Source organism: Gorilla gorilla, chromosome 10 (genome assembly GCF_029281585.2).
Source record: "Gorilla gorilla gorilla isolate KB3781 chromosome 10, NHGRI_mGorGor1-v2.1_pri, whole genome shotgun sequence".
Lineage (NCBI taxonomy): Eukaryota > Metazoa > Chordata > Mammalia > Primates > Hominidae > Gorilla > Gorilla gorilla.
In genome coordinates this window covers 63,252,624-63,324,712 of record NC_073234.2, presented here as the reverse complement: position 1 = coordinate 63,324,712, position 72,089 = coordinate 63,252,624, and positions in this window count along the sequence as shown.

Sequence of the window (72,089 nt, the reverse complement as noted above, 5' to 3'; positions counted from 1 at the left end):
CTACTTTGTGATGTGTGCATCCAGGTCAGAGAGTTAAACATTTCTTTTGATTGAGCAGTTTGGAAACGCTGTTTTTTTGGAATCTGCAAAGGGATATTTGTGAGCATATTGAGGCCTATGGTGAAAAACGAAATATCTTTAGCAAAAAATAGAAAGAAACTTTCTGAGAAACCTGTTTGTGATGTGTGCATTCATCTCACAGAGGTAAAACTTTCGTTTTTTGGAACTGTTTTAAAATACTGTTTTAGTTGAATGTGTGAAGGGCTATTTGGGAGCACATTGAGGCTTATGATATGAATGGAAATATCTTTGGAGAAAAACAAGAAGGGAACTTTCTGAGAAACAGATTTTTGATGTGTGCATTCATCTCACAGATTTAAAGGTTTCTTTTGATGGAGCTGGTTGGCAACTCTGTTTTTGTAGAATCCACTAAAGGATACTTGGGAGCGTATTGAAGTCTATAGCGAAAAAGGAAATATCATTAGAGAAAATTTATACAAGCTTTCTGAGAAACTGATTTACGATGTGTCCATTTATCTCACAGAGTTAAAGCTTTCTTTTGATGGAGCTGGTTGGAAACACTGTATTTCTAGAATCTGCAAAGGGATATTTTGGAGCGTATTGAGGCCTACAGTGAAACAGATATGTTTTCAGATAAATATTAGAAAGAAGATTTCTGAGAACTTGTTTTGTGAGCTGTCCAGTCATCTTACAGAGTTAAACATTTCTTTGATTGAGCAGTTTTGAAACACTGTGTTTTAGAATCTGTGAAGGGATATTTGGGAGTGCCTTGAGCACTATGGTGAAAAAGGATATATCTTAAGAGAACCTAGAAAGAAGTTTTCTGACAAACGAATTTGTGAGGTGTGCATTCATCTCACAGAGTTAAATCTTTCTTTTGATGAAGTAGTTTGGAACCACTGCTTTTTTAGAGTCTGTGAAGGGATATTTGGGAGTGCATGAGGCCTGTGGTGAAAAATGAAATATCTTCACATAAATATTATAAAGAAGTTTTCTGAGAAACTGCTTTGTGATGTGTGCATTCAACTCACAGAGATAACACTTACTTTTGATGGAGTAGTTTGGAAACACTGTTTTTGTAGACTCTGAGAAGGCATATTTGGGAATGCATCAAGGTCTATGGTGAAAAACTAAATATCTTTGGAGAAAAACTAGAAAGAAGCTTTCTGAGTAACTGCTTTGTGATGTTTGCATTCAGCTCACAGGGTTAAACATTTCGTTTGATTGAGCAGTTTGGAAATACTGTTTTTGTAGAATCTGTGAAGGGATATTTGGGAACATATTGAGGCCTATTGTGAAAAAGTAAATATCTTCAGAGAAAAACTAGAATGAAGCTTTCTAATAAACTGTTTTGAGTAGTTTGCAATCAACTCTCACAGTTAAAAATGTCTTTTGATTGAGCAGTTTGGAAACACTGTTCCGCTTAGACATTTTTAGGAGTGCTTTGATGCCTATGGTGAAAAAGGAAACAGCTTCAGATAAAAACTAGATGGAAGCTTTCTGAGAAACTGCTTTGTATGAGTGCATTCATATCATAGAGTTTACCCTTTCTTTTATGGAGCAGTTTGGAAAACTGTTTTTGTAGAATCTGCGAAGATATATTTGGGAGTGCATTGAGGCCTATGTGGAAAAATGAATTATGCTCAGAGAAGAACTAGAAAGAAGCTTTCTGAGAAACTGATTTGTGATGTGTGCATTCATCTCACAGAGTTAATCTTTTCTTTTGATGGAGCAGTTTGGAAGCCCTGTTTTTGTATAATCTGTGAAGGGATATTTGTGAGCACATTGAAGCCTATGGTGAAAAAGGAAATATCTTCAGAGAAACACTAGAAAGACGCTTTTTAGGAAACTGATTTGTGATGTGTGCATTCGTCTCACAGAGTTAATCTATTCTTTTGATTGTGTAGTTTGGAAACGCTGTTTTTGTAGAATCTGTGAAGCGATACTAGGGAGCGCCTTGAGGCCTATGGTGCAAAAGGAAATATCTTCAGAGAAAACCTACAGAGTAGCTGTCTGAGAAATTGCTTTGTGTTTTGTGCATTCATCTCACAGAGTTAAACATTCCTATGGATGGAGCAGTTTGGAAACACTCTTTTTATAGAATCTGTGAAGAGATATTCGGGAGCACATTCACACTTACAGTGAAAAATGACTTATCTTAGGAGAAAAAGCAGAAAGAAATTTTATGAGAAATTGATTTGCGATGTGTGCATTCTTCTAGCAGAGTTAAACCTATCTTTTGATGGAGCAGTTTGGAAACACTGTTTCTGTAGAATCTGTGAAGGGATATTTGGGAGCACATTGAGGACTACGGTAAAAAATTTAATATCTTTAGCCATAATATAGAAAGAAGCTATCTTAGAAACTGCCTTTTACGTGTGCATTCAGCTCACAGAGTTAAACATTTCTTTTGATGGAGCAGTTTCTAAACACTGTTTTTGTAGAATCTTCGAAGGGATATTTGAAAGCACATTGAGGTCTATGGTGAAAAAGAAAATATCTTCAGAGAAAAACTAGAAGGAAAGTTTCTGATAAGCTGCTTGTGTTGTGATCATTCATGTCACGGAGTTAAAACTTTGTTTTGATGGAGCTGTTTGGAAACACTGTTTTTGTGGAATCTGCTAAGAGATATTTGGGAGCTCATTGAGGCCTACGGTGAAAAAGGAAACATCTTCAGAGAAAAACTAGAAAGAAACTTTCTGATAAGCTGCTTCGTGTTGTGTTCATTCATCTCACAGAGTTGTACCTTTTTTTTTGATTGAGCAGTTTAGAAACACTGTTTTTGTGGAATCGGTGAAGGGATATTTGGGAACACATTGAGACCTATGGTAAAAAAGGAAATAACTTTAGAGAAAAACAAGAAAGAAGCTTTCTGAGAAACTGCTTTGTGATGTGTGCATTCAAACCCCTGAGTAAAAGCTTTGTTTTGATTGAGCAGCTTGGTAACACTGTTTTAATAGAATCTGTGAAGGGATATTTGGGGGCACATTGAGGTCTATGGGAAAAATGTAATATCTTTAGGTAAAAAATAGAAAGAAGCTTTCTAAGAAACTGCTTTGTGATGTGTGCATTCATCTCACAGAGTTAAATCTTTCTTTTGATGGAGCAATTTGGAAACACTGTTTTTGTAGATTATGCAAAGTGAAATTTGGGAGTGCATTCAGGCATATGGTGAAAAAGCAATATCTCTGATAAAAATTACAAAGAATCTTTCTAAAGATTCTTTAGAAAGAGAAACTGCTTTGTGATATCAGTGTTCATCTCACAGAGTTAAACTTATATTTTGATGGAGCATTTTGGAAAGACTGTTTTTGTAGAAGCTCTGAAGTTATATTTGGGAGTGTTTTGAGGCCTATGGTGAAAAATGAAATATCCGAAGAGAAAAAATTGAAAGAAGATTTTGAGAAACTTCTTTGTGATGTTCGCATTTATCTCACAGATACACACCTTCTTTTTTTGAGCAGTTTGGAAACGTTGTGTTTGTAGAACCCATGAAGTGTTATTTTGGAGTGCATTGAGTCCTATGGTGAAAAAAGAAAATGTTTAGGCAAAAGATAGAAAGAGGTTTTCTGAGAAACTGCTTTGTGATGTCTGCATTCAGCTTACAGAGTTAAATATTTCTTTTGATGGAGCAGTTTGGAAACACTGTTTTTGTCAAATCTGCAAAGGAATATTTCAGAGTGCATTGAGGCCTATGGTAAAAAGGAAATATCTTTACAAGAAAACGAGAAAGAAGCTTTCTGAGAAACTTCTTTGTGATGCATACATTCACCTCACAGAGTTAAACCTTTCTTTTGATGCAGCAGTTTGGAAACACGGTTTTTGTATAATCTGCGAAGGGATATTTTTTAGTGCATTGAGCCCTAAGATGAAAAAGGAAACACTTTCAGAGAAAAACTGGAAAGAAGCTTTCTGAGAAACTGCTTTGTTATTTGTGCATTCACCTCACATAGGTAAACCTTTCTTTTGATGGATCAGTTTGCAAACTCTGTTTCTGTAGAATCTGCAAATGGATATTTGGGAGAACCTTGCAGCCTATGATGAAAAAGAAAATATTTTAAGAGAAAAACTAGAAAGAATCATTTTCAGAAACCTATTTGTGATGTGTGCATTAATCTCACAGACTTAAACTTTTCTTTTAATGAAGCAGTTTTGAAACACTGCTTTTGTAGAAGTTGCAATGGGATATTTGGGAGGGTGTGGAGGCAAATGGTGAAAAAAGAAATATCTTCAGAGAAAAACTAGAAAGAAGCTTTCTGAGAAGCTGATTTGTGATGTGTGCATTCATCTCACAGACTTTTACCTTTCTATTGATGGAACAGTAGGAAAGACTGTTTCTTTAGAATCTGCAAAGGGATATTTGGGAGCACATTCATCTCTATGGTGAAAAAGGAAATATCTCAAGAGAAAAACTAGAAAGAAGCTTTCTGAGAATCTGACGTATGATGTGTGCATTCATCCCACAGAGTTCAACTTATCTTTTGATGAGCATTTTGGAAACACTGTTTTTGTAGAATCTGCAAATGGATTTTTGGGAGCACCTTAAGGCCAGTGGTGAAAAAGGAAATATCTTAAGAGAAAAATTAAAAAGAAGCTTTCTGAGAAACTATTTTTTGCCAACTGCATTCATCTCACAGAGTTAAAGCTTTCCTTTGATGGAGCACTCTGGAAACACTGGTTTAGAAGAATCTGTGCAAGGATATTTGGGAGCACATTGGGGCCTACTGTCAAAAAGTATATGTCTTCAGATAAAAACTAGAAAGAAGCTTTCTGAGAAACTGCTTTGTGAAGTGTTCATTCATCTCACAGAGTTAAACCTTTCCTTTGATAAAGTAGTTTGGAAACACTGTGTTAGTAGAATCTGCGAAGGGATATTTTGGAGAGTATTGAGGCCTACTTTGAAAAAGTAAACCTTTCTTTGAATGAATCAGTTTGGAAACATTGTTTTTGTAGAATCTGGAAAGGGATATTTGGGAGCACATTGAAGCCTATGGTGAAAAAAGAAACATCTTTATACAAAAACTAGAAAGAAGCTTTCTGAGAAACTGCATTGTGATGCGTGCATTAATCTGACAGAGTTAAACCTTTTTTTGATGGAGCTGTTTGGAACCACTGTTATTGTAGATTCTGTGAAGGGATATTTTGGAGAGCATTAAGGCCTAAGGTGAAGAAGGAATCATCTGCACATAAGAAAAAGAAAGAAGATGTTTGAGAAAGTACTTTGTGATGTGTGCATTCATGTTATAGATGTAAACCTTTCTTTGGATTTAGCAGTTTGGAAACATTGTTTTTGTAGAATCTGAGAAGGGATATTTTGGAGTGCATTGAGGCCTATGATGGAAAAGGAAATATCTTCAGAGGAAAACTAGAAAGAAGGTTTCTAAGAAACTGCTTCATGTTATGATCATTCATCTCACAGACTTAAACCTTTCTTTTGATTGATCAGTTTGGAAACACTGTTTTTGGGGGATCAGCAAAGAGATGTTTGGGAGCACATTCAGGCCTATGGTGAAAATGGAAATATCTTTAGATAAAAATTAGAAAGAATCTTTCTGAGAAATTGCTTTTTATTGACATCATTCATCTCACAGAGTTAAACCTTTCTTTTGATTGACCAGTTTGGAAACACTGTTTTTTGGAAACTGTGAACGGATAATTTGGAGCACATTGAGGCCTATGGTGAAAAGGGGAATATCTTCAGATAGCTCCTTTCTAGTTTTCTTTTGAAGATATTTCCTTTTAGAACATAGGCCTACATGTGCTGCCAAATATCCTTTCACAAGTTATACAAAAACAGTCTTTCCCAAATGCTCCATCAAAAGAAAGGTTTAACACTGTGAGATGAATGCACACATCACAAATCAAAGTGCTCCCAGATATCTATTACAGATTCTTCAAAAACTGTGTTTCCAAGCTGCTCCATCAGAAGAAAAGTTTAACTCTGTGAGATGAGTGCACACATCACAAATCAGTTTCTCAGAAAGCTTTTTCTAGTTTTTCTATGAAGCTATTTGCTTTTTCACCATAGGCCTCAATGCTTTACCAAATACCCCTTCACAGATTCGACCAAAAAAAAGTGTTTCCAAACTGCTTCATCAAAAGAAATGTTTAACTCTGTGAGCTGAATTCAGACATCAAAAAGCAGTTTCTCAGAAAGCTTCTCTCTAACTTTTTGCTAGACATATTTCCTTTTTCACCATAGTACTCAATGCACTCCCAAATATCCCTTTGCAGATTCTACAAAAACACTGTTTCCAAACAGCTCTATCAAAGGAATGGTTAAACTCTGTGAGATGAATGCACATATCACATATCAGTTTCTCAGAAAGCTTCTTTCACATAATAACACATAAGGTTCTACAAAAACAGTGTTTCCAAATTGCTCAACCAAAAGAAACGTTGGAGTCTCTGAGATGAATGCTCACCTCACAAAGCAGTTTCTCAGAAAGCTTCCTTCTATTTTTTATCTAAAGATATTTCATCTTTGGCCATAGGCCTCAATAAACTCCCAAATATCCCTTCACAGATTCTACAAAAACAGTGTTTCCAAACTGTTCCATCAAAAGAAAGTTTTAACTCCATGAGATGAATGCACATATCACAAATCAGTTTCACTTATGTGTTCATTCCTCTCACAGAGATAAACCTTACTTTAATGGAGCAGTCTGGAAACATAGTTTTTGTAGAATCTGTGAAGGGATATTTGTGAGTGCATTGATGCCTATGGTGAAAAAGGTTATATGTTCACAGGAAAACTAGAAAGAAGATTCTGAGAAACTCTTTGCAATGTGGACATTCAGCTCACAGAGATAAACCTTTCTTTTGATGAGGCAGTTTGGAAACATTGCTTTTGTAGAGTCTGTGAAGGGATGTTTGGGTGTCCTATGGAGAAAAAGGAAACATATTCAGAGAAAAACTAGACAGAAGCTTTCTGTGAAACTGTTTTGTGATGTGTGCATTCATCTCCCTGAGTTAAAAGTTTCTTTTGGCACAGCAGTTTGGAAACACTGTTTTTTTAGAATCTGCAAATGGATATTTGGGAGTGCATTGAGGCCTATGGTGAAAAAGCAAATATCTTAAGAATAAAACAAGGAATAATCTTTCTGTGAAACTGCTTTTTGGTGAGTGCATTCATTTCACAGAGGTAAAGCACTCCTTTGATGGTGCAGTTTGGAAACAACACTGTTTTTGTAGAATCTGCAAAATGGTATTTAGGAGCGCATTGAGGCCTATGGTGAAAAATGAAACACCTTCAGAGAAAAAATAGAAAGAAGCCTTCTGGAAAACTGCTTTGTGATGTGTGCATTCACCTCACAGAGTTAAACCTTTCTTTTGATTGAGCAGTTTGGAATAAGTGTTTTTGTAGAATCTGAGAAGGGATATTTGGGAGCACACATAGGCCTGTGTTCAAAAAGGAAATATCTTCAGAGAAAAACTAGAAATAAGCTCCCTGAGAAACTGCTTTGTTGTTTTCTGTGCATTCACCTCACAGAGATGAACCTTTCTTTTGATGTAGCGGTTTGGAAACACTGTTTCTGGAGAATCTGCAAAGGGATAATTGGGACTGTATTGAGGCCTACAGTGAAAAAGAAAATATCTTCAGAGAAAAACTGGAAACAAGGTTTCTGAGATACTGCTTTTTGTTGTGTCCATTCGTCTCACACATTAAACCTTTCTTGTGATTGAGCAGTTTGGAAGCACTGTTTTTGTGGAATCTGTGAATGGTTATTTGGGAGTGAATTGAGGCCTATGGTGAAAAAGGTAATATCTTTAGATAAAAACTAGAAAGAAACTTTCTGAGAAACCTGTTTGTGATGTGGGCATTCATCTCACAGAGGTAAACATTTCTTTGCTCGGAATTGTTTTAAAACACTGTTCTGATAGAATGTGCAAAGGGATATTTGGGAACACATTGAGGCTTATTGTATAAATGGAAATATCTTCAGAGAAAAACAAGAAGGAAGCTTTCTGAGAAGCTGCTTTTTGATGTGTCCATTCATCTGGCAGAGTTAAATGTTTCTTTTGTTGGACCTGTTTGGCTACTTTGTTTTGGTAGAATCTGTGAATGGATATTTGGGAACATATTGAGGCCTACATAGAAAAAGGAAATATCATTAGAGAAAATTTATAGAAGCTTTCTGAGAAACTGATTTGTGAAGCTTCCATTCATCTCACAGAGTTAAAGCCTTTTTTTGGTGGAGATGTTTGTAAACACTGTTTTTCTAGAATGTGTGAAGGGATATTTGGGACCGCATTGAGGCCTACAGTGAAAAAGACATATTTTCAGAGAAATACTAGAAAGAAGCTTTCTGACAAACTGCTTTGTGATGTGTGTATTCATTCCACAGAGTTAAACCTTCCTTTTGATTGAGCAGTTTGGAAACACTGTTTTTTAGACTCCGTGAGGGATATTTGGGAGTGCTTTGAGGACTATGATGAAAAAGGATTTATCTTAAGAGAAACTAGAAATAAGTTTTCTGACAAACTGATCTGTGATTTGTGCATTCGTCTCACAGAGTTAAGCCCTCTTTTGATGGAGACTTTTGAAACACAGTTTTTGTAGAATCTGTGAAGGCATATTAGGGAATCAATAGAGTGCTATAATGAAAAAGTAAATACCTTCAGAGAAAAAAAAAGAAAGAATCTTTCTGAGAAACTGCTTTCTGATGTGTGCTTTCATCTCACTGAGTAAAATATTTCTACTGATGGAGCACTTTGGAAACAAAGTTTTCATAGAATCTGTGAAGGGATATTTGAGAATGCCTGGAGGCCTATGGTGAAAAAGGAAATATCTTCAGAGAGGAACTACACAGAAACTTTCCGAGAAACTGCTTTGTGATGTGTGCATCCATCTCATAGAGTTAAACCTTTCTTTTGATGGAGCAATTTGGAAACTCTGTTTTTGTAGAATCTCCAAAGGGATATTTGGGAGCACATTGAGGCCTAAGGTGAAAAAGTCAACATCTACAGAGAAAAACTAGAAAGAAGCTTTCTGAGAAACTGGTTTGTGATGTGTGCATTCATCTCACAGAGTTAAACCTACCTTTTGATGAGCATTTTGGAAGCACTGTTTTTGTCGAATCTTTGAAGGGATTTTTTAGGAGCACCTTGAGGCCTGTGGTGAAAAAGGAAATATCTTAAAAGAAAAACTAGAAAGGATCTTTCTGAGAAACTGTTTTTAGAAGTGAGCATTCATCTCACAGAGTTAAACCTTTCATGGGACAGTTTGGAAACACTGGTTTTGAAGAATCTGTGGAGGGGTATTTGGGAGTGCACTGGGGCCTATGGTCAAAAAGTATGTATCTACAGATAAAAACTAGAAAATTTTTCTAAGAAACTGCTTTGTGATCTGTGCATTTGTCTCATAGAGTTAAACTTTTTCTTTGATAAAGCAGTTTGGAAACGCTGTTTTTGTAGAATCTGTGAAGGGATATTTTGGAGGGCATTGAGGCCTATTTTGAAAAAGGAAATATCTTCAGAGAAAAACTAGAAAGAAGCTTTCTGAGAAACTGTTTTATGATGATTATATTCATCTCACAGAGTTAAACCTTTCTTTGGATAAAGCACTGTGGAAACACTGTTTTTGTAGAATCTGCAAAGGGATATTTCGGAGCACTTTGAAGCCTATGGTGAAAAAGGAATCATCTTCAGACAAAAACTAGAAAGAAGCTTTCTGAGAAACTGCTTTGTGATGTGTGCATTCATCTCACAAAATTAAACCGTTTTTTATTGAGCACTTTGGAAACATCGTTTTTGCAGAATCTGCAAAAGGATATTAGGGAGGGCATTGAGGATTGTGGTGAAAAGGAAATATCTTCAGAAAAATACTAGAAAGCAGATTTCTGAGAAACTACTTCCTGATGTGTACATGCATCTCACAGAGTTAAACTTTTCTTTTGATTGAGTAATTTAGAAACACTGCTTATGTAGAATCAGTGCAGGGATGTTTTGGAACGCATTGAGGCCTAAGGTCAAAAAGGAAATATCTTCAGGGGAAAACTAGAAAGAAGCTTTCTGAGAAACTTCTTTGTGATATGTGCATTCATCTCACAGAGTTAAACCTTTCTTTTCATTGAGCACTCTGATGTCACTGTTTTTGTAGAACCTACAAAGGGATATTTCAGAGCACATTGAGGCCTCTGTTAAAAAAGGAAAAGTCATAAGATAAAACTAGATAGAAGCTTTCTGATAAACTGCTTTGTCATGTGTGCATTCATCTAACAGAGGTAAACATTTCTCTGGATTCAGCAGTTGAAAACACTGTTTTTGTCCATTCTGCGAATGGCCATTTAGGAGCTCATTGAGGCCAATGGTGATAAAGTGAATATCACATTATAAAAATTAGAAGGAAGCTATCTGAGAATCTGCTTTGAGATGTGGGCACTCATCTTGCAGAAGTAACCTTTATTTTCATTCAGCAGTTTGGAAACAATGTTTTTATAATATCTGTGAAGGGATACCTGGGAGTACACTGAGGCATATGGTGAAAAAGGAAATATCTTCAGATAAAAACTAGAAAGAACCTTTCTGAGAATCCACTTTGTGATGTGTGCATTCACTAGAGACAGTTAAAAGTTTCTTTGTATTCAGCAGTTTGGAAACTGTTTTTATGCATTCTGCTAGGAAATTGGGAGATCATTGAGGCCAATGGCAAAAAAGCGAATAACCCATGATAAAAACTAGAAGGAAGATATTTGAGAAACTGCTTTGTGATGTGTGAATTCATCTCATAGAGGTAAACCTTTCTTTTCACTCAGCAGTTTGGAAACACTGTTTTTGTAGAATCTGCGAAGGGATATTTGGGAGCAAATTGAGGCTTACAGTGAAAACGGAAACATCTTCAGATAAAAACTAGAAAGAAGCTCTCTGAGAAACTGCTTCATGGTGTGTGCATTCAACTCAAAGTGTTAAACTCTTCTTTTCATTCAGCAGTTTAGAAACACCATTTTTGTAGAATCTGCAAAGGGATATTTGGGAGCATATTGAGGCCTATGATGAAAAAGGAACCATCTTCAGCTAACAAGTACAAAAAATCTTTCTTGAGAGTCTGGATTATGATATATGCATTCGACTCACAGAGCTAAACTCTTTTTGGATTCGGTATTTTGGAAACACTGTTTTTGTCCATTCTGTGAATTGACATGTGTGAGTTCATTGAGGCCAATGGTGAAAAAGTGAATACACCAGCATAAAATCTAGAAGGAAGCTATCAGAGATACTGCTTTGTGATGTGTGCATTCATCTCACAGAGTTAATCCTTCATTTTCATTCAGCAGCTTGGAAACACTGTGTTTGTAGAATATGTGAAGGGTTATTTTGGAATGCATTGGGGTCTATAATGAAAAAGGAAACTACTTCAGATAAAACCTAGAAAGAAGCTTTCTGAGAAACTGATTTGTGATGTGTGCATTCAACTCACAGAGTTAAACTGTTGGACTCAACAGTTTGGAAACATTGATTTTGTCCATTCTGCTAATGGACATTTTGGAGCTCATTGAGGCCATTGTTAAAAACTGAATATCCCAGGATAAAAACCAGAAGGAAGCTTTCTGAGAAACCTCTTTCTGATGTGTGCATTCATCACACAAAGTTAAACCATCCTTTGGATTCAGCAGTTTAGGAACACTGTTTTTGTAGAACCGACGAAGGGATATTTGGGAACATACTGAGTCCTATGTTGAAAAAGGAAACATCATCAGATAAAAACTACAAAGGAGATTTCTGAGAATCTGCTTTGTCTTATGTGCATTCATCTAAAAGAGATAAATCTTTCTTAGGATTCTGCAGTTTGGAAACACTGTTTATGTCCATTCTGAGAATGGAGCTCTTTGAGGCCAATGGTGAAAAAGTAAATATCCTAGGATAAAAACTGGAATGAAGGGGTCTGAGGAACTGCTTTCTGAGGTATGCATTCATCTCACAGAGTTAAAACTTACTTTCCATTCAGCAGTTTGGAAACACTGTTGTTGTAGAATATGAGAAGGGATATATGAGCACACATTGGGGTCTATGGTGAGAAAGGAAACATACTTAGATAAAAACTCCAAAAAACTTTCTGAGAAACTGGTTTGTGATGTGTGCATTCATCTCACAGAGTAAAACCTTTCTTTGCATATGGCAGTTTGGAAACACTACATTTGTCCATTTGGCAAATGGACATTTAGGAGCTCATAGAGGCCAATGGAGAAAAACTGAATATCCCAGGATGAAAACTGGAAGGAAGCTATCTGAGAAACTGCTTTGTGCTGTGTGCATTGATCTGGCAGAGTTATTTTTTTTCATTCAGCCCTTTGGAAACACTCTTTTTGTAGAATCTGCAAAGGGATATTTGGGAGTGCATTGAGGCCTATGGTGAAAAAGGAGGAAATATCTTCAGTTAAAAAGTAGAAAGAAGCTTTCTTGAGAAACTGCTTTGTAATGCATGCATTCATCTCACAGAGTTAAAACTTTCTTTGGATTCAATAGTTAGGAAACTCTGTTTTTGTCCATTGTGTGAAAGGACAATTTGGAGCTCAGTGAGGCCAATGGTGAGAAAGTGAAAATCCTAGGATAAAAACTAGAAGGAAATTCCCTGAGAAACTGCTTTGGGATGTGTGCATTCATCTCACAGAGTTAAAACTTTCTTTTCATCCAGCATTTTGGAAACACTGTTTTTGTACAATCTGCAAAGTGATATTTGGGAGTGTATTGAGGCCTATGTTGAAAAAAGAAATATCTTCATATAAAAACTGGAAAGAAATTTCTGGGCAATTGATTTGTCATGTGTGCATTGATCTCACAGAGTTAAACCTTTCTTTTTACTCAGCAGTTCGGTAACATGGTTTTTGTCCATTCTGCTAATGGATATCTGGGAGCTCATTGAGGCCAATGGTGAAAAAGGAAATATCCCAGGATTAAAACTAGGAGGAAGCCCTCTAAGAAACAGCTTTGTAATATGTGCATTAATCAAGCAGAGTTAAACCTTTCTTTTGATTCAGCAGTTTGGAAATCCTGGTTTTGTAGAATTTTCAGAGGGATATTTGGGAGCACATTGTGGCCTATGGTGAAAGGAAACATCTTCAGATAAAATCTAGAAAGAAGTTTCTGAGAAACTGTTTTGTGATATGGGCATTCAAATCACAGATTTAAACTTTTCTTTGGACTGAGCAGTTTGGAGATGCTGTTTTTATCCATTCTGAAATTGGGCGTTTGGGAGCTCTTTGAGGCCAATGGCAAAAAAGTGAATACCCCAGGATAAAACTTTGAAAGAATCTATCTGAGAAACAGCTTTGTGATGCATGCATTCGTCTCACAGTGTTAAACCTTTGTTTTCATTCTGCCGTTTGGAAACACTGTTTTTATAGAGGCTGCGAAGAGATATTTGGGGGCAGAGTGAGGCCAATGGTGAAAAATTAAACATCTTCAGATAAAAACTGGAAAGAAGCGTTCTGAAAAACTGCTTTGAGATGTGTGCATTCATCTCACAGAGTTAAACCATTCTTTGGATTCAGCAGCATGGAAACACTGTTTTTGTCCATTCTGCAAATGGACATTTGGGAGCTCATTGAGGTCAATGGTGAAAAAGTGAATATCCAAGGACAAAAATTAGAAAATCTAATTAAATCTGTGAGACGAATTGCACACATCACAAAGAAATTACCAGAAGGCTTCTTCCCAGCTTTTATCTGAAATAGTTTCCTTTCTTCACCACAGGCTTCAATGGGCTCCAAAATAAGCCTTTGCTGATTCTAGAAAAAGAGGGTTTTTTATCCCAGCTATCTGAGAAACCTCTTTGTGATGTGTTCATTCATCTCACAGAGTTAAACCTTTCTTTTATTTCAGCAGTTTGGAAACACTGTTTTTGTAGAATCTGCAAAGGGATATGTGGGAGCGCATTCAGGCCTGCAGTGAGAAAGGAAATATCTTCAGATAAAAACTAGAAAGAAGCTTTGAGATAAACTGCTTTGTGATGTGTCCATTCATCTCAAAGATTTCAGCTTTTCTTTGGATTCAACAGTTTGGAAACACTCCTTTTGTCTATTCTGCAAATGGACATTTGGGAGCTCATTGAGGCCAATGGTGATAAAGTGAATATCACAGGATAAAAACTAGAAGGAAGCTATCTGAGAAAGAGGTTTGTGATGTGTGCATTCATCTCATAGAGTTAAAACTTTCTTTTTATTCAGCAGTTTAGAAACCATTTTTGTAGAATCTGCAAATGCATGTTTGGGAGCACATTGAATCCTATGGTGAAAATAGGAAACCACTTCAGATAGAAACTAGAAAGAAGCCTTCTGAGAAATTTCTTTGTGATGTGTGCAATTCATCTCACAGATTTAAACCTTTCTTTGGATTCAGCAGTTTGGAAACACAGTTTTTCTCCATTCTGCATATGGACATTTGGGAACTCATTGAGGTCAATGGCAAAAAAGCAAATATCCCAGGGTGAAAACTAGAATTCAGCTATCTGAGAAACTGCTTTGTGATGTGTGCTTTCACATCGCAGATTTAAACCTTTCTTTTCATTCAGCAGTTTGGAAACACTGTTTTTGTAGAATCTGCAGAATGGTATTTGTGAGCGCATTGAGGCCTATTGTGAAAAAGAGAATGTCTTCAGATAAAAACTAGACAGAAGTATTCTCAGAAACTGCTTTGAGATGCGTGCATTCATCTCACAGGTTAAAATTTTCTTTTGATTCTGCAGCTTGGAAACAATGTTTTTGTCTATTCTGTGAATTGACATTTGGGAGCTCATTGAGGCCAATGGTGAAAAAGCTAATATGCCTCAATAAATCTAGAAGGAAGCTATCAGAAGAATTTCTTTGTGATATGTGCATTCATCTTGCAGCATTAAAACTTTCTTTTAATTCAGCAGTTTGGAAACCCTCTTTTTGTAGAATCTGAGAAAGGATATTTGGGAGTGCATTGAGGACTATGGAGAAAAAGGAAACAACTTCAGATAAAAAGTAGAAAGAAGGTTTCTGAGAAACTGCTTTTTGATTTGACCATTTATATCACAGAGGTAAATATTTCTTTTGAATCAAAGGTTTGGAAACACTGTTTTTGTCCATTCTGTGAACAGACATTTGGGAGCTCATTGAGGCCAATGGCTAAAACTCAAATATCCCAGGATAAAAACTACAAGGAAGCTATCTGAGAAACCACTTTGTGATGTGGACATTCATCTCACAGAGTTAAACCATTCATTTCATTCAGCATTTTGGAAACACCATCTTTGTAGGATCTGCAAAGGCATATTTAGGAGCATATTGATTCTGATGTTGAAAAAGGAAACATCTTCAGATAAAAGCTAAAAAGAAGCTTTCTGAGAAACTGCTTCGTGGTGTAGGCATTCATCTCACAGAGTTAAAACTTTCTTTGGACTCCACAGTTTGGAAATACTCTTTTTGTCCCTTCTGTGAATGGACACTTTGGATCTCATTGAGGTCAATGGCAAAAAAGAGAATATCCCAGGATAAAAACTAGAAGGAAGCTCTCTGAGAAACTGCTTTGTGATGTGTGCCTTCATCTCCCAGATTTAAAACTTTCCATTCAGCAGTTTGGAAACACTGTTTTTGTAGAATCTGTGAAGGGATATCTGGGAGTGCAATGTGGCTTTGGGTGAAAAAGGAAACATCTGTAGATAAAAACTAGAAAAGATCTTTCTGAGAAACTGCTTTGTGATGTGTGCATTTATCTCACAGAGTTAAACCATTCTTTTCTTTCAGCAGTTTGGAAACACTGTATTTGCAGAATCTTTGAATAAATATTTGAGAGTGCTTTGAGGCTTATGGAGAAAAAGGAAGCAGTCAGAAAAAATCTAGATAGAAAATTTCTGATAAAATGCTTTGTGATGTTTGCATTCACCTCACAGAGTTAAACCTTTCTGTCATTTCAACAGTTTGCAAACACTGTTTTTGTCTACTCTGCGAATAGACATTTGGGAGCTCATTGTGGCCAATGGTGAAAAAGCTAAAATCCCAGGATGAAAACTAGAAGGAAGCTAGCTGAGAAAATGCTTTGTGATGTGTACATTAAACTCGCAGTGTTAAAATTTTCTTTTCATTCAGCAGATTGGAAACACAGTTTTTGTAGAATTGGCTAAGGGATATTTGGGAGCACATTGAGGTTTATGGTGAAAAAGGAAATATCTTTAGATAAAAACTAGAAAGAAGCTTTCTGACAAGCTGCTTTGGGATGTGTGCATTCATCTACCTGAGTTACAGCTTCCTTTTGATTGAGCAGTTTGGAAACACAGTTTTTGTGGAATCTGCAAAGGGATATTTGGGATGACATTCAGGCCAAAGGTGAAAAAGGAAATATCTTCACATAAAAACTAGAAAGAAGCTTTCTGAGAAATGGCTTTTTGATGTGTGCATTCATCTCACCGAGATAAAACTTACTTTTGATGGAGCAGTTTGGAAATACTGTTTTTTTAGTATCTCTCAAGGAATATTTGGGAATGCATTGAGGTCTCTGGTGAAAAAGGAAATATCTTCAGAGAAAAACTAGCAAGAAGCTTTCTGAGAAACTGATTTGTGAAGTGTGCATTCATCTAACCAACTCAAAACATTCTTTTGGTTCAGCAGTGTGGAACCACTGTTTTTGTAGAATCTGCAAACTGATATTTGGGAGCCAATTGTGACCTATAGTAAAAAAAGGCAATATGTTCAGATAAAAACTTCAAAGGAGCTTTCTGAGAAACTGATTTGTGATGTGTGCTTTCATCTCACAGAGTTAAACCTTTATTTTGATGGAGCAGTTTGGAAACCCTGTTTTTGAAGACACTGCGAAGTGATATTTGGGAGTGCATTGAGGCCTATGGTGAAAAAGGAAATACCTTTAGATAAAAACTAGAAGGAAACTTTCTGAGAAACTGATTTGTAATGTGTGCATTCTTCTCACAGAGTTAAGCCTTCCTTTTGATGGAGCAGTTTGGAAACACTGTTTTTGCAGAGTCTGTGAAGAGATATTTGGGAGGGCATTGAGGCCTATGGTCAAAAAGAAAATTGCTTTTAAATACAAACTAGAAAGAATCTTTCTAAGAAACTGATTTGTGATCTGTGCATGCATTCGTCTGACAGTGTTAAACATTTCTTTTGATGGAGCAGTTTGGAAACAGTGTTTTTGTAGAATCTGCGAGGGGATATTTGGGAGCACATTGAGGTCTATGTTGAAAAAAGAAATTTATTTAGAGAAAAGCTAGAAAGAAGCTTTGTAAGAAACTGCTTTGTTTTGTGTACATTCATCTAACAGATTAAATCTTTGTTTTTATGGAGCAGTTTGGACACACTGTTTTTGTAGAATCTGCAAAGGGATATTTGGGAGCACATCGAGGCCTAAGGTGAAAAATGAAATATCTTCAGATACAAAGAAGAAAGAAGATTTCTGAGAAGCTGCTTTGTGATGTCTGCATTCACATCACAGAGGTAAAGCTTTCTTTTAATTGAGCAGTTTGGAAAAACTGTTTTTGTATAATCTGAAAAGGGATATTTGGGAGCACTTTAAGGCCAATGGTGAAAAAGGAAATAAATTCAGAGAAAAACTAGAAAGAAGATTTCTGAGATACTGCTTAGTGATGTATGCATTCAGCTCACAGAGTTAAACATTTCTTTTGATTGAGCAGTTTGGAAACCCTGTTTTTGTAGGATCTGTGAAGGTATACTTGGGAGCACATTGAGGCCTATGATGAAAAAGGAAATATCTTCAGATAAAAATTTCAAAGAAGCTTTCTGAGAAACTGCTTTGTGATGTGTGCATTCATCTCACAGAGACAAAACTTTCTTTTGGTTCAGCAGTTTGGAAACACTGCTTTTGTAGAATCTGAAAAGGAATATATTGGAGTGCTTTGAGGCCTAAGTGAAAAAGGAACTATCTCCACATAAAAACTGGAAAGAAGTTTTGTGAGAAACTGCTTTGTGACGTGTTCATTCACCTAACAGACTCAAAATTTTCTTTTGGTTGAGCAGTTTGGAAACACTGTTTTTGTAGAATCTGCAAATTGACACTTGGGAGCACATTGTGACCTATGATGAAAAAGGAAATATCTTCAGATAAAAACTTCAAAGGAGCTTTCTGAGAAACTGCTTTGTGATGCGTGCATTCATCTCACAGAGTTAAACCTTTCTTTTGGTGGAAATGTTTGGCAACACTGTTTTTGTAGAACTGGCCAAGGGACATTTGGGAGTGTGTAGAGGCCTATGGTCAAAAAGGAAATATCTTTAAATAAAAACTAGAAAGAAGCTTTCTGAGAAATGATTTGTGTTGTGTGCATTCGTCTCACCTATTTAAACCTTTCTTTTGATGGAGCAGTTAGTAAACGCTGTTTTTGTAGAATCTGCAAAGGGATATTTCAGAGCTCATTGATGCCTATGGTCAAAAAAGGAAATATCTTTAGATAAAAACTGAAAGAGTCTTTCTGAGAAACTGATTTCTGATGTGTGCATTCATCTCACAGAGTTAAACCTTTATTTTGAAGGAGCAGTTTAGAAACTGTTTTTGGAGAATCTGTGAAGGGGTATTTTGGAGTGCATTGAGGTCTATGGTGAAAAGGGAAATATCTTCAGAGAAAGAACAGAAAGAATTTTTCTGAGAAACTGATTTGTGAAGTGTTCATGCGTCTCACAGAGTTAAACCTTTGTTTCTATGGAGCAGTTTGGAATCACTGTTTTTGTAGAATCTGTGAAGGGATATTTGGGAGCTCATTGAGTGCTATGGTGGAAAATGAATTATCTTTGGAGAAAAACTAGAAAGAAGATTTCTGAGAAACTGCTTTGTGATGTGTTCATTCATCTCAGAAAGTTAAACTTTTCTTTTGATGGAGCAGTTTTGAAACAACTTTTTTGTAGAAAATGCCAAGAGATATTCGGGAGTGCACTGAGGCCTATTTTTAAAATGAAATATCTTTAGATAAGAACTAGAAGGAAACTTTCAGGGAAACTGACTTGTGATGTGTGCATTCATCTCACAGAGATAAACATTTCTTTTGATTGAGCAGTTTGGAAGCATTGTTTTTATAAAATCATCAAAGGGCTATTTCAGAACACATTGATGCTTATGACAAAAAAGGAAATATCCTCAGAGAAAAACTAGTAAGAAACATTCTGAGATACTGCTTAGTGATGTGTGTATTAATCTCCCTGAATTAATGCTTTCTTTTGATTGAGCAGTTTGGAAACACTGTTTTTGTAGAATCTGGGAAGGGATATTTCGTAGTGAATTTAGGGTTTTGGTGAAAAAGGAAACAGCTTCAGAGAAAAATAGGAAAGAAGCCTTCTGAGAAACTTCTTTGTGATGTGTGCCTTCATCTCATAGAGTTAAACCTTTCTTCTGATGGAGCAGTTTGGATACACAGTTTTGTAGAATCTGCTGAGGGATATTTAGGAGTGCATTGAGAACTGTGGTAAAAAAGGAAACACCTTCAGGTAAAAACTAGAAAGAAGCTTTCTGAGAAACTGCTTTATGATGCATGCATTCATCTCACAGACTGAAAAGTTTCTTTTGGTTGAGTAGTTTGGGAACACTGTTTTTGTAGAATCTATGAACAGATACTTTGGAGAGCATTGAGGCCTATGGTTTAAAGTGAAATATATTCAGATAAAACTTAGGCAGAAACGTTCTGAGAAACTGCTTTTTGATGTGTGCATTCATCTCACAGGGTTAATTGGTGTTTTTTTATTGAGCAGTTTGGAAACCCTGTTTTTTAGAAACTGTGAAGGGATATTTGGGAGCACTTTGAGACATAGGGTCAAAAAGGAAATATCTTTAGATAAAAACTGGAAAGAAGTTTTCTGAGAAACTGCTTTGTGATGTGTGCATTCATCTGAGAGAATTTAATCTTTGTTTTGATGGAGCAGTTTGGAAACACTGTTTTTGTATAATCTTCGAATGGATATTTCAGAGCACATTGAGGCATATGGTCAAAAAGGAAATGTCTTTAGATAAAAACTAGAAAGAATCTTTCTGAGAAACTGCTTTGTGATGTTTGCATTCATCTCCCTAAGTTACAGCTTTCTTTAGATTGAGCAGTTTGGAAACACTGATTTTGTAGAATCTGCGAAGGGATATTTGGTATCACATTTAAGCTTTTTGTGAAAAATGAAACATTTTCAGAGAAAAACAAGAAAAAAAACTTTCTGAGAAACTGCTTTGTGAATTTGGATTTGTCTCACAGGGTTAAATATTTCTTTTGATTGAAGAGTTTGGAAACACGGTTTTTGTAGTATCTGCTTAGGGATATTTGGCAGTGCATTCAGGCATATGGTGGGAAATATCTTCACATAAAAACTAGAAAGAAGCTTTCTGAGAAACTGTTTCGTGATGTGTGCATTCATCTACCAGACTCAAAATTTTCTTTTGGTTGAGCAGTTTGGAACTACCGTTTTTGTAAAATCTCCAAACTTGTATTTGGGAACACATTGTGACCAATGGTGAAAAAGGAAATATCTTCAGATAAAAACTTCAGTGGAGCTTTCTGAGAAACTGCTTTGTGATGTGTGCATTCACCTCACAGAGTTAAACCTTTCTTTTGTCAGAGCAGTTTGGAAACACTGTTTTTGTAGAATCTGCAAAGAGATATTCAGGAGTGCATTGAGACATATTGTCCAAAGGGAAATATTTTAGATAAAAACGAAAGAGTATCTTTCTGAGAAACTGATTTGTGATGTGTGCATTCATCTCACAGTGTTAAACATTTCTTTTGATGGAGCAGTTTGGAAACCTTGTTTTCATAGATTCTGTGAAGGGATAGTAGGGAGCACATTGAGGGCTATGGTGAGAAAGGAATTATCTTTGGTGAAAAACTAGAAGGAAGACTTCTGAGAAACTGCTTTGCAATGTGTGCATTCATCTCACAGAGTTAAAAGCCTTCTTTTGATGGGGCAGCTTGGAGACACTGTTTTTGTAGAAAATGCCAACTGATATTTGGGAGTGAATTGAGGTCTATGGTCCAAAAGCAAATATCTTTAAGTAAGAACTAGACAGAAACTTTCAGGGAAACTGATTTGTGATGTGTGCATTCATCTCACAGTGTTAAACATTTATTTTGATTGAGCAGTTTGGAAACTGTTTTTGTAGAATCTGCAAAGGGATATTTGGGAGCTCATCGATGGTTATGGTGAAAAAGTAATTATCCTCACAGAAAAACTAGTAAGAAACATTCTGAGAAACTGCTTTGCACTGTGTGCGTTCATCTCAGAGTTAAACCTTTGTTTTGATGGAACAGTTTGGAAACACCATTTTGTAAATTCTGCTGAGGCATAGTTCACAGCACATTGAGAACTATGGTGAAAAAGGAAACACCTTCAGAGAAAAACTAGAAAGAAGCATTCTGAGAAACTGCTTTGTGATGTACGCATTCATCTCACAGAGTTAAACCTTTCTTTTGGTTGAGCACTTTGGAAACACTGTTTTTATAGAATCTGTGAAGACATTCTTTGGATCATATTGAGGCCTATGGTTTAAAAGGAAATATCTTCAGATAAAAACTAGGCAGAACCTTTCTGAGAAATTGCTTTGTGTTGTGTGAATTCATCACACAGAGTTAAACCTTTCTTTTGAAGGTACAATTTGGAAACACTGCTTTGGTAGAATCATTGAAGGGATATTTGGTATTGCATTGAAGCCTATGATGAGAAAGGAAATATCTAGTTAAAAACCAGAAAGAAACTTTCTGAGAAACTGATTTGTGATGTGTGTCTTCATCTCACAGTGTTGAACATTTCTTTTGATGTAGCTGTTTGGAAGAAATGTTTTTGTAGGATCTGCAGGGATATTTGGGAGTTTGTTGAGACCTATGGTGAAAAAGGAAATATCTTCAGAGAAAAACTAGACAGAGGCTTGCTGAAAAACTGCTTTTTGATGTGTGCATTCATCTCACAGATTCAAAACTGTCTTCTGGTTGAGCAGTCTGGAACCACTCTTTTTGTAGAATCAGTGAGGAGATATTTGGGAACACATTGAAGCCTATGGTGAAAAAGGAAATATCTTCAGGTGCAAATTTGAAAGAAGCTCTCTGAGAAAGAGCTTTGTGATGCATGCATTCATCTCACACTCTTAAACCTTTCTTTTGATTTAGAAGTTTGGAAACACTGGTTTTTTGGAATCTACAAAGGGATTGAGACTTATAGTGAAAAATGGAATAACTTCAGAGAAAAACTAGAAGGAAGCTTACTGAGAAGCTACTTTGTGATGTGTGCATTAATCTCCCTGAATTAAACCTTTCCTGTCACTCAGTAGTTTGGAAACACTGCTTTAGTAAAATCTATGAACGTGTATTTCAGAGTGCTTTGAGGCCTATGTTGAAAAGGCAAATATCTTCAGAGAGGAACTAGAAACAAGCTTTCTGAGAAACTGCTTCAGGATGTGTGCATTCATCTCACAGAATTAAACATTTCTTTTGGTGGAGCAGTTTGTAAGCACTGGCTTTGTAGAATCTTTGAAGTGATATTTGGGAGTGCATTGAGGCCAATTGTGAAAAAGAAAACATCTTTAGAATAAAATTAGAAAGAACCTTTCTGAGAAACATCTTGGTGATGTGTGCATCCATCTCACAGAGGTAAACCTTTCTTTCAATGGAGCAGTTTGGAAACACTGTTTTTATAGAATCTTAGAGGGAATATTTGGGAGCACATTGAGGCCTATGGTGACAAAGAAAATATCTTCAGATAAAATGTAGAAAGAGGCTTTCTGAGAAACTGACTTGTGATGTATTCATTCATCTCAGAACATTAATCCTTTCTTTTGATTGAGCAGTTTGGAAACACTGTTTTTGCAGAATCTGAGAAGAGCTATTTGGAAGGGCAATGAGGCCTATGATGAAAAAGGAAACATCTTCAATGAAAAACCAGAAAGAAGTTTTGTGAGAAAATGATCTCTGATGTGTGCATTCATCTCACAGACTCAAACATTTCTCTTGGTTGAACAGTTTGGAAACACTTTTCTAAGAATCTGCGAAGAGATATTTGGGAGTGCATTGAGGACAATGGTGAAAAAGGAAACATCCTTAGAGAAAAAATAGAAAAAAGCTTTCTGAGAAACCAATTTGTGATGTGTGAATTCATCTCACAGAGTTACAACTTTCTTTTCATGGAGAAGTTTGGAAACACTGTTTTTGTAGAATCCAGGAAGGGATATTTTGGAGCTCATTGAGACCTATGTTGAATGAGGAATTATCTTCAGATAAAAACTAGAAAGAAGCTTTCTGAGCAACTTCTTTGTGATGTGAGCATTCATCTCACACAATCAAAACTTTTCTTTTAAGGGAGCAGTTTGGAAACACTCTTTCTATAGAATCTGTGAAGTGATATTTGGGAGCGCATTGAAGCCTATGGTGAATAAGGATATGCCTTCGGAGAAAAACATGAAAGAAGCTTTCTGAGAAACTGCTTTGTAATGTGTGCATTTGCCTCACAGAACAAAAGCTTTTTTTTTTAATTAAGCAGCTTGGAGGCACTGTTTTTGTATAATCTGCGAAGGGATAGTAGGGAGTGCCGTGAGGTCTATGGTGGAAAAGAAAATATCTTCAGAGAAAAACAAGAAAGATGCTTTCTGAGAAACTGATTTGTGATTTGTGCATTCATCTCACAGATGTAAACATTTCTTTTGGTAGAAATGTTTGGCAACACTGTTTTTGTAGAATCTGTGAAGTGATATTTGTGAGTGCATTGAGGCCTATGGTGAAAAAGGAAATATCTTCAGATAAATACTAGAAAGAAGCTTTCTGAGAAACTGCTTTGTGATGTGTGTATTTAAATCACCTAGGTAAACCTTTCTTTTTAATGAGGAGTTTGGAAACCCAGTTTTTGTAGAATCTGTGAAGGCATATTTTGGAGTGCATTGAGGCCTATGTTGCAAAAGGAAATATCTTCAGAAAAAAAACTGGAAAGAAGCTTTCTGAGCAACTGTTTTGTGATGTGCGCATTCATCTTGCAGAGTCAAATCTCTTTTTGATGGAGCAGTTTGGAAACACTGGTTTTATGGAATCTGCAAAGAGATATTTGGGAGCACATCAAAGACTATGGCAGAAAAGGAAATAAGAGAAAAAATATAAAGATGCTTTCTGAGAAACTATTTGTTGTGTGCAGTCATCTCACAGAGTGAAACGTTTTTGTGATGAAACAGTTTGGAAATATTGTTGTCACAAATTCTGCAAAGGGATATTTGAGAGCGCATTGAGTCCTATGGTGACAAAGGAAATATCTTCAGAAAAAAAAAAGTCTTCTGAGAAACTACTTTGTGATCTGTGCATTCATCTCAAAGGAATAAACCTTTCTTTTGATGGAGCAGTTTGGAAATACTGTTTTTGTAGAAACTCTGAGGGATATTTTGGAGCTCATTGAGGCCTATGGTCAAAAAGGAAATATTTTTAGATAAAAACTAGAAGGAAGCTTTCTGAGAAACTAATTTGTGATGTGTGCATTCATTTCACAGAGGTAAACTTTTCTTTTGATGGAGCTTTTCGAGAACAATGTTTTTGTAAAATATGCAAAGAGATATTACAGATCTCATTGAGGCCTATAGTGAAAAGGAAATATCTTCAGAGAAAAACAAGAAAGAAACTTTCTGAGAAACTGATTTGTGATGTATGTATTCATCTCACAGAGTTAAACCTTTCTTTTGATGGAAATGTTTGGCAACGCTGTTTTTGTAGAATCTATGAAGGGATATTTGGGAGGGCCTTGAGGCCTATGGTTTAAAATGAAATGTCGTAAGAGAAAACTGCAAAGAAGCCCTCTGAGAAACTGGTTTGTGATGTGTGCATTAAACATACAGAGTTAAACCTTTCTTTTGATGGAGCAGTTTGGAAACACTGTTTTTTAGAATTTGCAAAGGGATATTTTGGAGTGCACTGAGGCTTGTGTTCAAAAAGGAAATATCTTTAGATAAAAACTAGAAAGAAGCACTCTGAAAAACTGGTTTGTGATGTGCACATTCATCTCACTGAGTTGCACATTTCTTTTCATGGAGATGTTTGCAAAGACTGTTTTTGTAGAATTGGCAACTGGATATTTGGGAGAGAATTGAGGCTGATGGTGAAAAAGGAAATATCTTCAAGAAAAACTACAAAGAGACTTTCTGAGAAACTACTTTGTAATGTTTGCATTCATCTTACAGACTCATATTTTTCTTTTGGTTGAGCAGGTGGGAAACACTGTTTTTGTAGAAACTACAAATGGATATTTTGGTACTCATTGAGGCTTACGGCAAAAAAGGAATTATCTTGAGATAAAAACTAGGAAGAACCTTTCTGAGAAACTGCTTTGTGATGTTTCCATTCATCTCACAGAGTTAAACCTTTCTTTAGATGGAGAAGTCTGGAAACACTGTTTTTGTAGAATCTGCAAAGTGATATTTGACACCACATTTAGGCCTATGGTGAAAAATGAAGTATCTTAAGAGAAAAACTATAAAGACACTGTCTGAGAAACTGAGTTGTTATGGGGTGCATTCATTTCACAGAGTTATAATTTTCTTTTGATGGAGTTGTTTGGAATCATGGTTTTGGAGAAACTGTGACAGGATACTTGGGAGTGCATTGAGACCTATGGTGAAAAAGGAAATAACTTCAGAGAAAAAAAAGAAGTAAGCTTTTGGAGAAACTGCTTTGTGATGTGTGCATTCATCTCACAGACTCAAACCTTTCTTTTGTTTCAGCAGGTTGGAAACACTGTTATTGTAGAATCTGCAAATGAATATTTGGGTGCACTTTGAGACTTATTTTGAAAAAGGAAATATCTTCAGATAAAAACTAGAAAGAAACTTTCAGAGAAACTGATTTGTGATGTGTGCATTCAGCTCATAGAGTTAAACATTTCCTTTGATTGAGAAGTCTGGAAACACTGTTTTTGTAGAATCCACGAAGGGATATTTGGGAGTGCATTGAGGCCTTCAGTCAAAAAGGAAATATCTTCAGACAATAACTAGAAAGAAGCTTTCTGAGAAACTGCTTTGTGAAGTGTGCATTGATCTCACAGAGTTAAACCTTTCTTTTGATTGAGCAGTTTGGAAACACTATTTTGTAGAATCTGTGAAGGGATAATTGGGAGTACTTTGAGGCCTAGGGTGAAAAAGGAAACTTCTTCAGATAAAAACTAGAAAGAAGGCTTCTGAGAAACTGCTTTGTGATTTGTGCATTTGTCCCACAGAGTTAAACTTTCTTTGGATTCAGCAGTTTGGAAACACTGCTTTTGTCCATTCTGCAAATGGACATTTGGAAGTTCATTGAGGCAAATGGCAAAAAAATGGAATATACCAGGAGAAAAACTAGAAGGAAGCTCTCTGAGAAACAGTTTTGTAATGTTTGCATTCATATCGCAGTGTTATACGTTTCTTTTCCTTCAGCAGTTTACAAACACTGTTGATGTAGAATCTGCAAAGAGATATTTGGGAGTGCATTGAGGTGTATGGTGAAAAAGGAAACATCTTCAGGTAAAAAGAAGAAAGAAGCTTTTGAGAAACTGCTTTTTGATGTGTGCATTCATCTCACAGAGTTAAACCTTTCTTGAATTCAGCAGTTTGGAAACACTGTTTTTGTGAATTCTGCAAATGGACACTTGGGAGCTCATTGAGGCCAATGGCAACAAAACGAATATAAAACCTAGAAGGAAGCTATCTGAGAAACCGAATTGTGATGTGTGCATTTCATCTCTCAGACTTAAAACTTTCTTTTCTGAAACATTTTTGAAACACTGTTTTTGTGCATTCTGAGAATGGACATTGGGAATCTCATTGAAGCCAATGGCAATGAAGGGAATATTCCATATAAAAACTAGAAGGAAGCTATCTGAGAAACGGCTTTGTGATGTGTGATTTCATCTCAGAGAGTTAAACTTTTCTTTGGATTCAGCAATTTGGAAACACTGTTTTTGTCCATTCTGTGAATGGACAGTTGGGAGCTCAATGAGGTCAAAGGCAAAAAAGCAAATATCCAAGGATAAAAACTAGAAGGAAGCTGTCTGAGCAACTGCCTTAAGATGTGTGCATTCATCCTGCAGAGTTGAACCTTTCTTTTCATTCAACAGTTTGGAAACACTGTTGATGCAGACTCTGCGATAGGATATTTGGGAGTGCATTGTGGCCTATGGTGAAAAAGGAAACATCTTCATATGAAAACTGGAAAGAACCTTTCTTAGAAACTGCTTTCTGATGTGAGCATTCATCTCACAGAGTTAAACATTTGTTTGGATTCAGCAGTTTGGAAACACAGTTTTTGTTGAAATCTGTGAATGGACATTTGGTAGCTCCTTGAGGCCAAAGGCAAAGAAGGGAATATCAAATGATTAAAACTAGAAGGAAGATCTCAGAGAAACCACTTTGTGGTGTACCCATTCATCTCGCAGAGGTAAACCTTTCTTTTCATTCAGCAAGTTGGAAAACACTGTTTTTGTAGAATCTGCCAAAGGATATTTGAGAGTGCATTGAGGCCAATGGTGAGTAAGGAAATATCTTCAGAGAACAACTAGAAAGAAGCTTTCTGAGAAATTGGCTTGCAATGTGTGCAGTCAACTCACAGAGGTAATCATTTCTTTTGATGTAGGAGTTTGGGGCACCGTTTTTGTAGAATCTGTGGAGGGATATTAGGGAGTGCATTGAGGCCTACAGTGAAAATGGAGATGTCTTTAGAGAAACTATAAAGAAGCTTTCTGAGAAACTGCTTTGTGATTTGTGTATTCACCTCAGAGAATTAAACCTTTCTTTTGATGGAGCAGTTAGGAAACACTGTTTTTGGAGAATCTCTGAAGGGATATTTGGGAGCACATGGAGGCCTACAGTGAAAAAGGAAATATCTTCAGAGAATAACCAGAAAGAAGCTTTCAGAGAAACTGCTTTGTGATGTATCTATTCATCTCACAGACTTAAATCTTTCTTTTTATGGATCAGTTTGGAAACACTGTTTTTGTAGAATCTGCAACTGGATATTTGGGAGTGCATTGAGGCCTGTGATGAAACAGGAAGTATCTTCAGAGAAAAACTAGAAATAAGCTTTCCGAGAAACTGCTTTGTGACGTGTCCTTTTATTTCACAAAGTTAAAGCTTTCCTTTGATAGAGCAGTTTCAAAACACTGTTTTTGTAGAATCTGCAAAGGGATATTTGGGAGCATGCTGAGGTCTGTGGTCAAAAAAGAAATAACTTCAGAGAGAAATTTCAAAGAGCCTTTCTGAGAAACTGCTTCATGATGTGTGCATTCACCTCACAGAGTTAAATCTTTCTTTTGATTGAGCAGTTTGGAAACATTGTTTTTGTAGAAACTGCCAAGGGCTATTTGGGAGCACATTTAGGCCTATGGTGAAACAGGAAATATCTTCAGGGAAAATGTACAAAGAAGCTTTCTGAGAAACTGCTTTCTGATGTGTGCATTCATATCACAGAGTTAATCCTTACTTTTGATGGATCAGTTTGTAACCATGCTTTTTGTAGAATCTCTGAAGGGATATTTGAGAGTGCATGGAGGCCTATGGTGAAAAAGGAAATATCTTCAGAAGAAAAAAAGGAAAGAATTTTTCTGAGAAACTGCTTTGTGATGTGTGCATTCATCTCAAAGAGTTAAACCTTTCTTTTGATGGAGCACGTTGGAAACATTGTTTTTTAGGATCTGCAAAGGGATATTTGGAAGTGCATTGAAGCCTAATGTGAAAAATGAAACACCTTCAGAGAAAAACTAGAATGAATCTTTCTGAGAAACTGCTTTGTCATGTGTGCATTCATCTGAAAGAGTTAAACTTACCTTTTGATTGAGCAGTTTGGAAGCACTTTTTTTTAGAATCTATGAAGGGATATTTGGAAGTGTGTTGAGGCCTATGGTGAAGAAGGAAATATCTTAAGAGAAAATGCATTAAGAAGTTTTCTGATAACCTTTTGTGATGTGTGCATTCATCTCACAGAGTTAAACCTGTGCTCCAAAATGGAGCATTTTGGAAGCACTGTTTTTGTTGAATCTGCAAAGGGATATTTAGGAGCACATTGAGGCCTATGGTGAAAAAGGAAATATTTTCTAATAAAAACTAGAAAGGAACTTTCTAAGAACCTGCTTTGTAAAGTGTGCATTCATCTTACAGAGTAAAACCTTTCTTTGATGGAGCAGTTTGGAAACACTGTTTTTGTAGAATCTGCGAAGGGATATTTAGGATCATTTTGAGGCCTGTGGTGAAAAAGGAAATATCTTCAGATAAAAACTAGAAAGAAACTTTCTGCAAAACTGCTTTGTGATGTTTGCATTCATCTCACAGACTCACACCTTTCTTTTGGTTTAGCAGTTTGCAAACACTGTTTTTGTAGATTCTGCAAAGGGATACTTGGGAGCATATTGAGGACTATGGTGAAAAAGGAAATAACTTCAGAGAAAAACTAGAAAGAATCTTTCTGAGAAACTGCTTTGTGATGTGTGCATTCATCTCACAGAGCTAAACATTTCTTTTGATTGAGCAGTTTGGAAACACTGTTTTTTTAGAAAGTGCCAAGGGTTATTAGGGAGAACATTGAGGCCTATGGTAAAAAATGAAATATGTTTAGATAAAAAACAAAAAGAAACTTTCAGAGAAACTGATTTGTGATGTGTGCATTCTCCTCACATAGTTAAATATTCTTTTAGATGGAGCAGCTCGAAAGCAGTGTTTTTGTAGATCAATGAAGGGATATTTGAGAGTGCATTGAGGCCTATTGTGAAAAAGGAAATGTCTTAAAAGAAAAACAAGAAAGAAGCTTTCTGAGAAACTGATTAGTGATGTGTTCATTCATCTCACACAGTGAAACCTTTTCTTTATGGAGCAGTTTGGAAACACTGTTTTTGTAGAAACAGCAAAAGGATATTTGGGAGTGCATTGACTTCTATGGTCAAAAAGGAAATCTCACTAGATGAAAAATAGAAATAAGCTTCCTGAGAAACTGATTTGTTATGACTATATTCATCTCACTGAGTTAAAACTTTTTTTCATGGATCTGTTAGGAAACACTGTTTTTCTAAAATCTGCTAAGTGATATTGGGGAGAGCATTGAGGCCTATGGTGAAAAAGGAAATATCTTCAGAGAAAACCTAGAAAGAAGCTTTCTGGGAAACTGCTTTTTGATGTGTACATTCATCTCACAGAGTTAAAGATTTCTTTTAATTGAACAGTTTGGAAACACTGTTGTAGAATCTACAAAGGGATATTTGGGGAGACATTGAGGCTGTGGTCCAAAAGGAAATATCTTTAGATAAAAACTAGAAAGAAGCTTTCTGAGAAATTGATTTGTGCTGTGTGCATTCATCTTACAGAGTTAAAACTTTCTTTTGATGGATCTATTTGGAAACAGTGTTTTTGTAGAATTTGCAAAGGGATATTTGAGAGCGCATTGAGGCCTGTGGTGAAAAAGGAATATCTTCAGAGAAAAACTAGAAGGAAGCTTTCTGAGAATCTGCTTTGTGATGTTGCATTGTTCTCACAGAGTTAAACCTTTTTTTTTATTGGAGCTATTTGGAAACACTCTTTTTGTAGAATCTGCGAAGGGATATTTGGGAGTTCATTGAGGCCTATGGAGTAAAAGGAAATATCTTCAGAGAAAAACTAGAAAGGAGCTTTCTGAGAAACTGCTTTGTGATGCATGTGTTGAATTCACAGAGATCAACTTTTGTTTTGATGGAGCAGTTTGGAAACACTGTTTTTGTAGAATCTTTGAAGGGATATGTGGGAGTGCATTAAAGCCTATGGTGAAGAAGGAAATAACTTCAGAGAAAAATAAGAAAGAAACTTTCTGAGAAACTGCTTTGTGACGTGTGCATTCATCTCACAGACTCAAACCTTTCTTTTGGTTGAGCAGTTTGGAAACTGTTTTTGTAGAATCTGTGAAGGGATATTTGGGAGAGCACTGGGGACTATGCTGAAAAAGGATATATCTTCATATAGAAACTAGAAAGAAGCTTTTTGAGAACACGCTTTGTGTTGTGTGCATTCATCTCAAACACTTAAACCTTTCTTTTGATGGGGCAGTTTGGAAACACTGTTTTTGTAGAATCTGTGAAGGGATATTTTGTAGCTCATTGAGGCCTATGGTGAGAAAGGAAATGTCTTCAGAGAAAAACGGGAAAGAGGCTTTCTGAGAAACTGCTTTGTGATTTGTGCATTTATCTCAAAGAGTTAAGCCTTTCTTTTGATTCAGCACATTTGACACAATCTTTTTGTACAATCTGTGAAGTGACATTTAGGAGCCCATGTTGTCCCATGGGGAATAACTGAATATCCCCAGGTAAAATCTAGAAAAAAAGCTAATTGTGAAACTGGTTTTTGATGTGTGGATTAATCTCACAGAATTAAACATTTCTTTTGATTCAACAGATTGGACACACTGTTTTTGGAGAATCTGTGAAGAGACAATTCAGAGCCTAATGAGGGCTATGGGGAAAAACAGAATATCCCCAAGTAAAAACTAGAAAGAATGTATCTGTTAAACTGCTTTGTGATGTGTGGATTCATCTCACAGAGATAAAACTTCCGTTTGATTCAGCAAATTGGAAACACTCTTTTTGAAGAATCTGTGATGGGACATTTGGGAACCCACTGAGGCCTAAAGAGAAAAGTCAAATATCCTCAGGTAAAAACCGAAAAGAAGCTGTCCATAAAAATTGCTTTGTTCTGTGTGGATTTATATCACAGAGTTAAAACTTTCTTTTGATTCAGCAGGTTAGAAACAGCTTTTTTGGAGAATCTGTGAAGGGACATTTGGGATCCCACTGCAGCCCATTTAAAAAAACTGAATATCCCCAGGTAAAACCTAGAAAGAAGCCATCTGTGAAACTGCTTTCTGATGTGTGGATTCATCTCACTGAGTTAAACTTTTCTTTTGAAACAGCAGATTAGAAACACTCTTTTTGGAGAATCAGCAAAAGGACATTTGGGAGATCATTCAGTCCCATAGGAAAATATATATATATATGCAGGTAAAAACTAGAAAGGAGCAATCTATGAAACTGCTTTGTCATGTGTGGATTCATCTCACAGAGGTAACCCTTTCTTTTGATCCAGCTGGTTGGAAAATCTCTTTATGGAGAATCCATGAGGGGACATTTGGGAGCCCATTGTGGCCTTTGTTGAAAAACAGAATGTCCTCAGGTAAAAAGTACAAATAAGCTATCTGTGAAACTGCTATGTCATGTGTGGAATCATCTCACACAGTTAAGCCACTGTTTTGATTAAGCAGGTTAAAAACACTCTGGACAATTTGTGAAAGACATTTGGGATCCATTTGAGGCCTATGTGGAAAAACAGAATAGCCACAGGTAGAAACTAGAAAGATGTTTGCTGTGAAACTGCTTTGTGATGTGTGGATTCATCTCACAGAGTTCCCCTTGATTCAACAGGTTGGAAACACTCTTTCTGGAGAATACGCAAGGGGACATATGGGAGCCCATTGAGGCCTATGGAGAAAAACAAAATATCCCAGATAAAAATTAGAGAGAAGCTATCTGTGAAACTGCTTTGTGATGTGTGGATTCATGTCACAGAGTGAGACCTTTCTTTTGATTCTGCAGGTTGGAAACCCTCTTTTTGGAGGATCTGCAAAGGGACATTTGGGATCCCATTGAAGCCTAAAGGGAAAAACTGAATATCCCAAGATAAAAACTATAAAAAAGCTTTCTGTGAGACTGCTTTGTCATGCGTGGATTCATCTCACAGACTTTAAACCTTCTTTTGATTCAGCAGCTTAGAAACACTCTTTTCAGAGAATCTACAAAGGGAAATTTGCGAGCCCATTGAGCTCTTGGAGAGAAAGAGAATATTCCCAGATAAAAACTAGAAAGAAGCTCTCTGTGAAACTTCTGTGTGATGTGTGGATTCAACACAGAGTTAAACCTTTCTGTTGATTCACCAGTTGAAAACACTCTATTTGGAGAAAGTTAGAACAGACATTTGGGATCCTAATGAGGCCTATGGGGAAAAACTGAATATCCCCAGATATAAACTAGAAAGAAGCTATCTGTGAAACTGCTTTGTGATGCGTGGATTCATCTCACAGAGTTAAATCTTTCTTTTGATTCAGCAGTTTGAAAACACAATATTTCAAGAATCTGCAAAGGGACATTGGGAGTCAACTGATGCCTCTGTGATAAAACACAACATCCACAGATAAAAACTAGAAAGAAGCTACCTGTGAATCTACTTTGTTATATGTGGATGCATCTCACAGAGTTAAACCTTTCTTTTAATTCATTAGGTTGGAAACCCTCTTTTTGGAGAACTGGTAAAGAAACACTTGGGAGCCCATTGAGGCCTGCGAAGAAAAACAGACTATCCCCAGCTAAACACTAGAAAGAAGCTATCTGTGAAGCTGCTTTGTGATGGGTGGATTCATTTCACAGAGATAAAACTTTCTATTGACTAAGTAGGTTGGAAATCCTCTTATTGGAGAATCTGTGAAGAAACATTTCAGATCCCATTGAGGCCCAAGGAAAAAAACAATATCCTCAGATAAAAACTAGAAAGAAGCTATCAGTGAAACTACTTTGTGAAGTGTGGATTCATCTCACAGAGTTAAAACTTTTTATTCATTCAGCAAGTTGAAACACTCTTTTTGTAGAAATGCAAAGCATTGTTTCAGAGCCCATTGTGTCCTATGGAGAAAAACCGAATATCACCAGTTAAAAACTAGAAATAAACTATCGGAGGAACTGCTTTCTGATGTGTTTATTCATCTCACAGAGCTAAAACTTTCTTTTGATTCAGCAGGTTGGAAATAATCTTTTTGTAGAATCTGTGAAGGGACATTTGAGAGCCCCTTGAGGCCTATGGGGAAAAACTGAATATCCCGAGATAAAAACTATAAAGATGATATCTGTGAAAATGCTTTGTGATGTGTAGATTCATACACAGAGTTACAACTTTCTTTTGGTTCTGCAGGTTGAAAACACTGTATTTGGAGAATCTGTGGGGGGACATTTGAAAGCCCATTGAGGCAAATGGGGGAAAACAAAACATCCCCAGATAAAAACTAGAAAGAAGTTATCAGTGAACATGCTTTTTGATGTGTGGATTCATCTCACAAAGTTAAATCTTTATTTTCATTCAGCAGATTGGAAACCCTATTTTTAACAGTCATTGAAGAGACATTTGGAAGCCCATTGAGGTCTTCAGGGATAAACAGAATATCCCCAGGTAAAAACTAGAAAGATGATATCTGTGAAACTGCTTTGTGATATGTGGATTCATCCACAGAGTTATACCTTACTTTTGTTTCAGCAGGTTGAAAACACTTTATTTGGAGAATCTGCAAAGGGACATTTGAAAGTCCTTTGAGGCAAATGGGGAAAAACCAAATATCCCAAGATAAAAACTAGAAAGAAGCTATCAGTGAATCTGCCCTTTGATGTGTGGATTCATCTCACAGAGTTAAATCTTTCTTTTGATTCAGCAGGTTGGAAACACTGTTTTTAAGAATCAGTGAAGAGATATTTGGGAATCCATTGAGGCCTTTGGAGATAAACAAAATATCCCCAGATAAAAAGTGGAAAGAAACTATCTGTGAAATTGCTTTGTGATTTTGTGATTTGTGGATTCATCTCACAGAGTTTAATCTTTCTTCTGATTCAGCAGGTTGGGAAAACTCTTTTTGGAGAATCTTCGAAGTGACATTTTTGAGCCCATTGAGGCAAAAGGGAAAAAACAGAATATCCCCAGATAAAAACTAAAAAGAAGCTATCTGTGCAACTGCTTTGTGATGTGTGGATTCATCTCACAGAATTACACTGCCTTTCATTCAGCACTTTGGAAACAATCTTTTTTGGAGAATATGTGAAGGTATATTTGGGAGCCCATTGGGGCCTATGTATAAAAACAGAATACCCCAGAAAAAAACTTTAAAGAAGCTATCTGTGAAATGGCTTTGTGAGGTATGCATTCATCTCACAGAATTAAAACTTTCTTTTGATTCAGCATGTTTTAAACACTCTTTTGGTGGATTCTGTGAAGAGACATTTAAGAGCCCATTGAGACCTATTGAAAAAAACTGAATATATCCAGGTAAACTAGAAAGAAGCTATCTGTGAAACTGCTTTGTGATATGTTGATACATCTCACAGAGTTAAACCTTTCTTTTGATTCTGCAGTTTGGAAACATTGTTTTTGTAGAATCTGTGAAGGGACATCTAGGAGCTCATTTAGGCATATGGTGAAAAAGCAAATATCCCTGGATAAAAACCAGAAAGAAGCTCTCTGTGAAACTGCTTTGTGATATGTGAGTTCATCTCACAGAATTAAACTTTTTTTTGATTCAGCTGTTTTGAAACACTGTTTTTGAAGAATCTGCAAAGGGACATTTGGAAAAACATTTCTTGGAAAATCTATGAAGGGACATTTGGGAGCCCATTGGTGCCCAAGGGGAAAAACAGAATATCCCCAGGTAAAAACTAGAAAGAAGCTATCTGTGAAACTGCTTTGTGATGTGCAGATTCATCTCACAGAGCTAAACCTTTCTTTTGATACAACAGGTTGAAAACACTCTATTTGGAGAATCTGCAAAGGGACATTTTAAAGCCCATTGAGGCCTATGGGGAGAAACAGAATATCCCCATATAAAAACTAGAAAGAAACCATCTGTGAATCTGTTTTGCAATGTGTAGATTCATCTCACAGAGTTAAATTTTTATTTTAATTCAGCAGGTTGAAACACTCTTTTTGAAGAATCTGTGAAGGGATATTTGGGAGCCCACTGAAGCCTATGGGGAAAAACCAAATATCTTCAGACAAAAACTAGACAAAAGCTACCTGTGAAACTGCCTTGCGATTTGTGGATTTATCTCACAGATTTTGACATTGTTTTTGATTCAGCAGGTTGGAAACACTTTTATTGGAGAAACTGGGAGGGGACATTTGAGAGCCCAATGTGGCCTATGGGGAAAAACCGAGTATCTCCAGATAAAAACTAGAAAGAAACTGTCCATGTAATCACTTTGTGATTAGTGGATTCAATTATCAGAGTTAAACCCTTCTTTTGATTCAGCAGGTTGGAAACACTCTTTTTTGAGAATCTGCAAAAGAACATTTCGGAGCCCATTGTGGCCTATGGGAAAAACCGAGTATCTCCAGATAAAAACTAGAAAGAAACTGTCCATGTAATCACTTTGTGATTAGTGGATTCAATTATCAGAGTTAAACCCTTCTTTTGATTCAGCAGGTTGGAAACACTCTTTTTTGAGAATCTGCAAAAGAACATTTCGGAGCCCATTGTGGCCTATGGGAAAAACTCAATATCTCCAGATAAAAACTAGAAAGAAGCTATCTGTGAATCTGCTTTGTGATGTGTGGATTCATCTCACAGAGCCTAACCTTTCTCTTGTTTCAGCAGGTTGGAAACACTGTATTTGGAGATTGTGAAAAGACATTTGGGAGCCCATTGATGCCTATGAGGAAAAACTGAATATCCCCTGATGGGAACTAGAAAGAAGCTTTCTGTGAACTGTTTGTGATGTGTGAATTCATCTCACAGAGTTAAACCTTTCTTTTGATTCAGCAGGTTGGAAACACTGTTTTTGGAAAATCAGCAAAGGGACATTTGGGAGCCCTTTGAGGACTATAGGGAAAAATGGAATATCCCCAGATAAAAACTAGAAAGAAGCCATCTGTGAAACTACTTTGTGATGTGTGGATTCATCTCACAGAGTTAAAGTTTTCTTTTAATTCCGCAGGTTGGAAGCACTCTTTTTGGAGGATCTTCAAAGTGACATTTGGGAGTCCATTGAGGCCTATGGGGAAAAAACGAACATCTCCAGATAAAAATTAGAAAGAAATTATCTGTGTTACCACTTTGGGATGTGTGGATTCATCTAACAGAGTTAAATCATTTTTTCATTCAGCAGGTTGGAAACACTTTTTTAGTAGAGTCTGTGAAGCAATATTTTGGTGGTCTATTGAAACCTATGGGAAAAAACTGAATATCTCCAGATAAAAACTAGAAAGAAGCTATCAGTGAAACTGCTTTCTGATGTTTGGATTCATCTCACAGACATAAACCTTTCTTTTGATACAGCAGGTTGGAAACACCTTTCTTGAGACTGTGTGAAGGGATATTTGGGAGTACATTGAGGACTAAGGAGAAAAAACAAATATCCCCAGATAAAAACTAGAAAGAAGCTATCTGTGAAATTGCTTTGTGATGTGTGGATTCATCTCACAGGTTTAAAGTTTTCCTTTGATGCAGCATGTTGAAAATACTCTCTTTGGAGAATCTGCTAAGGGACATTTCGCAGCCCATTGAGGCTATGGAGAAAAACCGAATATACCCAGATATAAACTAGAAAGAAGCTATCAGTGAATCTGCTTTGTGATGTGTGGATTCATCTGACAGATTTCAGCCTTTCTTTTGACTCAGCAGGTTGGATACACTATTTTTGGAGAATCTGTGAAGGGGCATTTGGGAGCCCATTTAGGCATAGCAGGATATCCGTATATGCCCAAATAGAAACTAGAAAGAATCTGTCTGTGCAACTGCTTTGTGATGTGTGGATTAATCTCAGAGAGTTAAAACATTCCTTTGAATCAGTCAGTTGGAAACACTCTTTGTAGAATCTGCAAAGGGATATTTGGGAGCCCATTGAATCCTATAAGAAAAATGGAATATCACCAGATAAAAACTAGAAAGAAGCTATGTGTGAAACTGCTTTCTGATGTGTGGATTCATCTCACAGAGTTAAAGTTTTTCTTCATTCATCATATTGGAAGCACTCTTTTTGGAGAATTTGCAAAGGGACATTTGGGAAGTCATTGAGACCTATGGGAAAAATAGTATATGTCCTGAAAAAACTAGATAGAAGCTATCTGTGAAACAGCTTTGTGATGTTGGATTCACCCCACAGAGTTAAACCTTTCTTTTGATTCAGCAGTTTATAAAAACTGTAATTTGAGCATCTGCAAAGGGACATTTAAGAGCACATTTTAGCCTTTGGGGAAAAACAGAATATCCCCAGATAAAAACTAGAAAGAAGCTATCTGTGAAACTGCTCTGTGACATGTGGATCATCTCAGGTGTTAAACTTTGTTTTTGATTCAGCAAGTTGGAAACACTCTTTTAGTAGAATATGTGAAGCGACATTAGGGAGCCCATTGAGGCCCATGGGAAAAACTGAATATTCCAAGGTAAAAACTGGAAATAATTTATCTGTGAAATTGCTTTGTGATATGTGGATCATCTCACAGTGTTAAAACTTACTTTTCAATCCACCAGTTGGAAACACTCTTTTTGGAGAATCTGTGGAGAGATATTTGGGAGCACATTGAGGCTTATGAGGAAAAACCAAATATCCCCAGATAAAAGCTAGAAACAAGCAATCTATGAAACTGCTTTGTTATGTGTGGATTCATCTCACACAGTTAAAACTTTCTTTTTAATCAGCAGTTTGGAACCACTCTTTTTATAAAATCCGTGAGGGGACGCTTGGGAACGCATTGAGGCTTATGGGAAAAAAAGGAATATCCCCAGATAAAAACTAGCAAGAAGCTATCTGTGAAACTGCTTTGTGATGTGTGGATTCATCTCACAGAGTTAAACCTTTCTTTCAATTCAGCAGTTTGGAAACAATGTTTTTGTAGAATATCTGAAGGGACATTTGAAAGCCCATTCAGGCCTATGGGAGAAAACACAATATCCCCATACAAAAAGTAGAAAGAACCTATCTGCTTTGTGATGTGTGGATTCATCTCACTGGGTCAAACCTTTCTTTTGATTAAGCATGTTGGAATCACTCTTCTTTTACAATCTGCAAGGGGACATTTGGGAGGCCTTTCAGGGCTATTTGGAAAAACTGAGTATCCCCAAATAAAAACTAGAAAAATCTGTTGGTGAAACTGCTTTGTGATATGTGGATTCATCTAACAGAGTTAAACTTTTCTTGGATTACACAGGATGTAAATATTCTATTTGAAGGATCTGTGAAGGGACATTTGGGAGCATATTGAGGCCTATGGGGAAGCCTGAATACCCCAGATAAAAACTAGAAAGAAGCTATCCGTGAAACTGCTTTGTGATGTGTGGATTCATCTAACTGAATTAAGCCTTTTGTTGGATTCGGCAGGTTGGAAACACTCTTTTTGGAGAATCTGTGAAGGTACATTTGGGAGCCCATTTTGTCCTATGAAGAAAACCAGAATATCCCCAGATGAAAATTAGAAAGAAGCTATCTGTGAAACTCCGTTATTATGCGTGGTTCATCTCACAGATTTAAACCATTCTTTTGATTCAGCAGGCTGGAAACATTCTTTTTGGAGAATCTGCAAAAAGACATTTGGGAGCCCTTTGAGACCTATGGGGAAAAACCAAATATTTCCAGAAAAAAAAGGTAGATAGAAGTTATCTTTGAAACTACTTTGTGATGTGTGGATTCATCTCACAGAGTTAAACTTTTTGTGATTCAGCAGTTTGGAATCACTCTTTTTGAAGTATCTGTGAAGAAACACTTCGGAGCCTATTGCAGCCTATTAGGAAAACTGAATATTTCCAGGTAAACTGGACAGAAGCTATCTGTGATACTGCTTTGTGATCTGTGGATTCCTCTTACAGGGATAAACCATTTTTTTTGATTCAGCAGGTTGGAAACACTCTTTTTGAAGAATCTGCGAGGAAAGGTTGGGAGCCCATTGAGACCTATGGGGAATAACAGAATATCTCCAGATAAAAACAAGAAAGAAATTATCTGTGCAACTGCTTTGTGATGTGTGGATTCACCTCACAGAGTTAAACCTTTCTTTTGATTCAGCATGTTGGAAACCCTGTTTTTGCATGTTCTGCGAAGAGACAGTTAAGAGCCCATTGAGGCCTATGGGGAAAACCAAATATCCCCAGATAAAAACTAGAAAGAAGATATCTGTTAAACTGCTTTGTTTGTGAGGATTTACATAACGAGTTAAAACTTTCTTTTGACTCAGGACGTTGGAAACACTCTTTTTGGAGAATCTGCGAAGAAACATTTGGAAGCCCATTGTTGCCTATCTGGAAATACCCAATATCTCCAGATGAAAATTAGATAGAAGCTATCTGTGAAACTTCTTTGTGATGTGTGGATTCATCTCACTGATTAAAGCCTTCTTTTTATTCAGCAGGTTGGAAACTCTTTTTAGAGTATATGTGAAGGGACAATTTGAAGCCCACTTAGACCTATCAGGAAAACCAAATACCCCAAATAAAAGCTAGAAAGAAGCTATCTGTGAAACTGCTTTGTGATGTGTGGATTCATCTCAAAGAGTTAAACCTTTCTTTTGATTCAGCAGGTTGGAAAACTTTATTTCAAAAATCTGCAAAGGGATATTAGGAGCCCATTGAGGCCTCTGGGAAAAAACTGAATATCCCCAAATAAAAACTTGAAAAAAGCTAACAGTGAAACTGCTTTGTGATGTGTGGATTCATCTCACAGGGTTAAACCTTTCCTTTGATTCAGCAGGTTGGAAACACTCTGCTGGGATAATCTGCAAAGGGACATTTGGGTACCCATTGTGGCCTATGTGGAAAAACAGAATACCCCCAAGTAAAAACTAGAAAGAAGCTATCTCTGAAACTGCTTTGATGTGTGAGGATAATCTCATAGAGTTAAAGACTTATTTTCATTCTGCAGGTTTGAAACACTGTAGAATCTGTGAAGGGATATTTGGGACCCATCCAGGCCTTTGGGAAAAGACTGAATATCCCTAGATATAAACTAGAAAGGGGCTATTTGTGAAACTGCTTTGGGATGTGAAGATTCATCTAACAGAGTTAAACCTTCCTTTTCATTCAGCAGTTTGGAAACAATTATTTTGGAGAATGTACAAAGGGACATTTGGGATCCCATGGAGGCTTATGGAGAAAAACTGAAAATCCCCAGATGAAAACTAGAAGGAGCTATCTGTGAAATTGCTTTGTGATGTGTGGATTCATCTCACAGAGTAAAAACTTTCTTTTGATTAAGCAGGTTGGATATACCCTATTTGGAGAATTTATGAATGGACATTTGGAGGCCATTGAAGCCTACATTAAAAAAATGAATATCTCCAGATAAAAACTAGAAAGATGCTATCTGTAAATCTGCTTTGTGACTTGTAGATTCATCTCACATTGCTAAACTTTCTTTTGATTCAACAGGTTGGAAATACTTTTTCTGATGGGACTGTGAAGGGACATTTAGGAGCCCAGTGAAGCCTATTGAAAGAAATGGAACATCTTCAGATAAAAACGAGAGAGAAGCTATCTGTGAAACTGCTTTGTGATATTTGGATTCATCTCAGAGTTAAACCTTTCTTTTCATTCAGCAGGTTGAAAACACTCTTTGTAGAATCTGTGAAGAGACATTTGGGAGCCCATTGAGGCCTATGGAGTAAAACTTAATATTCCTTGATAAATCTAGAAAGAAGCTATCTGTAAAACTGCTTTATGATGTGTGGTTTCATCTCACAGAGTTAAACTTTTATTTTGATTCAGCAGGTTGGATACACTCTTTTTGTATAATCTGCAAAGGGATATTTTGGAGCCCATTGAGGCCTAAAGGAAAAAACAGAATATACCCTGATAAAAACTAGAAAGACCCTATCTGTGAAATTGCTTTGTGATGTGTGGATTCATCACAATGAGTTAAACCTTTCTTTTGATTCAGCAGGTTGGAAACACTCTTTTTGTAGGATTTGCAAAGGGACATTTGGGAGCCCCTTGAGGCATAAAGAAAAAACCTGAATATCTTCAGATAAAAAACAGAAAGAACCTATCTGTGAAACTGCTTTGTGGTGTGTGGATTCATCCCACAGAGTTAAACTTTTTTGTGTTTCAGCAGACTGGAAACACCCTTTTTGAATAATCTGCAAAGAATCATTGGGGAGCCTATTGAGGCCTGTGGGGAAAAACAGAATATCTCCTGTTAAAAACTAGTAAGAAGTGATCTGTGTAACCCCTTTGTGATGTGTGCATTCACCTCACAGAGTTAAAACTTTCTTTTGATTCAGCAGGTTGGAAACACTCTTTTTAGGGAATATGTGAAGGGAAACTTAAGAGCATATTGATTCCTATGAGGAAAAAGTGAATATCCCCAGATAAAAACTAGAAAGAAGCTATCTGAGAAACTGCTTTGTTTTGTGTGGATTCATCCAACAGAGTTAAAAGTTTCTTTTGATTCAGCAGGTTGGAAACACTCTTTTTGTAGAATATGTGAAGGGACATTTTGGAGCCCATTGAGGCCCATGGGGAAAAACCAAATATCCTCAGATAAAAGCTAGAAACAAGCTGTCTGTGAAACTGCCTTGTTATATGTGGTTTCATCTCACAGGTTAAAATTTTCTTTTTATTCAGCAGTTTGGAAACACTCTTTTTGTAGAATCAGTGAAGCGACATTTGGGAGTCCATTGAGGCTTATGGGGGAAAAAAGGATATCTATCCTCAGATAAAAACTAGCAAGAAGCTATCTGTGAAACTGCTTTGTGATGTGTGGATTCATCTCACAGAGTTAAACCTTTTTTTGATTCAGCAGGTTGGAAACAGTGTTGAAAGGAGAAGAAAGAGAGATCAGACTGTTACTGTGTCTATGTAGAAAGGGAAGACATAAGAAATTCTATTTTGACCTGTACTTTGAAAAATTGCTTGGCTGATATGCTGTTAATTTGTAACTTTGCCCCAGTCACTTTTTCCCAGCCACTTTGCCCCAAATTTGAGCTCACAAAAACATGTGTTGTATGGAATCAAGGCTTAAGGGATCTAGGTCTGTGCAGGACATGCCTTGTTAACAAAATGTTTACAAGCATTATGTTTGATAAAAGTCATTGCCATTCTCTAGTCTCAATAAACCAGGGGCACAATGTACTGTGAAAAGCCACAGGGACCTCAGCCTTGGAAAGCTGGGTATTGTCCCAGGTTTCTCCCCATGTGATAGTCTTAAATATGGCCTCTTGGGATGAGAAAGACCTGACCATCCCCCAGCTCAACACCTGTATGGGGTCTGTGATGAGGTGGATTAATAAAAGAGAAAAGCCTCTTGCAGTTGAGATAGAGGATGGTCTCTCTCTCTTGCCTGCCCCTAGGAACTGAATGTCTCAGTATAAAACCCGATTGTACATTTGCTCAATTCTGAGACAGGAGAAAAGCTACCCTAAGGTTGGAGGCGAGATATAGTGGCAGCAATGCTGCCTTGTTATTCTTCACTCCACTGAGATGTTTGGGCTGAGAGAAACATAAATCTGGCCTATGTGCACATCCACGCATACTACCTCCCCTTGAACTCAATTATGACATAGATTCTTTTGCTCAGATTTTTTTTGCTGACCTTCTCCTTATTATCACCCTGCTCTCCTACCACATTCCTCTTGCTGAGATAATGAAAATAATAATCAATAAAAACTGAAGGAACTCAGATACCGGTGCTTGTGCAGGTCCTTGGTATGCTGAGTGCCAGTCTCCTGGGCCCACTGTTGTTTCTCTGTACATTGTCTCTGTGTCTCATTTCTTTTCCTAGTCTTTCATCCCACCTGAGGAGATATGTCCACAGGTGTGCAGGAGAAGGTCACCCCTTCAAATGTTTTTGTAGAATCTGTGAGGGGACACTTGAAAACCCATTTAGGCCTATGGGGGAAAACAGAATATCCCAATATAAAAACTAGAAAGAAGCTATCTGTGAAACTGCTTTGTGATGTGTGGATTCATCTCACTGAGTTAAACCTTTCTTTTTATTCAGCAGGTTGGAAAAACTCTTCTTGTGTAATCTGCCAAGGGACATTTGGGTGACCTTTCAGGGTTATGTGGAAAAACTGAATATCTTCAGATAAAAAGTAGAAAAACACTATTTGTGAAACTGCTTTGTGGTGTGTGGATTCATCTAACAGACTTAAACTTTTCTTTGATTAAGCAGGTTGATTAAGCAGGTATTTGGAGATACTGTGAAGGTACATTTGGGAGCCCATTTTGTCCTAAGAAGAAAAACCCAATATCCCCTGATGAAAAGTAGAAAGAGGCTATCTGTGAAACTCCTTTGTTATGTGTGGGTTCATTTCACAGAGTCAAACCATTCTTTTGATTCAGCAGGTTGGAAACCCTCTTATTGCAGGACCTGCAAAGAGGTATTTGGGAGCCCATTGAGACCTATGGGGAAAAACTGAATATTTCCAGAAAAAAAAACTAAATAGAAGCTATCTTTGAAACTACATTGTGATGTGTTGATTCATCTCACAGAGTTAAACTTTTTTTGATTCAGCAGGTTGGAAACACTCTTTTTGAAGAATCTGCCAAGAAACACTTTGGAGCCTATTGAGGCCTATTAGGAAAAAATGAATATTTCCAGGTAAACCAGAAAGAAGCTATGTGTGATACTGCTTTGAGATCTGTGGATTCCTCTCACAGAGTTAAACTTTTTTTTTTCTTCAGCAGGTTGGAAACACTCTTTTTGAAGAATCTGTGAAGAAACATTTGGGAGCCCATTGATCCCATAGGGAAAAGCCAAATATCTCCAGTTAAAAACTAGTAAGAAACTATCTGTGTAACCGCTTTGTGATGTGTGGATTCACCTCACATAGTTAAACCTTTCTTTTGATTCAACATTTTGGAAACACTGTTTTTGTAGAATCTGCAAAAGTACATTTAGGAGCCTTTGGAGGACTATCAGGAAAAACCGAATATCCCCATATAAAAACTAGAAAGAAACTATCTGAGAAACTGATTCATTATGTGTGGATTCATCTCATAGAGGTAAATATTTCTTTTCACTCACCAAGTTGGAAACACTCTTTTTGTAGAAACCATAAAGGGACATTGGGAGCCCATTGTGGCCTATGGGGAAAAACGAAATATCCCCAGTTAAAAAGTGGAAGGAAGCCATCTGCACAACTGCTTAGTTATGTGTGGATTCATCTCATAGTGTTAAATATTTCCTTTGATTCAGCAGGTTTGGAAACACTCTTTTTGTACAATCTGCAAAGGAATATTTGGAGCCCATCGAGGCCCAAGGGGAAAAACAGAGTATCCCCAATAAAGAGTAGAAAGAAGATATCTGTGAGACTGCTTTGTGATGTATGGATTCATCTCACAGAGTTAAACTTTTCTCTTGATTCAGCAGGTGGGAATCACTCTTTTTATATAATCTGAGGGAAGAAATGTGGGAGCCCATTGAGGCCCTTGGGAAACAAAGGAATATCCCCAGATGAAAACTAGAAAGAAGCTACCTGTGAGCCTGCTTTGTTATATGTGGATTCCTCACACAGAGTTGAAACTTTCTTTTGACTCAACAGGTTGGAAACACTCTTTTTGTAGAATCTGCAAAGGAACATTTGGGAGCCCATTGAGGCCTATGAAAAGAAAACTAATATCCCCATATAAAAAGTAGAGGAAAGCTATCTGTGCAACTGTTTAGTAATGTGTGGATTCATCTCACAGAGTTAAACCTTTCTTTTTATTCAGCAAGTTAGAAAAACTCTTTTTGTTCCCTCTGTGATGAGACATGTGGAGCCCATTGAGGCCTATGGAGAAAAAAATATTATAACCAATAAAAAAAGAAAGAAGATATCTGTGAATCTGCTTTGCAATGTGTGGATTCATGTCACAGAGTTAAACTTTTCTTTTAATTCAACGGGTTGGAAACACTCTTTTTATAGAATCTGTGAGGGGAAATTTGGGAGCCCTTTTAGCCCCATGGGGAACCACAGAATATCCCCAGATAAAAACTAGAAAGAAGCTAGCTATGAAACTTCTTTGTGATGCGTGGATTTATCTCACAGACATAAATCTTCTTTTGATTTGCCACATTGGAAACACTGTTTTTGGAGAATCTGAGAGCGACATTTGGGAGCACACTGAGTCATACTGGGAAAAACAAAATATCCCCAGATAACTAGAAACAAGCTATCTGTGAGACTGCTTTGTGATGTGTGCATTCATCTCACAGAGTTAAACCTTTCTTTTAATACAGCAGGTTAGGGACACTCCTTTCAGAGAATCTGCTGAGGGACATTTCTGACCCCATTCAGGCTTATGGGAAAAAACAGAATATTTACAGATAAAAGCTAGAAAGAATCTATCTGTCATACTGCTTTGTGATTTGTGAATTCATCACACAGAGTTAAACCTGTCTTTTGATTCAGCAGGTTGTAAAAACTCTTTTTGTAGATTTTGTGAAGGGACAAAAGCCCACTGTGGTCTCTAAGGAAAAATGGAATGTCTCCAGTTAAAAAGTAGAGAGAAACTATCTGTGAATCTGTTTTCTGATGTGTAGATTCACCTCACCAAGTAAAACCTTTCTTTTGATTCAGCAGGTTGGAAACATTCTTTTTGAAAAATCTGCAAGGGGACATTTTGAAGCCCATTGTGGCCTATGGAGAAAGACTGAATATCTCCAGACAAAAATTACAAAGAACCTATCTGAGATACTTCTGTGTGATGTGTTGATTCATCTCACAGAGTTAGAACTTTCTTTTGATTCAGCATGTTGAAAACACTCTATTTAAAGAATCTGCAAAGGGACATTTGGGAGCCTTTTGAGGCCTATGGAGTAAAACTGAATATCCCCACATAAAAACTAGAAAGAAGACATCTGTGAAACTGCTTTGTGATGCACGGATTCATCTTGCAGAGTTTAACCTTTCTTTTGATTCAGCCTGTTGGAAGTACTCTTTTCAGAGAATCTGCAAACGGACATTTTGGAACTCATTGAGGTTTACAGTGAAAAAATGAATATCCCCAGATATAAACAAGAATGAAGCTATTTGTGAGACAGTTTTGTGATGTGTGGATTCATCTAACAGAGTTAAACCTTTCTTTTGATTCTTCAGGTTGGAAATATTCTTTTTGGAGAATCTATGAAGGGACATTTGGGAGCCCATTTTGGCCTATGGGGAAAATACGAATATCCCCAGATTAAAAACTAGAAGGAAGCTATCTGTGCAACTGCTTAGTTATGTGTCAATATGCCTCACAGATATAAACTTTTCTTTTCATTCAGAAGGTTGGAAATGCTCTTTTTGTACAATCTGCAAAGAAACGTTGGCAGCCCATTGAGGACTATGGGGAAAAACCAAACTTCCCAATAAAAAATAGAAAAAAGATAGCTGTGAAACTGCTTGCAATGTATGGATTCATCTCAAAGACTTAAATTTTTCTTTGAAGTCAGCAGGTTGGAAACACTCTTCTTGTAGAATCTGCAAAGGGAAATTTGGGAGCCCATTGATGCCCATGGAGAAAATTGGAATACCCCCAGAAAAATGTTAGAAAGAAGCTATCTTTGAAACTGTTTTGTTATGTGTGGATTCATCACACAGAGTTGAAACTTTCTTTTGATTCAGCAGGTTAGAAACACTCCTTTTGTAGAATCTGCAAAGAGACATTTGGGAGACCATTTAGGCCTATGGGGAAAAAGAATAAAAACTAAAAGATAAAAACTAGAAAGAAGCTATCTGTAAAAACTAAACTATCTGTAAAAACTAAAAACTAAAAGATAAAAACTAGAAAGAAGCTATCTGTAAAACTGCTTTGTGATGTGGGAATTCATCACACAGAGTTATACCTTTTTCTTGGTTCAGCTGGTTGGAAACACTCTTTTTGTAGAATTTCTCAAGGGACATTTTGGAACCCATTGAGGTCTATGGGGAAAAACCTAATATCCACAGATAAAAACTAGAAAGAAACTATCTGTGAAACTGATTTTTGATGTGTGGATTCATCTACTAGAGTTAAAACTTTTTTTTTATTCAGCAGGTTGGAAACACTCTATTTGAAGAATCTGCGAAGGGACATTTGAAAGCCCATTGAGGCCTATGAAGAAAAAATGGAATATCCCCAGATAAAACCTGGAAGGAAACTATCTGTGAATGTGCTTTGTGATGTGTGCATTAATCTCAACAAGTTAAACTTTATTTTGATTAACCAGGTGGAAAAACTCTTTTTGGAGAATCTGAGAGCTGACATTTGGGAGTCCACTGAGGCCTATGGGGAAAAACAGAGTAGCCCCAGATAAAAACCAGAAAGCATCTAAACGTGAAACTGCTTTGTCATGTGTGGATTCCTCTCACACAGACAAACCTTTCTTTTGATTCAGCAGGTTGAAATCGCTCTATTTAAGGAATATGTGAAGGGACATTTGGGAGCCCATTGAGTTCTATGGTGTAAAACAGAATATCCCATATAAATACTAGAAAGAAACTGTGTTTGAAAATGCTTTGTGATGTATGGATTCATCTCATAGAGTTTAACTTTTCTTTTGATTCAGCCTGTTGAAACACTCTTTTTAGAGAATCTACAAAGGGACATTTGGGAGCTCATTGGGGCCAATGTGGAAAAGCAGAATATCCCCAGGTAAAAATTAGAAAGGTGCTATCTGTGAAACTGCCTTGTAATGTGTGGATTCATCTCCCAGGTTTCAACCTTTCTTTTGATTTAGCTAGTTGGAAACACTCTTTCTGGAGAATCTGCAAAGGGACATTTGGGAGCCCATTGGGGCCTATGGGAGAAACTAAATATCCTCAGATAAAAATAAGACAGAAGCTATCTGTGAAACAGCATTGTGATGTGTGGATTCAGCTCAAAAAGTTAAAAGTTTCTTTTGATTTGGCAGGTTGGAAACAGTCTTTTTGGAGAATCTGTGATGGGACATTTTGGAGCTAATTGAATCCTAAGGGGAAAAACTGAATATGCCCAAATAAAAACTAGAAAGAAGCTATCTGTGAAACTGCTTTGTGACATGTGGATTCATGTCACAGAGTGAAACCTTTCTTTGATTCAGCACGTTGGGAAACACTCTCTTTAGATATTCTGTGAAGGGACATTTTAGAGCCCACTGAGGCCTATTGGGAAAAACTGAATATCCCTAGGTAAAAACTAGAAAGTAACTATGGGTGAAACTGCTTTGTGATGTGTGGAGTCATCTCACAGAGTTAAACCTGTCTTTAGATTCAGAAGGTTGAAAATGTTCTTTTTGGAGAATCTGCAAAGGGACATTTGGGGGCCCACTGAGGGCTACGTGCAAAAGCCGAATATTGTCAGAAAAAAACTAGAAAGAAGCTATTTGTAAAACTGCTGTGTGATGTGTGGATTCATCTCACGGAGTTAAACCATTCTTTTGATTCGGCAGGTTGGTAACACTCTTTTTGGAGTATCTGCAAAGTGAAATTTTGGAGTCTATTGAGGTGTTTGAGAAAAAACGAATATCCTTATATAAAAACTAGAAAGACGCTATTGGTAAACTGCTTAGTGAAGTGTGGATTCATCTCACAGAGTTAAACCTTTCTTTTGATCCAGCAGGTTGGAAACACTCTTTTTTGTGAATCTGTGAAGTAACATTTTGGAGCCCATTGAGGCCTATGTGGAAAAATGGAATATCCCCAGGTAAAAACGAGAAAGCAGCTATCTGTGAAACTTCTGTGTGATGGGTGGATTCATCTCACAGAGTTAAATGATTCTTTTGATTCAGCAGGTTGGAAACACTCTTTCTAGAGAATCTGCAAAGGGACTTTTGGGAACCTGCTGAGGTCTATCGAGAAAATTTAATATATCCAGATAAAAACTAGAAAGAAGCTATCTCTGAAACTGCTTTGTGATGTCTGGTTTTGTCTCTCAGAATGAAACCTTACCTTTGATTCAGCAGATTGGACACTCTCCTTTTGGAAAATCTGTAAAGGAACATTTGGTAGTCCATTGAGTCCTATGGGGAAAAGCTGTATATTGTCATTCTTAAACTAGAATGAATCTATCTGTAAAACTGCTTTGTCATGTATGGATTCATCTCACAGAGTTAAAACTGTCTATTGATTCAGCATTTTTGAAGTACTCTCTTTGGAGAATCTACAAAGGGCATATGGGGGCCAATTGAGGCCTATGAATCAAATTGAATATCCGCATATCAAAACTAGAAAGAAACTCTTTGAAAAAGCTTTGTGATGTGTGGATTTATCTCACTGTGTTAAACCTTTCTTTTGATTCAGTGGGTTGGAAATCTATTTGGGGAGAATCTGTGAAGGGACATTTTGTAGTGTATTGAGTCCTGTTTGAAAAAATGGAATATCCCCTGATAAAAACTAGAAAGAAGCTATCTGTGAAACTGTTTTGTGATGTGTGGATTCATCACACAGAGATAAACCATCCTTTTGACTCATCATGTTAGAAACACTCTTTTTGGAGAATATGCGACTGGACATTTAGGAGCCCATTGAAGCCTAAGGGGGAAAACTGAATATTCCCAGATAAAAACTAGAAAGAAGTTATCTGTGAAACTGCTTTGTGCTGTGCGGATTCATCATCAAGATTTAAAACTTTCTTTTGATTCAGCAGGTTGGAAACACTCCTTTTGGAGAATAGGTGAAGGTATATTTGGAAGCCCATTGAGGCCTAAGAGGAAAAACAGAATATCCCCAGATAAAAAGTACAAAGAATATATCTGTGAAACTGCTTTGTGATGAGTGGATTCATCTCACACAGGTAAACCTTTCTATTGATTCAACAGGTTGGAAACACTGTTTTTGTACAATCTGTGAAGGGACATTTGGGAGCCCATTGAGGCCTATTGAGAGAAAATGAATATCCCCAGATAAAAACTAGAAAGAAGCTATCTGTGAAACTCCTTTGTAGTGTGTGGATTCATCTCATAGAGGTATATCTTTCTTTTGATAAAGCAGGTTGGAAACATTTTATTTGGAGAAGCTGCGAAGGGACATTTGAAAGCCCATTGATGCCAATGGGGGAAAACTGAATATCCCCAGATAAAAACTATAAAGAAGCTATCTGTGAATCTGCTTTTTGATATTTGGATTAATCTCACAGAGTTAACCCTTTTTTTTTTAATTCAGCAGGTTGGAAACACCCTTATTGAAAATCTGTGGAGGGACGTTTCAGAGTCCATTGAGGTCTATGAGTAAAAACTGAATATTCCCAGATAAAGACTAGAAAGAAGCTATCTGTGAAATTGCTTTGTGATGTGTGGTTTCATCACAAAGAGCTAAACCTTTCTTTTGATTCAGCAGGGTGGGAAACACTTTTCTTGTAGAATTTGCAATTGGCCATTTTCGAGCTCATTGAGGCCTACGAGGAAAAAGAGAATATCCCCAGATAAAAACTAGAAAGAATCTATCGGTGAAACTCCTTTCTGATGTGTGAATTCATCTCACAGAATTAAACTTTCCTTCTGATTCATCAGGTTGGAAAAGCTTTTTTTTGGAGAATCTGTGAAGGGACATTTCAGAATCCATTGAGGCTGATGAGGAAAAACAGAATATCCACTGATAAAAACTAGAAAGAAGCTGTCAGCAAAACTGCTTTGTGATGTGTGGATTCATGTCAAGTGTGAAAGTTTTTTTTTTTTTTTAATTCAGCAGGTTGGAAACTCTCTTTTTGGAGATTCTGCAAATGGACCTTTTAGAGCCCATTGAAGCCTACTGGGAAAAATCGAGTATCCCCAGATAAAAACTAGAGAGAATCTATCTGTGAAACTGCTTTGTGATGTATGGATTCATCTCACAGAGTTAAACCTTTCTTTTGATTCAGCAGGTTGGAAATGCTGTTTTTGGAGAATCTGTTAAGGGACATTTAGGAGCCCATCGAGTCCTATGTGAAAAAAACAAATATCCTCAGATAAATACTAGAAAGAAGATATTTGTGAAACTGCTTTGTGATGTGTGGATTCATCTCACTGAGATAAACCATTCTTTTGATTCAGCAGGTTGGAAACACTCTTTTTGGACTATCTGCAAAGGTATATTTGAGAGCCCATTGAGGCATATGGGGAAAATCTGTATATCCTAATATTAAAAGTAGAAAGAAGCTATCTGTGAAACTGCTTTGTGACGTGTGGATTCATCTTACAGAGTTAAACCTTTCTTTTAATTCAGTAGGTTGGAAGCACTCTTTTTGGAGACATTGTGAAGGAATATTTGGGAGCCCACTGAGGCCTATGTAGAAAACCCAAATATTCCAAGATAAAAACTAGAAAGCAGCTACCTGTGAAACTGCTTTGTTATGTGTGGATTCATCTCACAGAGTTAATCCTTGCTTTTGATTCAGAAGGTTGGAAACACTCTTTCTGGAGAAACTGTGAAGGGACATTTGAGAGCCCATTGCGGCCTATGGGGAAAAAAGTAATACCCCCATTCATAAACTAGATAGAAGCTATCTGTGAAACTGCTTTGTTATGTGTGGATTCATATCACAGAGTTAAACTGTTCTTTTGATTCAGCAGGTTGGAAACACTCTTTGGAGAATCTGCAAAGGGATATTTTGGAGCCCATTGAGGCATATGAGGAAAACCTAATATCCTCAGATAAAAACAGACAGAAACTATCTCTGAAACTGCTTTGTGAAATCTGGATTCATCTCACAGAGTTAAACCTTTGATTCTACAGGTTGGGAACACTCATTTTAGAGAATCTACAAAGGGACATATTAAAGCCCATTGAGGCCTGTGGGGAAAAGCCAAATATTCTCATTCATAAACTAGAATGAAGCTATCTGTCAAACTACTTTATCATTTGTGCATTCATCCCACAGAGTTAAAACTTTCTCTTGATTCAGTATGTTGGAAACACTCTCTTTGGAGAATCTACACAGGGCATTTGGGAGCCAGTTTGAAGCCTATGCATCAAACTGAGTATCCTCAGATCGAAAATAGAAAGAAGCTATCTGTGAAACTGCTTTGTGATGTATAGACTCGTCCCACAGTGTTAAACCTTTATTTTGATTCAGCTAGTTGGAAAACTCTTTTTGAAGAATCTGTGAAGGGACATTTGGAAGCCTATTGATGCCTATTCAGACAAATGGAATATCCTCTGATGAAAACTAGAAAAAAGCTATCTGTAAAACTGTTTTGTGATGTTTGGATTCATCTCACAGAGGTAAACCTTTCTTTTGATTCATCAGGTTGGAAACAGTCTTTTTGGAGAATCTGCAACTGGGCTTTTGGGAGCCCATTGAAACCTAAGGGGAAAAACTGAATAGTCCCACATAAAAACTAGGAAGAGGCTATCTGTGAAACTGTTTTGTGATGTGTGGATTCATCTCACAGAGTTAAACCTTTCTTTTGATTCATCAGGTTCGAAACACTTCTTTTGTAGAATCTGCAAATGGACATTTGGGAGCCCATTTTGGTCTATGCATAAAAACCAAATATCCCCAGATAAATACTAGAAAGAAGCTATTTGTGTAACTGCTTTGTTATGTCTGGATTTTACTCACAGACTTTAAACTTTTTTTTTTATTCAGCAGGATGGAAACAGCCTTTTGGTAGCATCAGTGAAGAGACATTTGGGAGCACATTGAGGCCTACAGTGACAAACTGAATATCCCCAGATAAAAGCTAGAAATAAGCTATCTGTGAAACTGCTTTGTGATGTGTGGATTCATCTTACAAAGTTAAATCTTTCTTTTGATTCAGCAGGTTATAAACACTGCTTTTGTAGGATCTGTAAAGGGCCTTTTCTCAGCCCTCTGAGGCCTATTATAAAAACAGAAAATTTCACCTTAAAAACTAAAAAAAAAAAATCTGTCTGTGAAACTGCTTTGTAATGTGTGGATTAATCTCACAAAGTTAAATCTTTCTTTTGATTCAGCAAATTGGAAACACTGTTTTTGTTGCATCTGTGAAAGTACATTTCAAAGCCCACTAGGCATATAGTTAAAAACCAAATATAAAGAGAAAACTCTGGGAATAAGCTATCTTTGAAACTGCTTTGTGATGTCTGCATTCAGCTCACAGTCTTAAACATTTCTTTTCATTCAGTGGGTTGGAAACATTCTTTTTCTAAAATCTGGGAAGGGATATTTTTGAGCCCACTGAAGCCTATAGTGAAAACTGAATATCTTGTAATAAAAACTAGAAAGAAGTTATCTGTGAAACCACTTTGTGATGTGTGGATTCAGCTCACAGAGTTAAACATTTCTTTTGTTTCAGCAGGTTGGAAACTCTCTTTTTGTAGAGTCTAAGAACCAACATTGAAAAACCCACTGAGGCCTACAGTGAAATCCAAATATCTTTCAATAAAAACTAGAAAGAAACTATCTGTGAAGCTGATTGGTGATATGTGGATTCAGCTCACAGAGTTAAATCTCTCTTTTGATTCATCAGGTTGGAAACACTCTTTTGTAGAATATGTGAAGGGACATTTAAAAATGCACTGAGGCGTGTAGTGTGAAACAGAATATCACACAATAAAAACTAAGAAGAATGTATCAGTGAAACTGCTTTGTGATGGATGAATTCAGCTCAGAGAGTTAAACCATTCTTTTGATTCAGCAGTTTGGAAACCCTTTTGGTAGAATCTGCGAAGGGACATTTCAAAGTGCACTGAGGCCTATAATGAGAAACAGAATATCCTACTATAAAAATTAGAAAGAAATATCTGTGAAACTGTTTGTGATGAATGAATTCAGCCCACAGGATTAAACCTTTCTTTAGAATCAGCAGGTTGGCAACACACTTATTGTAGATTCTGTGAGAGGATATTTTGGAGCATACTGAGGCAAATAGTGAAAATGCAATATCCCACAATAAAAACTACAAGGAAGCTATCTGTGAAACTACTTTGTGATTTGTGGATGCAGCTCATAAATTAATACTTTCTTTTGATTCAGTAGGTTGGAAACACTTTTTTTGTAGAATCTGCGAAGTGACTTTTTGGAATGTGTGGAGGCCTATAGTGAAAACCTGAATATCCTGTGATAAAAACTAGAGAGAATTTATCTGTGAAACTGCTTTGTGACGTGTAGATTCAGTCCACAGAGTTAAACCTTCTTTTTTGTTTGTTTGTTTCAGCAGTTTGGAAACACTCCTTTTGTATGTAGAATCAGCAGAGGGACATTTCAGAGCACAGTAAGTCCTATCATGAAAAACCGAATATCTCGAGATAAAAACGAGAATGAAGCTATCTGTGAAACTGCTTTGTGATGTCTGCATTCAGCTCACAGAATTAAACCTTTCCTTTTATTCTGCAGTTTGGAAAAACTTTTTTTATAGAATCTGCAAAGAGACATTTCAAAGCCCACTTGGCCTATAGTGAAAAACCTAATATCCCACAAAATGTTATGTGTGAAACTGCTTTTTAATGTCTACATTCAGCTCACAGAGTTAAACATTTCTTTTGAGTTATCAAGTTGAAAACACCCTTGTTGTATAAACTGTGAAGGTACATTTCAAAGGGCCATAAGGCGTATAGTGAAAAACTGAATAGGCTGTGATAAAATCTTGAAAGATGCTATTTGTGACTGCTTTGTGATGCCTGCATTCAGCCCACAGAGTTAAATCTTTCCTTTTATTCATCAGTTTGGAAACTGTTTTTTGTAGAATCTTTGAAGGGGCATTTTGGAGCCCACCAGGCCTTTTGTGAAAATCCTAATATCCCCAGATAAAAACCGGAAATAAGCTATCTGTGAAACTCTTTTTTATGTGTAGTTTCATCTGAGTTAAATCTTTCTTTTGATTCACCAGGTTGAAATCTCTCTTTTTGTAGAGTCTGCAAAGGGACATTTCTGAGTGCAGTAAGCCCTAAGTGAAAAACTGAATATCCCTAGAAAAAAGCTTAAAAAATTATCTGTGAAACTGCTTTGTGATGTCTGCATTCAGCTGACAAAGTTAAACCTTTCTTTTTCTCAACCAGTTTGGAAAAACTCTTTTTGTAGAATCTACGAAGAGGCATATCAGAGTGCAGTGATTCCTATTGTAAAAAAAAATGAGTATCCTGCAATAAAAACTAGAAACAAGCTGTCTGTGAAACTGCTTTGTGATGTATGGATTCAGCTAACAGAGTTCGACCTTCCTTTTGATTCAGCTGGTTGGAATCACTTTTTAAAAAATATGCAAATGGATATTTCAGAGCACTGTAAGGCCTTTAGTGAAAAACTGAATATCTCACAATAAAAATAAAAAGAAACTATCTGTGAAACTGCTATGTGATGTGTGTATTCAGCTCAAAGAGGTAAACATTTCCTTTGATTCAGCAGTTTGGAAACACTCTTTTTGTAGAATCTTCAAAGGGACATTTCAGAGTGCAGAAAAGCCTATAGTGAAAAACCGACTATCCTGCAATTAATACTAGAAAGTATCTATCTGCAAAACTGCTTTCTAATGTCTGCATTCAGCTCACCAAGTTAAAGCTTTCTATAAACTCAACAGTTTGGAAACAGCCTTTTTGTAGGATCTGTGAGGGGACGTTTCTGAACCTACTAGGCCTATAGTGAAAATCAGAATATCCTGCTATGAAATCTAGAAGGATGCTATCTGGGAAACTACTTTGTGATGTTTGGATTCAGCTCTCTGATTTACACCATTCTTTGATTCAGCAGTTTGGAAACACTCTTTTTGTAGAATCTGTGAAAGGGCATGTCAGAGTGCAAAAAGTCCTATAGTGAAAAGCCAAATATCTGGCAATAAAAACTAGAAAAAATTATCTGTGAAACTGCTTCGTGATGTGTGGATTCAGCTCAAAAAGTTAAACTTTCTTTTGGTTCAGCAGTTTGAAGAAACTCTTTGTAGAATCCACGAAGAAGAAACACTTTGGAGGGCATTGAGGCCAACAGAGAAAAACTGAATATCCTCCAATAAAACTAGAAACAGACTATCTGTGAAACTGCTTTGTGATGTGTGGATTCAGCTCACAAAGCTAAACTTCCATTTTGATTCAGCAGGTTGAAAACACTCTTTTTGCAGAAACTGTGATTGGATATTTGAGTGCATAGTAAGGCCTATAGTGAAAAACCGAGTATCCCTAGATAAAAACTAGAAAGAATTTATCTCTGAAACTGCTTTCTGATGTCTCCCTTCAGCTCACAGAGTTATACCTTTCCTTTGATTCAGCAGTTTGGCCACACTCTTTTTGTAGAAACCACAAAAGGACTTTTCAGAGCCCACTAGGCCCATGTTAACAACAGAAAGAAGTTACCTGTGAAACTACTTTGTGATGTGTGGATTCAGCTCACAGAGTTAAACATTTCTTTTGTTTCATCACGTTGGAAACACTCTTTTTGTAGAATCTAAGAACTGACATTGAAAAACCCACTGAGGCCTACAGTGAAATCTGAATATCTTTCAATAAAAACTAAAAAGAAACTATCTGTGAAACTGCTTCATGATGAGTGGATTCATCTCACGGAGTTAAACCTTTCTTTTGATTTGACAGGTTGGAAACATTCTTTTTGGAGAATCAGTGAAGGGAAATTTGGGAGCCCATTAGGGCTTATGGGAAAAAAAATTATCCCCAGATAAAAACTAGAAAGAATCTATCTGTGAAACTACCTTGTGATGACTGCATTGAGCTGACAGAGTTAAACCTTTCTTTTCATTCAGCAGTTTGGAGACACTCTTTTTACAAAATCAGCAAAGGGACATTTCAAAGGGCATTGGGACCTATAGTGAAAAACTGAATATCCCACAATGAAAACTTGAAGGAAGCTATCTGTGAAACTGCTTTGTGATGTGTGGATTAAACTCACTTTGCTAAACTGTTCTTTTGATTTAGCAGTTTGGAAAAAATCCTTCTGTAGAATCTGCAAATGGACTTTTCAGGGCCCAGTAAGGACTGTAGTGAAAAACTGAATATCCCTAGATAAAAATAGAAAGAATTTATCTGTGAAACTGCTTTGTGATGTCTGCATTTAGCTCACAGAGTTAAAACTTTCTTTAGATTCAGCTAATTTCAAACACTCCTTTTGTAGAATCTGATAAGAGACATTTTGGAGAACAGTGAGACCTGTAGCAAAAAAAAAATCCTGTGATGAAAACTAATAAGAAGCTATCTGTGAAACTCCTTTGTCATGTGTGGATTCAGCTCACAAACATAAAACTTTCTTTTGATTCAACAGCTTGGAAACACCCTTTCATTTGAATTTCTGAAGGGACGTTTTGGAGCACAGTGAGGCCTATACAGAAAAACCTAATATCCTGCAATAAAAACTAGAAAGAATCTATCTGAAAAACTGCTTCATGATGTCTGAATTCAGCTCAAAGAGTTAAACCTGTCTTTTGACTCAGCAGTTTGAAAACACTGTTTCTGTAGAATCTTCAAAGGGAAATTTTTGAGCCCACTAGTCCTCTGGGGAAAAATCGAACATCTGTGAAACTGCTTTGTGATATCTGCATTCAGCTCACAGGGTTAAGCCTTTCTTTAATTCATGAGTTTGCAAACATACTTTTGTAGAACCTGCAAAAAGACATTTCAGAGGACACTAAGACCTATAGTGAATAACTGAACATCCTGCAATGAAAACTTAAAATAACCTGTCTGTGAAACTGCTTTGTGATGTGTGGATTCAGCTCACAGAGTTAAAAATTTCTTTTGATTCAGCGCTTTGGAGACACTTTTTTGAAAAATCTGCAGATGGACATTTCAGAGAGCAGTAAGGCCTATAGTGAAAAACTGAACATCACACAATAAAAACTAGAAAGAAGCTATCTGTGAAACTGTGTTTTGATGTGGGCATTCAGCTCACTCCTTTTGTAGAATCTGCAAAGAGACATTTGGCCCCAACGTGGACTATGGTGAAAAAAACGAATATTCCACAATAAAATATGAAAAAATGCTATCAGTGAAACTGCTTTGCTATGTGTGGATTCATCTCACAGAGTTAAACCTTTCTTTTGATTCAGCAGTTTGGGAACAATCTTTTTGTAGGATTTGCTGATGGACACTTTAGAGCAAGGTAAGGCCAATAGTGAAAAACTGAATATCCTGCAAAAAAAAAAAAACTACAAAAAACTTTACTGTGAAACTGCTTTGTAATGTGTACATTCATCTCAAAGAGATAAACCATTCTTTTGATTCAGCAGTTTGGAAATATTCTTTTTGTAGAATCCACATAGAGACGTTTTAGAGAACAGTAAGGCCTATAGTTAAAAACTGAACATCCCACAATGAAAACTAGAAAAAAGTTATCTGTGAAACTGCTTTGTGATGTGTGGATTCATCTCACAGAGTTAAAACCTTTTTATGATTCAGTAGTTTTGAAACTCTTTTTGGAGTATCTGTGAAGGGACATTTCTGAGGGCATTGGTGCCTGTAGTGGAAAACCCAATATCCTGTGATAAAAACTTGAAAGAAGCTATCTGTAAAACTGCTTTGTGATGTGTGGATTCAACTCACTGAGTTAAACCATCCTTTTGATTCAGCAGTTTGGAAACACTTTTTTTGTATAATCTGTGAAGGGACATTTCTGAGTGAAGCCTACAGTGAAAAACAGAATATCCTCACATTAAAACTAGGAAGAATGTATTTTTGAAACTGCTTTGTGATTTCTGCATTAAGCTCACAGCATTAAATCTTTCTTTTGATTCAGCAGTTTTGAGACACTCTTTTTGCAGAATATGTGAAGGGACATTTCACAGCACAGTAAGGCTATAGTGAAAAACCAAATATCATGCGATGAAAACTAAAAGGAAGCTATCTGTGAAACTGCTTTGTGATGTGTGGATTCAGTTCATAGAGTTAAACCTTTCTTTGGATTCAGCAGTTTGGAAACACTCTTTTTGTAGAATCTGCTAAGGAACAGTTTGAAGCACAGTAAGGCCTATAGTGAAAAACACTATGTCCCACATTAAAAACTAGAAAGAAGCTATCTGTGAAACTGCCTTGTTTCTTGTATAATCAACTCACAGACTTAAACCTTTCTTTTGATTCAGCAGTTTGGAAACTCTTTTTGTAGGATTTGCTGATGGACACTTTGAAGCATAGGAAGACCTATCATGAAAAGCTGAATATCCTGTGATAAAAATTAGAAAGAAGCTATCTGTGAAACTACTTTATGATGTCCGTATTTGGCTCAAAGGTGTAAAAGTTCCTTTTGATTCACCAGTTTTAAAACCCTCTTTTTGTAGAATCTATGAAGAAGCATTTCGGAGTGCAGTAAGGTCTATAGTGAGAAACAGAATATCCTGTGATAAAAACTGGAAAGAAGGTATCTGTGAAACTGCTTTGTGATGTCCACATTTGGATCACAGAGTTAAACCTTTCTTTTGATTAAGCAGTTTGAAAACTTTTTTTGTAGAATCTGCAAAGGGACATTCCAGAGCCCACAAGGGCTGTAGTGATAAATCAAATATCCCACAAAAAATCTAAACAGAATCTATCTTTGAAACTGCTCTGTGATGTGGGAATTCAGCTCACAGAGTTAAACCTTTATTTTGGTTCAGCAGTTTGGAAACATTCTTTTTGTAGAGTCTGTGAAGGTACATTTTGAAGCAGAGTAAGGTTGATCATAAAAAACTGAATATCCCACAATAAAAACGAGAAAGAAGTTATCTGTGAAACTGCTCTGTGATGTGTGAATTCAGCTCACAGAGTTAAACCATACTTTTGAGTCCACAGTTTGGAAGCACTTTTTTTGTGGAATCTTTGAAGGGACATTTCAGAGCACATTGAGACCTATAGTGGAAAACAGAATGTCCTGAGATAAAATCTAGAGGAAAGCTATCTGTGAAAAGGCTTTGTCATGTGTGGATTCAGCTCCAAGAGTTGAACCTTTTCTTTGATTCAGCAGTTTGGAAATACTCTTTTCGTAAAATCTGCAAAGGGACATTTCAGAGTGTAGTGAGTCCTACACTGAAAATGGAATATCCTGCTAAACAACTAGAAAGAAGCTACCTGTGAAACTGCCTTGTGATGTGTGGATTCATCTCACACGTTTAAACCTTTCTTTTCTTTCAGCAGTTTGGAAACACTCTTTTTGTAGAATCTGCAAAAGGACATTTAGAATTCCATTTTGCTTATAGAGAAAAACAGAATACCTCACAATAAAATCTAGAAAGAAGGCATCTATGAAACTGCTTTTTGTTGTGTGGATACAGTTCACAGAGTTAAACCCTTCTTTTGATTCAACAGGTTACATACAGTGTTTTTGTAGAATCTGTGAAGGGCCATTTAAGAGAACAAAAAGGCCTATAGTGAAAACTGAATATCCCATGATAAAAACTAAAAGGAAACTACCTATGAAACTACGTTGTGATGTGTGGCTTCAGCTCACAGGGTTAAACCATTTTTTTTTTAATTCAGTGGTTTGGAAACAGTCTTTTTGCAGAATCTGTGAAGGGATATTTCAGAGCACAGTAAGGCCTATAGTGAAAAACCAAATATCCTGTGATAAAAACTAGAAAGAAGCTATCTGTGAAAATGCTTGTCAAGCCTCCATTCAACTCACAAGGTTAAGCCTTTCTTTTGATTCAGCAGTTTGGAAACTCTCTTTGTGTAGAATCTGTGAAGGGACATTTCAAGACCACTAGGCCTCTAGTGAAAAAGTGAACATCCCATGATAAAATCTAGAAAGAAGCTATGTGAGAAAGCATTTTGCAATTTGTGGATTCAGCTCAAAAAATAAACCATTTTTTGGATGCTGTGGTTTGGAAACACTTTTTTTGTAGAATCTGCAAAGGGACATTTCAGGGTGCTGTCAGGCCTATAGTGAGAAACTGAATATTCCTAGATGAAAACTAGAAAAAGTTTATCATTGAAACTGCTTCCTGAGGTGTGCATTCAACTCACAGATTTAAACTTTATTTTGATTCATCAGTTAGGAAACATTCTTTTTGTAGAATCTGTGAAGAGACCTTTTGGAGCACAGTGAACCCCATAATGATAAAGTGAATATCCCATGATAAAAAGTAGAAAGAAGCTATCTTTGAAATGCTTTGTGATGTGTGCTTTCAGCTCAAAAGAATTAAACCGTTCTTTTGACTCAGCAGTTTGGAAACACTCTTTTTGTAGAATATGTGAAGAGACATTTCTGAGTGCAGTAAGGTCTATAGTGAAAAACCAATTATCCCACAATAAAAACTAGAAAGAAGATAGCTGTGACTCTGCTATGTGATGTGTGCATTCAGTTCACAAAGTTAAGCCTTTCTTTTCATTCAGCAGTTTGGAAAAACTCCTTTTGTAGAATCTGTGAATGGACATTTCTGAGGACATTGAGGCCTATAGTGAAAAAGAGAATAGCCTGTGAAAATAATTAGTAAGAAGAAGCTATGTGAAACTGCTTTGTGATGTGTGGATTCGTCTCACAGAGTTAAGCCTCTCTCTTGATTCAGTAGTTGGAAACACTCTTCTTGCAGAATATATGAAGGGACATTTCAGAAAAAAATAAAATCTATAGTGAAAAACAAAATATCCCATGATAAAAAATAAAAAGAAGCTATATGCAAAACTGCTTTGTGATGTGTGCATTCAGTTCACAAATTTAGACCTATCTTTGGTTCAACAGTTTGGAAACACTCTTTGTAGAATCTGCAAAGTGACATTTCAGAGTGCAGTAAAGACTGCAGAAAAAAATGAATATCCCGTGTAAAAATTAGGAAGAAGCTATCTGTGAAACTGCTTTGTGATGTCTACATTCAGCTCACAGTGTTAAAACTTTCTTTTGATGCAGCAGTTTGGAAACACTCATTTTGTAGGATCTGCAAAGGGACATTTTGGACCCCAGTGGACCTATAGTGAAATACAGAATATCCTGTGATAAAATCCAGAAATAATCTATCTGTTAACCGCTTTGTGATATGCCGATTCACCTCACAAAGTTAAACTGTTCCTTTGATTTAGCAGTTCATAAACACTCTTTTTGTAGAATCAGAGAAGGGATATTTTGGAGCTCAATAAGGCCTATAGTGAAAAACAAAATATCTCCAGACAAAAATTAGAAAAAGTTATCTGTGAAACTGCTTTCTGGTGTATGCATTCAGCTCACAGAGTTAAACCTTACTTTTGGTTTTGATTTTGTATAATTTGGAAGGTATTGAGGCCTGTAGTAAAAAATTGAATATCTCATGATAAAAACTTAAAAGATGCTACCTGTGAAACTGCTTTATGCTTTCTGGATGCAGCTCACAGAGGTAAACCTTTCTTTTCATTCAGCAGTTTGGAAACACTCTTTTTTTAGAACATGCAAAGGGACATTTTGGTGGACATTGAGAACTATAGTAAAAAACCTAGTAGCCTGCAATAGAAACTAGTAAAAACTCTCTGTGAAAATGCTGTGTGATGTGTGGATTCAGCTTACAAAGTTAAGCATTTCCTTTGGTTCAGCAGGGTGGAAACACTCTTTTTCTAAAATATGCAAAAGGACATTTCAGAGCACAGTAAGGCCAATAGTAAAAAACAAAAGATCTAGAGATAAAAACAAAAAGAAGCTATCTGCACAACTGTTTTGTGATGTGTGCATTCAGTTGAAATAGTTAAAGCTTTCTGTTGATTCAGCAGTTTGAAAACATACTTTTTGAAAAATCTGCAAAGGATCATTTCAGAGACAACCAGGCCGATAGTGTAAAATCGACTATCTCACCATAAAATCTTAAAGAAGCTATCTGTGATATGTCTTTTGTGATGTCTCAATTCAGCTCACAGAATTAAACCTTTCTTTTGATTCACATATTGGAAACACTCCTTTTGTGAAATCTGCCAAAAGATATTTTGGAGTACAGTAAGACATACAGTGAAAAACCAAATATCCCATGACAGAAGCTAAAAAGACACTATCTGTGAAGCTGCTTTGTGATATCTGCATTCAACTCACAGAATTAAACCTTTGTTTTGATTCAGCAGTTTGGAAACACTCTGTAAAATCTGCAAAGGGATATTTCAGAGACAACTAGGCCTATAGTAAAAAACCTAATATCTCACAATAAAATCTAGAAAGAAGGTATCTGAAACTGCTTTGTGATGTGTGGATTCAGCTCAAAGAGTTAAACTTTTCTTTTGATTCAGGAAGTTTCAAACACTCTTTTTGGGGAACCTGAGAAGAGACATTTCGGACCACAATAAGGCTTTTAGTGAAAAACTGAATATCGCTGGTAAAAACCAAACAAAAGTTATCTGTGAAACTGCTTTATGATGTCTGCATTCACCTCACAGAGCCAAATCTTTCTTTTGACTCACCAGTTTTGAAACACACTTTTTCTAGGATCTGCAAAGAGACATTTTGGAGTGCAGTGAGGCCTATAGTGAAAAACCGAATATCTCGTGATAAAAACTAGAAAGAAGCTGTCTGTGAAACTGCTTTGTAATATCTGCATTTGTCTCACAAAGTTAAACCTTCTTTTGATTCAGCAGTTTGGAAAAATAAATTTTTGTAGGATCTGCAAGGAACATTTTGGAGCCTACTAAGTCTATAGTGAAAATCTAAATATCTTGTGATTAAAACTAGAAAGAAGCTATATGTGAAACTGCTCTGTGATGTGTAGATTCAGTTCACTGAGTTAAACCTTTCTTTTGATTCAGCAGATTGGAAACACTCTATTTGTAGAAACTGTAAAAGGACATTTCAGAGTGCAGTAAGGCCTATAGTAAAAGACCAAATATCCCTAGATAATAACTAGAAATAAGTTATGCAAAACTGCTATGTGGTTTCTGCATTTAGCTCACAAAGGTAAACCTTTCTTTTGATTCAGCAGATTGGAAACACTTTTTTTGTAGAAGAGATGTTTCAGACCACAGTGAAGTTTATAGTGAAAAACCAAATATCTTGGAATGAAAAACTAGAAAGAAGCTATGTGTGAAACTGCTTGGTGATGAGAAGACTCAGCTTGCAGAGTTAAATCTTTCTTTTGATTCAGGAGATTGTAAACACTATTTTTGTAGAATATGCGAGAAAACATTACAGAGCACAGTGAGCCCTATAGTGAAAAACAGAATATCTTACAATAAAAACTAAAAAGAAGCTATCTGTGAAACTGCTTTGTGATGTGTGGAGTCAGATCACAGAGTTATATCTTCGTTTTGACTCAGCAGTTTGGAAAAACTCTTTTTGTAGGATCAGCTAAGGGAAATTTCAGAGTGCAGTAAGGCCTGTATTGAAAAACCGAATATCCCACCATAAAAACTAGAAAGAAGCTATCTGTGAAACAGCTTTGTGATGTGTGGACTCAGCTCACAGAATTAAACCTGTCTTTTGATTCAAAACGTTGGAAACACTCTTTGTAGAATATGCGAATGGATATTTCAGACCATATTATGGCCTATAGTGCAAAATAGAATACCCCAAAATAATAATTAAAAAGAAGCTATGTGTGAAACTGCTTTGTAATGTGGTGATTCAGCTCACAGAGTCAAACCTCTCTTTTATTTCAGCAGTTTGCAAACACTCTTTTTGTAGAATCTGCTAAAGGACATTTCAGAGCACAGTAAGGCCTATAGTGAAAAACTGAATATACTGTGATAAAAACAAGAAAGAAGCAATCTGTGCAACTGCTTTGTGTTGTCTGCATTTAGGTCACAGTGTTAACCCTTTCTTTTGATTCAGAATTTTGGAAGTACTCTTTTTGTAAAATCTGTGAAGAGGCATTTCTGAGATCACTAAGCCTATAGTGAAAAACCAAATACCTTGCAATACAATATCAAAAGAAACTATCTGAGAAACTACTTTGTGATGTGATGTGTGGATTCAGCTCACAAAGTTAAACTGTTCTTTTCATTCAGCAGTTTGGAAACACTCTTGTAGAATCTGCTACAAGACATTTTGGAGCACAGTAAGGCCTATAGTGAAAAACTGAATATCCCTAGATAAAAAGTAGAAAGAAGTTATCATAGAACTTCTTTCTGATGTGCACATTCAGCTCACTGAGTTAAACCTTACTTTTGATTCAGCAGTTTCGAGACGCTCTTTTTGTAGAATCTGTGAAGGGACATTTTGGAGGTCATTGAGGCCTATATTGAAAAACTGAATATCCTGTGATGAAATCTACAAAGAAGTTATCTGTGAAACTGCTTTGTGATGTGTGGATTCAGCTCACAGAGTGAAACCATTTTTTTCATTCAGAAGTTTGGATAAACTCCTTTTGTAGAATCTTCGAAGGGACACATCGTAGCAAAGCAATGCCTATAGTGAGAAACCAATTTTCCTGCAATAAAAACTAGAGAAGTTACCTGTGAATCTGCTTTGTGATGTGTGCATTCAGCTCACAGAGATAAACCTTTATTATTATTCAGCATTTTCGAAACACTCTTTTTGTAGAATCTACAAAGGCACATTTCGGAGGACATTGAGGCCTATAGTGAAAAACTGAATAGCCCGTGATAAAAACTAGCAAGAAGCTATGTGTGAAACTGCTTTGTGATGTATGGATTCAGCTTCCAGAGTTAAAACTTTCTTTTAATTCTGCAGTTTGGAAATGCTCTATTTGTAGAATCTGCTAAGGGACATTTCACAGCACATTAAGTCTTATAGTAAAAAACACAATATCCCGTGATAAAAATTAGGAAGAAGCTATCTGTGAAACTTCTTTGTGATGTCTGCATTCAGATCACAGGGTTAAACCTTTCTTTTGATTCAACACTTGGAAATACTCTTTTTGTAGAATCTGTGATGGGACATTTCAGAGGCCACAAGGCCTATAGTGAAAAACTGAATATCCCATGAAAAAAAAAACAGAAAGAAGCTAACTGAAACTGCTTTGTGATATGGGGATTAAGTTAACAGAGTTCATCTTTTCTTTTGATTCAAGCAGTTTGGAAACACTCTTTTTGTAGAATCTGAGAAGGGACATTTCAGAGCTCAGTAAGGCCTATAGTGAAAAACCAATTATCTCATGATAAAAACTGGGAAGATGTTGTCTGTAAAACTGCTTTGTGATGTTGGCATTCAGCTCACAGAGTTAAACTTTTCTTTTTATTCAGCAGTTTGTAAATACTCACTATGTAGAATCTGTGGAGAGACATTTCGGAGTGCAGTGAGGCCTACAGTGAAAAACTGAATAGCTAGGGATAAACACTAGAAAGAAGCTATCTGTGAAACTGCTTTGGATTGTGTAGATTCAGCCCACAGAGTTAACCTTTCTTTTGATTCAGCAGTTTGGAAACACTCTTTTCATGGAATCTGCAAAGGGACATTTCACAGCCCCCTAGCCCTATAGTGAAAAACCAATATCTCTTGATAATATCTAGAAATAAGCTTTCTGTGAAACTACTTTGTGATGTGTGGATTCAGCTCACAGAATTAAACCTTTCTTTTGATTCAGCAGTTTGGAAACACTCTTTTTTTAGAATATGCAAAGGGCCATTTCAGAGCACAAGTCCTGTAGTGAAAACCTGAATGTCCCATGAAAAAAACTAAAAAGAAGCTATCTGTGAAATGGCTTTGTGATGTATAAGTTCAGCTCAGAAAGCTAAACTTTTTTTTTTCTTTGATTCAGCAGTTGGGAAACACTCTGTAGAATTTGCTAAGGGATATTTCAGAGCGCAGTAAGGCTTATTGTGAAAAATCAAATATCTCATGATAAAAACTAGAAAGAAGTTATCTGTGAAATTGCTTTGTGAAGTCTGCACTCGGCTCACAGGTAAACCATTATTTTTATTCAGCAGTTTGGAAACACTCCTTATGTAGAATCTGTGAAGAAACATTTCAAAACACAGTAAGGCTTATAGTAAAAAACCGAATATCCTGCAATAAAAACTAGAAAGAAGCTATCTGTGAAACTGCTTTGTCATGTGTATATTCAGCTCACATAGTTAAGTCTTTCTATTGATTCAGCAGATTGGAAACATTCTTTTTGTAGACTATGCAAAGGGACATTTCAGAGCACAATAAGGCCTATAGTGATAACAGAATATCCCACAATAAGAACTGGAAAAAAGCTTTCTGTGTAACTTCTTTGTGTTGTGTGAATTTAGCTCACAGAGCTAAACCTTTCTTTTGATTCAGCAGTTTGGAAACACTCTTTTTGTGGATTGTGTAGTGGGACATTTCAGAGCCCACTACGCCCTGTAGTGAAAAACTGAATATCTTGAGACAAAACCCAGAAAGATGCTATCTGTGAAACTGCTTTGTTATGTCTGCATTCAGCTTACAGAGTTAAGCCTTTCTTTTTATTCCTCAGTTGGGAAACACTCTTTTGGTAGAATCTAAGAGGAGACATTTCAGAGCCCACCATGCCTATAGGAAAAAATTTAATACCTTGTAATAAAATCTAGAAAGAAGCTATCTGTGAAACTGAATTGTGAAGTGTGGATTCAGCTCACAGAGTTGAACCGTTTTTTGATTCAGCAGTTTTGAAACACTCTTTTTGTAGAATCAGTGAAAGGACATTTTTGTGCACAGTAAGGCCAATAGTGAAAAACAGAATATTCCATGATAAAAACTAGAAGGAAGAAATCTGGGAAAATGCTTTGTGATGTGTGCATTCAACTCACAGAGTTAAACCTTTCTTTTGATTCAGCAGTTTGGAAACACTCTTTTTGTAGAATCTGTGAAGGGACATTTGGGAGGGCATTGAGGCCTATAGTGAAACATCGAATATTTCTCGATAAAAACTTGAAAGAAAATCTCTGTGAAACTGTTTTGTGAGGTGTGGATTCAGTTCACAGTGTCAAACCTTTATTTTGATTCAGCAGTTTGGAAACACTCTTTTTGTAGAATCTGCGAGAGACATTTCAAAGCACAGTAAAGCCTATAGTGAAAAACAGATTATCCCACAATAAAAACTATAAAGAAGTTATCTGTAACTCTGATTTGTGATGTGTGCATGCAGCTCACAGAGTTAAGCCATTCTTTCCATTCAGTGGTTTGGAAATACTGATTTTGTAGAATATACCAAGGGACATTTCGGAGTACATTGAGGTCTACAGTAAAAACCAGAAAAGCCCTTGATAAAAACTAGTAACAAGCTGTCTGTGAAACCACTTTGTGATGTGTGGATTCAGCTCACAGAGTAAAGCTTTTCTTTTGATAAGACAGGTTGGAAACACTCTTTTTGTAGAATCTTCTAAGGGACATTACAGAGCACAGTAAGAACTATAGTGAAAAACCGAATATTCCATTATGGAAACTACAAAAAATCTATCTGTGAAACTATGTTGTGATGACTGCATTCACCTCACAGAGTTATACCTTTCTTTCGATTCAGCAGTTTGAAAACACTCTTTTTGGTGGAATCTCCAAAGGGACTTTTTGGAGCCCAGTAGGCCTATATTGAAAAACTGAATATCCCATGATAAAATCCAGAAAGACAGTGTCTGTGAAACTGCTTTGTTATGTGTGGATTCAGCTCAGAAACTTAAACTGTTGTTTTGATTCAGCTGTTTGGAAACACTGTTTTGTAGAATCCACAAATGGACATTTCAGAGTGCAGTAAGGCCTGTAGTGAAAAACAGTATATCTCTAGATAAAAACTACAAAGAAGTTATCTGTGAAACTGTGTTGTGATGTGTGCATTCAGCTCATAGAGTTAAACATTACTTTTATTTCAGCAGTTTGGAAAAACGCTTTTTGTATAATCTGCATAGGGACATTTTGGAGGGTATGGAGGCCTATAGTGAAAAAAACAAATATCATGTGATAAAAACTTGAAAGAAGTTACCTGTGAAACTGCTTTGTGATATGTGGATTCAGCTCACAGACGTAATCTTTTCTTTTGATTCAACACTTTGGAAACACTCTGTTTGTAGAATCTGTGAAGAGACATTTCAGAGTGCAGTGAGCTCTACAGTGTGAAGCCAAATAGCCAGAAATAAAAACTAGAAAGAAGCTATCTGTGTAACTACTTTGTGATATGTGGATTCAGCTCCCAGAGTTACACTGTTCTTTAGATTCAGCAGTTTGGAAAAACTTTTTTCACAGAATCTGCGAACAGACATTTTTAAGTTCAATAAGGTCAACAGTGAAAAACGTATTGTCCTGTGATAAAAATTAGAGATAACTTATCTGTGAATCTGCTTTGGGAAGTGTGCATTTGGCTCACACATTTAAACATTTTTTTCATTCAGCAGTTTGGAAACACTCTTTTTATAGGATCTGCAAAGGGACATTTCAGAGGACTTCATGGCCTATAGGGAAAATGGAATAACCCACGATAAAAAACAGTAAGAAGTATCTGTGATACTGCTTTGTGATGTGTGGACTCAGCTCACAGTGTTTAGCCTTTCTTTTGATTCAGCTATTTGGAAACACTCTTTTTGTAGAATCTGCAAAGGGATATTTCAGAGCCAACTAGACCTATAGGGAAAAACAAAATATCCCACAATAAAATCTAGGAAGACTCTATCTGTAAAACTGCTTTGGGATGTGTGGATTCAGCTCACAGAGTTAAAATGTTCTTTGATTCAGCAGTTTGAAAACACTCTTTTTGAAGAATCTGCGAAGTGACATTTCAGAACATAGTAAGGTCTGCATAAAAAAACTAATATCCCTAGATAAAAATCAGAAAAAAATATCTGTGAAACTGCTTCTGATGTCTGCATTCAGCTCCTAGAGTTAAACCTTTCCTTTTTTCAGAAGTTTGGAAACACTCTTTATGTAGAATGTGCGAAGAGACATTTCGAAGCACAGTGAGGCCTATATGAAAATACAAATATCCTGTGATAAAAACTGTAAAGAAGCTATCTGTAAAACTACTTTGTGATGTGTGCATTCAGCTAACAGAGCTAAGCCTTTCTATTGATTCAGCATGTTGGAAACATTGTTTTTGTAGATTATGCAAAGGGACATTTCAGAGTACAGTAAGGTCTATAGTGAAAAACAGAATATCCCGCAATAAAAACTAAAAAGAATCTATCTGTGAAAATGCTTTGTGAGATGTGGATTCAGTTCACAGAATTAGACCATTATTTTGATGCAGCAGTTTAGAAACACTCTTTTTCTGTATATGTGAAGGGACATTTCAGAGCCCACTAAGCCTATAGTGAAAAACTGAATATCCCATGATAAAACCTCAAAAGAAGCTATTTGTGAAACTGCTTTTTCATGTGTTGATTAAGCTTGCAGCATTAAACTTTTCCTTTTATTCATCACTTTGGAAACACTCTTTATGTAGTATCTGCAAAGGGACGTTTCAGAGCCCACTACACCCTATAGTGAAAAACAGAATATGCCATGATAAAAATAAAAAGAACCTATCTTTGACACTACTTCGTGATCACTGCATTCAGCTCTCAGAGTTAACTTTCTTTCTATTCCCCGGATTGGAAAAAATGTTTTTGTAGAATCTGCTAAGGGTCATTTCAAAGCCCGCTAGGCCCATAGGGAAAAATTGAATATCCTGCTATAAAATCTAGAAGAAACTACCTGTGAAACTGCTTTGTGATTTGTGGATTTAACTTACAGAATTAAAGGTTTCTTTTGATTCAACAGTTGGAAAACACTCTTTTTGTAGAATCAGTGAAGGGACATTTCAGTGAACAGTAAGGGTTCTATCCTGCTATAAGAAGTAATCGGCTAAACTGCTTTGTTGATATGTGCATTCAGCTCACAGAGTTAAACCTTTCTTTTTATTCAGCAGGTTGGAAACATTCTTTTTGTAGAATCTGCAAAGGGACATTTCAGAGTGCTATAAAGCCTGTATTGAAAAACTGAATATCCCTAGATAAAGAGTAGAAAGAAGTTATCTGTGAAACTGCTTTGTGATGTCTGTATTCAGCTCACAGAATTAAAGCTTTCTTTTGATTCAACTGTTTCAAAACAATCTTTTTGTAGAATCTGCTAAGGGACATTTCAGAACACAGTAAGGGCTGTAATGAAAAACTAAATATCCTGGGATAAAAACTAGAAAGACACTATTGGTGAAACTGCTTCATGATGTCTGCATTTACCTTACAGAGTTAAATCTTTGTTTTGATTCAGCAGTTTGGAAACCCTTTTTTTGTAAAATCTACAAAGAGACATTTCGGAGTGCAGTGAGGCCTCCAGTGAATAAATGAATATCCCATGATAAAAAATAAAAATAAGCTATCTGTGAAACTGCTTGGTGATGTGTGCTTTCAGTTCATAGAGTGAAACCTTTCTTTTGATTTGGCAGTTTGGAAGCACTCTTTTTGTGGAATCTGAAAGGATATTTCAAAGTGCATTGAGGTCTACAGTGAAAAACTGAATATTCTGAAATAAAAACTAGAAAGAAGGTGTCTGTGAAACTGCTTTGGGATGTGTACATTCAGCTCACAGAGTTAAAACTTACTTTTAATTCAGCAGTATGGAAACAATCTTTATGTAGAATCTGCATAGGAGACACTTCAGAAGGCATTGAGGCCTGCAGTGAAAAACAGAATATCACACAATAAAAACTAAAAAGAATCTACCTGTGAAACTGCTTTCTAATGTGTGGATTCAGCTCACAGAGTTAAACTTTTCTTTTGATTCAGCATGATTGGAAACATTTATTTTTCTAGAATCTGTGAAGGGACATTTCGAGGCACAGTAAGACCTATACTGAAAAACCGAATATCCCCCCCAACCACACACACACACACACACACACACAAATACTAGAAAA